Source organism: Thalassophryne amazonica, chromosome 1 (genome assembly GCF_902500255.1).
Source record: "Thalassophryne amazonica chromosome 1, fThaAma1.1, whole genome shotgun sequence".
Classification (NCBI taxonomy): Eukaryota; Metazoa; Chordata; class Actinopteri; order Batrachoidiformes; family Batrachoididae; genus Thalassophryne; species Thalassophryne amazonica.
The window spans coordinates 105,433,756-105,505,844 of NC_047103.1; positions in this window are offsets into that span (position 1 = coordinate 105,433,756).

Consider the following 72,089-nt stretch of genomic DNA (forward strand, 5'->3'; position numbering starts at 1 on the left):
CGTCCCACAAGCTGCACTGGGCCACTCTGACCATGCCATGGTCCACACGATTCCTATGACCCCAATTCTAATGAAGTTGGGACTTTGTGTGAAATGTAAATAAAAACAGAATACAATGATTTGCAAATCCTCTTCAACCTATATTCAATTGAATACATCACAAAGGCAAGATATTTAATGTTTAAACTGATAAACTTTATTGTTTTTGTGCAAATATTTGCTCATTTTGAAATGGATGCCTGCAATACGTTTCAAAAACTTTGGGACAGTGGCAACAAAAGACTGTTGGTGAAAAGTTGATGAATGCTCAAAGAACACCTGTTTGGAACATTCCACAGGTGAACAGGTTAATTGGAAACAGGTGAGTGTCATGATTGGGTATACATAAAAGGAGCATCCCCAAAAGGCTCAGCCATTCACAAGCAAAGATGGAGTGAGCAACACTACTTTGTGAACAACTGCGTGAAAAAAATAGTCCAACAGTTTAAGAACAATGTTTATGAACGTTCAATTGCAAGGAATTTAGGGATTCCATCATCTACAGTCCATAATATAATCAGAAGATTCAGAGAATCTGGAGAACTTTCTGCACGTAAGTGGCAAGGCCAAAAACCAACATTGAATGCCATCATTGTATAAAGGATCTTACTGCGTGGGCTCAGGAACACTTCAGAAAACCATTGTCAGTTAACACATTTCTTTGCTACATCTACAAGTGCAAGTTAAAACTCTACCATGCAAAGTGAAAGCCATACATCAACAACATCCAGAAATGCTGCCGCCTTCTCTGGGCCCGAGCTCAGTTGAAATGGACAGACCCAAAGTGGAAACGTGTGCTATGGTCTGATGAGTTCACATTTCAGATTGTTTCTGGAAATTATGGACGTCATGTCCTCCGGACAAAAAAGGAAAAAGACCATCCAGATTGTTACCAGCGCAAAGTTCAAAAACCAGCATCTGTGATGGTATGGGGGTGTGTTAGTGCCCATGGCATGGACAACTTACACATCTGTGATGGCACCATCAATGCTGAAAGGTGCATCCAGGTTTTGGAGCAACACATGCTGCCATCCAAGCAACGTCTTTTTCAGGGATGTCCCTGCTTATTACAGCAAAACAATGCCAAGCCACATTCTGCACATGTTACAACAGCATAGCTTCGTAGTAAAAAACTGCGGGTACTAGACTGGCCTGCTTGCAGTCCAGGCCTGTCACCCATTGAAAATGTGTGGCGCATTATGAAGTGCAAAATATGACCATGGAAACCCCGGACTGTTTAACAACTGAAGTCATACATCAAGCAAGAATGGGAAAGAATTCCACTGACCAAGCTTCAACAATCAGTGTCCTCAAATGCTTATTGATTGTTGTTAGAAGGTAAGGTGATGTAACACAGTGGTAAACATACCACTATCTCAGTTTTTTGAAACATGTTGCAGGTGTCCATTTCAAAATGAGCAAATACTTGCACAAAAACAATAAAGTTTATTTATGCTGTCAGCATGCCAACTGCACGCTCCCTCAAATCTTGCGACATCTGTGGCATTGTGCTGTGTGATAAAACTGCACCTTTCAGAGTGACCTATCATTGTGGGCAGTCTAAGGCACACCTGTGCACTAATCATGGTGTCTAATCAGCATCTTGATATGGCACACCTGTGAGGTGGGATGGATTATCTCAGCAAAGGAGAAGTGCTCACTATCACAGATTTAGACTGGTTGGGGAACAATATTTGAGGGAAATGGTGATATTGTGTATGTGGAAAAAGTTTTAGATCTTTGAGTTCATCTCATACAAAATGGGAGCAAAACCAAAAGTGATGCATTTATATTTTTGTTAAGTGTATATATTAGCAGCATTTAATTTGCACTGTACGTGGAATATTTTTGCTAAAATTTAATTTCACTTCCAGAGAAACCTTTTATCTGGCGATCAAACATTAATTTAAATTAATAATTTTGTATTATTTTGTATATTTTTTTCATCATATGAATTTCCTCAGGAAATTTATTGATTGTAATATGTTTGTATTAAACTGTTCAGTTTCGCTCTTAAAAATTATGTGTGTGTTCAATTGCATTGTCGTATCTGCCTAATGTCATACTGAGTCTTCAAATCTATGTGATTAAAAACTTTTTTTCTCAGGGAATTTAATGATAGTAATGTTTGTATTAAAACTGTCCACAGTTTTGGTCTTAAATATGATGTTTTATTAATTGAATGTAGATGTCTAAAAGATTGTTGTAGTTTTTGTTTCAAGCTGTGATTTATGTTTAAGTTGAATTCATTTTTGCTCCTAAAATGTGTATTATCAGTGGTATGTAGATTAATAGATGATTTTTTTTAGGTTTCATTATTATTTCTAGAAGATTTATTCTTATTATGTCTGAACATTTTTTGGAGTAGTGTCTGTTGTTTACCACTTAAAAAATCTTTTGTAAAGTTGAAAATGTTTTCATTTCATGTGCTTTTTGAGCAATGATGTTTAATTCGGTAAAGATGAATTCCACCATCTGTTATCAATTAAGTGATTTCAAAGGTTTCTGCATTATTGATTTTATATGTGAATTCCACATTGCAAGTCACTATTGGAATAAAACCTATTGAATTTTAAAACATTTATAAAGTTTGTTTTACTTAATTTTTTAGTTCTCAATAGGAACAGTCACAAAAATTGTAGGTAACTGAGCAAGAACATTGCACGAACATCATATGAACAAAGAATGAGGACAGGTAATGTTCGCATTGGAACATTCTACAAATGTTCATTTAATGTTCTGCTGCAACTGTTCATATGATGTTTGTGAACATTTGTGAACATTTGTATAATGTTCATTGAATGTTTGCATGCAAACATTACCTGTCCTCATTCTTTGTTCATATGATGTTCGTGCAATGTTCATGCCACGTTTGTGAACGTTCTCATGCAAACGTTCAATGAACATTCAAAGAATGTTTGGTTTTCGGGTGGGCTGACCACCAGTGTCCACCACGGTGTTCAAGAGTTGCCACCCCTTGAGGCACCTAAGACCTTCAGGCCACAGCTCCCCACTGTGGAAGCAGTGGAAGCTTTGAACATTGCCCATTCTGGCCCCCAACCTCCACAGGAACGCTAAAGAAGCTCTGTCGGAGGTGTGAGTTGAAGATCTGTCACACAGTGGGCTCCTCCAGCCATTCCCAGTTCACCCGCACTATCTGTTTGGGCTTACCAGGTCTGTCCAAAGTCCTCCCCACCCTCTGATCCAACTCACCACCAGATGGTGATCAGTTGACAGCTCTGCCCCTCTCTTCACCCGGGTGTCCAGAACATGCAGCCTCAAATCAGATGATACGATCACAAAATCAATCATCGATCTTGGGCCTAGGGTGCTCTGGTACCATGTACACTTATGAGCATCCTTATGTTCAAACATGGTGTGCGTTATGGACAGTCCGTGACTAGCACAGAAGTCCAATAACAAACGACCATCCAGGTTTTGATCAGGGAGGCTGTTCCTCCCAATCACACCTCTCCAGGTGTCTCTGTCATTGCCCACGTGTAAGCTGAAGTCCCCCAGCAGAACAATGGAGTCCCCCACTGGAGCCCCATACAGGACTCCATTCAGGGACTCCAAGAAGGCCGAATACTCCAAAATGCTGTTCGGTGCATACGCACAAACAACAGTCAGTGTTGTCCTCATCTGTTAAAGCCTAATTCTTCAATCACATTAAATCCAATAATTGGACGTTCCAGCTCTGTGGTTGCAACCAGAATCAGGACAACCACTGGCTTGTCACTCATTCCAGCTACAGCATTTTGACGCAATGTAAACTCCACTTCAACCCAACCATGGTATGGGATCTGTGTGCCATTTGCCACAGACAGGTCCAGTCCTCCAGTAATTCTTCCACAGGCATCACAACAACATCGGGTAAGCGCCTCTGCTTCCACTCTGCTCCAAGGATAGATACTTGTGATCCAGTATCTTACAAAACTTGGATATTAACATTGTTCATAACGGCTCTAAGAAGACATCTCCGCACCACCAGCTTAGCTGTTTGGTGTTGTTTGCCAGTAAGGGGTGCTGTAGTGCAGAGTAACTCTGTGTTCTTTTCAAGCTGTACACTACTCCAGATGTTGTTGACGGAGGCTGTAGTGTTCCTGGGCACTCTCCGGCAACCAATAGCCCAGTGGTCAGTGCTTCCACACTTATAGCAGTGGTTGCACTTCCCCCCTGGACTGGGCCGCTGGCACTGGTGACACCGTCTGTTGGCACATGGCCCTGGTGATGGTCTATGGTTGCTGCGATTACTCTGCTCCCTTGATAGTGGTTTGGGTTCTTGGGGCAGGCTTAACACCTGTGTAGAGAGGTTCTGAATGGCTTTGCAGATGGCTTTATTTCCTTGATATACTTTGTCCATTAATGTGTCAAGTTTTTGGAATTGCTTAAGGCTCTTATTGTGCATAGGGTTACTATTGTAACTACCGTTCTCTGACTCTGTGAAGTGTGCCTCATGACTCACTGCTGATAACTTAGCTTGTGATGTTGTTGATACTTTGCTCTTTCTCTCCATTTCCAAGTTATAGGCGGCGACCATTTTTTCCAGCAGGACTTCATCTGATAGTTTAGAGTTCGGTAAGTATGGTTTTAAGTCTGTGCGGATGGTGTCCTCTTAGAGATCTGTAAGTATGGTTTGTAAGAACTGGTTCTGAATGAGTTCTGGGCTGTACTTTAATCCAGTGTCTGCTCTCTCTGAAGCGAAGTGTATTTGTTGCCTCAGGTCCATAGCTCGAACCAAAAACTGGACTGGAGTCTCTCCAGCACGAGTGAGAGAATGGTACAGTTCAGTAGCATCTTTTTCAACAAAATGAGTCCGTAATATTTGTTTTAGAGCTTCTAATGACAAATCATCTCGACTTTCAAGGTAACCTCTCAAATTTGTACCTGGGGGCATTGCTTGAATTACAGCATCCATGATTTCACATTCATCATATCCTTTCTTTAATGCTTTTGTAATTTGCCTCTCTAAACTGGAATAGTTTTAGGATTAAGTATTACAAAAGTTAAAAATCAATAAAGTACTTACACGTCCCACCTCGATAACTAATGACAGCGGCTACAGGCTGACGCAACCTAAATGAATGCGTTAAGCTTCTGGGCCTATTTCAACAGAGTGAGCAGTAAGCACTTCCGGTTGTTTCACAATAAAATCGGTGAATTAACATTACCAAAAAATATTAATACTACTATTTACAACGAACCAAAGTACTTATGTGCTATGAAAAATCTGTCTGCAACACCTGCCCAGAAAATATAAAACAACTCTGTAGTTTGGTTGGCTTTAAAAGGCTCTAAAAATATTTAATTACTTGCTATAGCATGTTAAATTTGGTTTATTGATTTTGTTTTGTTTTTGGTGCACTGGGTATCATTTTATAATTTGTATTACTCATTATGGGTATAATTTTATATACATATGTATAATTTTTATTTCTAGTTAAAGGGGTGACCGTTTACAAGCTTTTTCTTTTGGTTATACCATTTTGGGCGCATAGGTGCATTATTGGACTGTTTTCTTTATTTGTAAGTTTTTGTAGTTTTAGACCTCTGTGTGCCGAATAAATGCATTCATTGACATTTAGAGCTATAAATATACTTTCTTTTGCCATTACATGTAATATCAAATTTTGAGGCATAATTTTCAGATATTTAAATGAGATTTTGAAGACCCTTTTTGGTAGTAGTTAGCAGGGATAAAACATAATTTTTCCCAAGTTAATATCCGATACCACTTTCTTTTAACTTAATTAACAAATCATCAATGCGTACAGAGAATGGAATGGGAGAAAGAACATAGCGAGCCTATTTTACTTTAAGTACCTGATTGGTGGACATAAAAATAATAACTTAAGTACAATAGGAGAAATGAGTCATTCCATGAAAAAAGGGAGAGATACTTGCAGAGTGAACGTGAGAGATGGAAAAAGAATGTAAAGGTAAGGCAAAAGAAAGCAATCAAAGACCTGAGTGAAAGAGAACAGCAGTCCAGATCAGATAGATCACCCAGAGCAGCATCCACAGCAGAAATCTTTGAGGTTAGGGCAATGGGTAGTAACAGTGTTGTTGATATGCTATTGAAGTTGTTTTTACTTTAGGTTAGTAAAACTCAATTCACTTTGCAATTTATATCTGTTGTCCTTATGGCTGCATAATGAAATATAGTGCGAATAGAAAATGCTATACACTGATTTTGAAATTAATGTTTGTTGACTACTGTCTAAAATGTTGAGAGCTATCATAAGATCATTGATTTTGATTACAATATTTCTACTACACTATGTTTTTGATGAAAAATCCCGAGTGCTTTCACACATAAGTACATTTCAGGTTTTTGGATAAAAAAAAAGGGAGATTTTATGTTATTTTTATATTTAAAATGATTGAATCAGGGTGGGGGACATCTGATTAACATTTAATGACCATATTCAGACAGCTTCCATAGTGTACATAACAGGGTTGAAGAACGGAGACCACATTTTGAAATGATGACCAAAATAATAATAAACCTAATGCCTGAGATAGGAAAATATTTTTTTGTCCTTAATGCTGTGGGATATAAATACAAATAACCCAAAAATGTGAAAATGTTGAGGTCCAATTCTAACCATTCTCATGGAATGACTCAAATATTTCTGGCTAATAATTCTCAAAAATAGTTTGCTGTAGTTCACTTTATCAAAGGTTTTAGGTGCATCAAGCATGGTAAAAAAATATTACTTTTCTTGTAGTTATAATAACTTGTTTTTCTTTGACTAGAATCATGATATCAACAATTTTTGCAGTAATACTGTTCAAGGTAATGGTATGATAATTATTTCAATTGATAGAGATAATGAGATAATGAGATAATGCTCTTATTTTTAGGAATTGGACGCAATAATAAATCTGTGTGGTGCATATATTATATGATTAGACTGCACCATGTTTCAGTTGATGAGTTATTTTGGAAACTTAATGTACAGAAATTATATACTCAACTCCAATACCCTGACTGATTCTATTTGAAATTATATATCATTAATTTCAAGATGCTCATATGGTACACTGTTATACAAATTTTTATTGATAAAAATTCCAGCAATTTCAGCATTATGAGTGTACCCATCAATATTGCTAGATGATACATTATTTCTGCCTTTAATTTTTCTAACCTTAACATCTTATTTGTATACAAATACTGACATGATGTCCTGGGTCTCAGATTTATTTATATTGCTATTGCAGAAAAAAGATTCCCTTAAACTGCCCCCCATATCAAATGTGAGAAGTTAAAGCTCTGTTTTGAGTCTCCAGGTGATGCTGAAACGGACTCGCCCGAAAAATTGGATCAGGGCGCCTTTGGACCGTACGCTGCAGATATAGAAAGAATAGGGACTACGATTAGGGTCTGAATTAACTAATCTCACTTTGTTGCTGAAGCTGTCATGTGGTTACGTTGTGCTCAAGGATTCCTTACAAATGTTTAATTACATTTTATGTTTTTGATACTACTTAATGTTTATTTCCACCATATAGCCACACATTGTTAAAATTTTGAGTCTGGTCTGCTCGAGGTTTCTTCCTCAAATCATTCATTCATTCCAATCATCAAAGCTCGAAGTTTATCATTCATTCATTCAAATCATCAGAGGGAGTTTTCCTTGCCACTGTCGCCTCCTGGCTCTTAGACCTTACCTTTCTTAGTTGTAATTTGGCACTATATAAATGGAAAATAAATTGAAATTGATCTAATTAAAATAGAACTAGCTGGGACTCACATAGGGCATATGTACCTTCAGGTGTTTTTGTTATTTTCATATTTTAATTGTAATTTTTTTTTTCTCTCTCTTTTTCTTCTTTTTTTTTTTTTTGCATATCACTTTTATTTTTTCTTTGCTTCTTCTTTGGTGACGTGACTAAGGTCATGTCAACAAGTGGAGTTGTAAGAGTGTTCCATGATGCCTAACACAAAATGGCTGACGCACATCCAAAATATTCTTGTAACTATCTGATCTTAACCTAACTGCTTTTCAAAATGGCTGACACACAAAATGTCCTTGTATTTGGTAACACTATCAGATCCTTTTACAGCTGTCTAATTGATAAAACTATCTGATCTTTCTACATATGTTTAATTGATAAAACCAAAGTATCCATGTCTATTTGGAAAAAGAATCAGCATGATGGAACACTGGTTTTACTGCGTGACACTACACTATGTTACAGACATACACACACTATAAGATTTTTACATAACAACCTTGAATGCAATGCGAAAAGACGCCCACCTTCTTCTCCTCACTACATAGACAATAGCTGCGGTTACATGGACCAAAAGTAATCTGATTGAACAACCAGACTGAACAATCAGATCAAAATCACACCATGTAAACAGCTCCATCTGATTAGATTCGCCCAATCCGATCAAAATTACGATCGGGTTAGAGGAGGTGGTGTAACCCTGTTTTTAACCCGATCGTGTTCCATGTAAACGGCACGTCAGATTGTCCGCCTGTGAGGAGCCTTATTGCGCATGTCTGTTACGTCACATCACCATGTGACGCTTCCTGCTCTGTGTTCACAGAAATGGTGACGGAAAAAAAACAGAGCTGGACTTTACAAGAGACCACACTCCTCAACATTTTAAAATAATTTAAAATAAGTGGAAAAGCTTGACGGACGTAAGTTGGCAACACAGACTTGTTGTGTCTGGAGTCAGTTGGTCAATGGATCAAATTAAAAACTACTGGGAATCAACGAGCACTTTCTACAAGGAGAAGCTAAACGAGCAGGAGCGGCGCAGCTCCAACCAGCTTCACTTATTATGAATTAACACTGGGAGGTCCAAGCTTTTCTCTTCTACCTGTAAAGCCCACGGAGAGTCAAATGACCCCAAGATCCCCCGTGGAGAGCTACTTCTGTTATGTACTGTTCTGCACTTGTGTTATGTAAACAAGGAAATCTCAGAACACCTCACTCAGACGCCCAGACTTGGCTAGCCACATTGTTGTGTTTGCATATTTGCTGTCTGTGTGCCTGCTTAGCTGAAAGGGCTGCTGATTTGTGCTTAGGTGGATAAATAACTTTACCCTGGGGGAGAGATGAAATTTTGTTTTCTGAATTGTATTGAAATGCAACAGGTATACTTGTGGCAAATGCAGAAAAGACCTTCCATGGCAGTGTGGGGACTGTTAGTCATTGTGAGTGACTGTAACCTGTACCTATTGTATATACTTTGGTTTTCTGGTACATTTTGGTACATTTCAATAAAATCCAGAAAACAAAGTTTTCTTTTGGTGTATTTTTTGGTACATTTCAGCAGCCCTTTCAGCTAAGCAGGCACACAGACAGCAAATATGCAAACACAAGAATGTGGCTAGCCAAGTCAGCCCCTCCCCTGAGGTGTTCTGAGACTTCCTTGTTTACATAACAGAAGTAGCTCTCCACAGGGGATCTTGGGGTCATTTGACTCTCCTGTGGGCCTTAGAGGTAGATTGGTCATTTGACCAGTCCTTGGCCTTGTGTGTGTTAATGGAGAAATAATCGGAGGTCGACCGCTCTCCAAGGAGGACACTGGAGTAGAAGTCATTTTCCCACCGGAGGAAAGTTCACCCGAGACACCGGAAAGCCTGGAGGTAAGTCCTGATAAAATCACACTAACTCAACATTCCTTTTTTTTTTTTTTTTTTTTTTTTTACGGGGCGTACTTTGAGCCAAATGTGTGGATTTAGTTCAAGTTAATGTTGAGGTTTCATGTTAAGTTATCCCATAAGTTTATTCTCGGAGTAAAGTGCATGAACACAGTCTGTCATCGAGTTAACTGACACTCTTTATTCTCATTCACTTTAGTGCATCACGTTAATTTCTGCTCTCATATATACAGATGATGATGATGTAAAGAGCACGTCAAAGGAGACTGATAACACCAGCTCTCCACAACCTGAAGACCACACAGATGAGGCTCCAGACAAAAGTGAATTTCTTAAAGAGTAATATGCTGCAAAATAAAACTACAGTGAGTTATTGAAATTTCCTGTAGAGCTTGTTGAAAAAATAACGTTCAAAGTCATTACATATTTATTTATTTATTTGGAGTGCTTTATTTTTTAGAAATGGTAATATTACAAAGTTCCAGCAGAATATGACAGTTAATGTCCTTTAGACAGTTGAGACACAAACATATTTTAATTTCAATTTTGTTTTCCTGTTTTGAGCTTTGTGACGTTAAAAGCCGTGTGGATGAGTTACAACATATTTGAATACACAAGCAGGATGATTCTTTGGTATAATACATGATTGAGAGATCCACAAAGAGAAAAACATAAACATTTTTCTTTGCTAACTGAAATTATACATTCTTTCTAAATTGAAAGCCATCATCTGGTGATGCCAAGCTCCTGGGTGATCGGTCAGCCCAGCAGAGATCGTTCCTGGACAACATGCAAAAGTAGCACGAGAGGAATCTGGAAAGAGAAGGGAGGCTTCTTTCCAGGTTTATGTAAGAAAGTACTCGCTCAACTGAAAGCATTATAGGGCAATTTTTTTTGATGGTCTTCGGGCTTTCCTTTCTCAGTCCTACTCATCAGCTCCACATTTACATGAACAAAGTTAGTGTAGGACCTCACTGAGACAAGCATGTAACAGCCCGAAAACGACCACTCGTCTGGAGTGTTACTTCAAATACAGCTAGATTTTTTAAACTACAGCAGCTGTAGGTTTTCCAAGGTACTCAGTATGCTCAGAATGACCAGTACATGTTTAGAAGGGACACAGAAGAGTGTAAAATTTCTAATTTTTATATTTTAAGAAAAAAAAACAACAAAAAAACATTAGGTCAAATGACCTACAGACAGTCTGGAATCACCACATATTCTGTTGTGGATGTTCCCTGATAATCTTTAAAACATTTAAGACCTCTACATACTGCTGTCTGCCAAAGATACAAGGTTTGTTTTGTATTTTCCACTTTAAATACATATTCCATTGATAACAGTAGGACTGAAAATAAACATTTCATATTTGCAAAATGTTCACTTTCTTTCAATGTGTGGTAATATGTTGACCCACTTATTTTAACCATTTTCTCTTAAAATATAAAAATTGAAATTTTACACTTTTCTTTGACTCTCCCAAAGATGTACTGGTCATTTTCAACATGTTCAACACCTTGGAAATTCTCTAGCTGCTGCTGTTTAGAAAATACATCTGTATTTGAAGTAACACGGGATGAAAAAGGGTGTGATCACTTTAGGGCTGTTTGTCCTGGACAGAGATTTTGGCACATATCTGAAGTTGTACATTGGGGTCATATTAGTCTGGAACAGGTGAGTTAACCTCTCCTAAATGATGTGCACACATCTCAGCTAGATCCTACACTAAGTCCACTATTTCATCACGAATCACAGCGAGCCACCTGACCACATGCTACATCAGCACACAGAATAATCAAAATAACAGTGGAAACTTTGACTACAGCCTACACAACATATAAAAACTGAATATAAGAAACTAGCCCTGGTGTTTAGTTTCTTCAAATTTTTCCTGGTAGTATGTTATTTTGCTGACAAAGAGCCACCTTTAGGGTTTGGTTTTATGATCTGACATCACAGTAATGCCAGTTTAAGAAGTAATGCCAAGATCTGACGTCAGTGAATAAAAGTTTTTAGCACTATATTTTATTTTTAACCAAATTGTTGTGGTACTGCCAGGTTTTTATTTTATATATGTGTATGGAAGAAAGTTGTATTCACTTTAATAAAAAAAAGAGAAAATGTGTTTGTCAGATTTTTTTTTAATTATTATTTTGTTAATGGAGATGACCATTTCAGAGAGGGAAGTGATTGAACATGTATTCCTTCAATGCCATCGTTGTCCTGCTCCCACTGGAACAGCTCTGCATCGAGACCTGTGATCCAGGCTGAGGAGACATGCCATCAAAGTGACCAGCATTCTCCAACCAGTAGCCCCCTCCACCTCAACTTCAAAATCCCTAACGTGTTTTCTACTGTTACACAGAGTGAGCTGAGGTTCACATTAACAGATTTCTCCTCTCAGATGTGTAGAATTTATGTGGCCTTTCAGCAACCAGTCGAGTGGATCTCGACTGGTTGCACTGACGGGGACTAGAAGGAGAGAGCATATCTCACCCATATTGGCCTCTCTTCATTGGCTTCCTGTTAATTCTAGAATAGAATTTAAAATTCTTCTTCTTACTTATAAGGTTTTGAATAATCAGGTCCCATCTTATCTTAGGGACCTCGTAGTACCATATCACCCCAATAGAGCGCTTCGCTCTCAGACTGCAGGCTTACTTGTAGTTCCTAGGGTTTGTAAGAGTAGAATGGGAGGCAGAGCCTTCAGCTTTCAGGCTCCTCTCCTGTGGAACCAGCTCCCAATTCAGATCAGGGAGACAGACACCCTCTCTACTTTTAAGATTAGGCTTAAAACTTTCCTTTTTGCTAAAGCTTATAGTTAGGGCTGGATCAGGTGACCCTGAACCATCCCTTAGTTATGCTGCTATAGACGTAGACTGCTGCGGGGTTCCCATGATGCACTGTTTCTTTCTCTTTTTGCTCTGTATGCACCACTCTGCATTTAATCATTAGTGATCGATCTCTGCTCCCCTCCACAGCATGTCTTTTTCCTGGTTCTCTCCCTCAGCCCCAACCAGTCCCAGCAGAAGACTGCCCCTCCCTGAGCCTGGTTCTGCTGGAGGTTTCTTCCTGTTAAAAGGGAGTTTTTCCTTCCCACTGTAGCCAAGTGCTTGCTCACAGGGGGTCGTTTTGACCATTGGGGTTTTACATAATTATTGTATGGCCTTGCCTTACAATATAAAGCGCCTTGGGGCAACTGTTTGTTGTGATTTGGCGCTATATAAAAAAACTGATTGATTGACTGATTGATCTGCAGGGTCACCAATGATTTGTAGTCGTACGTCTTCTCCCTCAGTGTTTTTCACACACTAAAACAGAAAATGGTTATGTATTTTAAAATTCTGATGCTTAATGAGTAATTATATCCTTAAGAATAAATCAGGGGGAAAAAAGCACAGGGTGTAGTGGATATGACTTTTTTTCTCTTAAAAGTTTGAAAGGTACCTTTGGCAGTTGAGCTCTCAAAAAGGTCTGAATGGCACAAACCATTGGAATCTTGGGTTTTTCCAGGCATTTTGCAACTGATGTTCCAAAATCTAAAAGCAAACTTGTTTTAGTTGAGTAAAGTAAGTAGGAAATGTAAAAAGACCTCACACACAAGGTTTGTTCATTTATTCATGAAACTGTTTTATTGTAATATTTTGAAATAGTTCATTGTTTAAAATAAGTTTTGTGAGATTTCATGGTGGGCTCTACCTAAAAGCCACAGGAAAAAGTTATCAGAAGTCATAAAAGTGATAGATGTGATGTTATTGATTGTGGGTCAATGAAAATGACAGACGCTCAGAAATAACCTACCTGCATGTGTCTGTGAGTCCCATCAGTTAGTCCCATTATTTGAGGGATATGCTTCCTCAAAGCTCCGTCTGATCTCCAAGGCTTCATTTTCATTTGGCTTGTAAATCAGCTGTTTAATCCGTCAGTGTTTTCATTACGGCTTTACTAACCATGCTCCGTGCTACATCACGTAAAAACACATTCCACCGCGCTTGTCTCTTTCTGAACAAGTCCTGAAGAAGAAGCATGTCCTCTGATGCAGTTTCTAAAGAAACACGCAAAGAATAACAGTAATCTTGATTACGCCGGCTAACAAATCCATTGTTTATACGGGCGGCTTCCGGGTACAACTCATTTGCGTATGTCACAAATGGCAGACATCACAATGCAAAGCATTATGGGATTGCTCTACTGACTGAATTGGATCGTAATCACGGTGCATGTAAACATGCACAGCAAGCTGATCACTTTAGGGCATGTTCATGTAAACAGGACAATCTGATCCACCAATCGGATAGAATTCAATCAGATCAGAAATAAAGTGTCCATGTAAACGGAGCTACTGATTCAAGACACGCTAAAGACCACCCACATGGGAGTGGCTTAGGCACAGGAATAAAAGTTAGAGGACAAAGGAAGTCAAGGTTCTTTGTTCTTGGTGTGACCTGGTCAAGATCCCAGTGCTGAGATGAGTCTCTGTATCAGTGTAACAACTATTTACAATACAACATCTAAACTTCTGTTTAAAGTCTGTTTCCTCTCCAATTCTTTGAAGATAACTCACCATGATGAAAGAATCTAACAGACTAGTAAAGCCACATTTCAGTGGACCGCCTGGAGCCAGCCCACCTTGATCTGGACAGACCCATGCAGCTTGCCATTCCTCCTCCACGGGTGTGCCCAAATACTCGCCAAGGGCCTGCTGTGGTTCCCTGATGCCACAGTACCTCCGACGCTCTGGTATGGAGGAGTCATTGCGACTGGATTATTTGCCCACCCTGTCGATGACATTTATTCTTTTCTCTTATGGTGAATTATGGAGGGGTGGGGCGGGGTGGTGGTGTAATGTGGCAGGCATTCAACATGCAGTGGACATTGTGGACATAATTCACCACACCATGTGTAGTCACCTGTGGTTAGAGTTTGTTCCCTGTTTTGCATGTGATAACACGTCGAGATGTGCAATGCACATATCAAAGTGTCTTGACCCCTTTGTTATTTAAATCAGAAGTGCCTGACTCCGTGGTATAACTCACAAACTCGCAGCTTAAAGCAGGTAACCCCTTAAGTTGGAGAGGAAATGGCGTCTCACTAATTTAGAAGATCTTCACTTAGCCTGGAAAAAGAGTCTGTTGCTCTATAAAAAAGCCCTCCGTAAAGCTAGGACATCTTACTACTCATCACTAATTGAAGAAAATAAGAACAACCCCAGGTTTATTTTCAGCACTGTAGCCAGGCTGACAAAGAGTCAGAGCTCTATTGAGCCGAGTATTCCTTTAACTTTAATTAGTAATGACTTCATGACTTTCTTTGCTAACAAAATTTTAACAATTAGAAAAAAAATTACTCATAACCATCCCAAAGACATATCGTTATCTTTGGCTGCTTTCAGTAATGCTGGTATTTGGTTAGACTCTTTCTCTCCGATTGTTCTGTCTGAGTTATTTTCATTAGTTACTTCCTCCAAACCATCAACATGTCTATTAGACCCGATTCGTACCAGGCTGCTCAAGGAAGCCCTACCATTAATTAATGCTTCGATCTTAAATATGATCAATCTATCTTTATTAGTTGGCTATGTACCACAGGCTTTTAAGGTGGCAGTAATTAAACCATTACTTAAAAAGCCATCACTTGAAACAACTATCTTAGCTAATTATAGGCCAATCTCCAACCTTCCTTTTCTCTCAAAAACTCTTGAAAGGGTAGTTGTAAAACAGCTAACTGATCATCTGCAGAGGAATGGTCTATTTGAAGAGTTTCAGTCAGGTTTTAGAATTCATCATAGTACAGAAACAGCATTAGTGAAGGTTACAAATGATCTTCTTATGGCCTCGGACAGTGGACTCATCTCTGTGCTTGTTCTGTTAGACCTCAGTGCTGCTTTTGATACTGTTGATCATAAAATTTTATTACAGAGATTAGAGCATGCCATAGGTATTAAAGGCACTGCACTGCGGTGGTTTGAATCATATTTGTCTAATAGATTACAATTTGTTCATGTAAATGGGGAATCTTCTTCACAGACTAAAGTTAATTATGGAGTTCCACAAGGTTCTGTGCTAGGACCAATTTTATTCACTTTATACATGCTTCCCTTAGGCAGTATTATTAGACAGCATTGCATAAATTTTCATTGTTACGCAGATGATACCCAGCTTTATCTATCCATGAAGCCAGAGGACACACACCAATTAGCTAAACTGCAGGATTGTCTTACAGACATAAAGACATGGATGACCTCTAATTTCCTGCTCTTAAACTCAGATAAAACTGATGTTATTGTACTTGGCCCCACAAATCTTAGAAACATGGTGTCTAACCAGATCCCTACTCTGGATGGCATTACCCTGACCTCTAGTAATACTGTGAGAAATCCTGGAGTCATTTTTGATCAGGATATGTCATTCAATGTGCATATTAAACAAATATGTAGGACTGCTTTTTTACTGACAGGGACTAGAAGGAGAGAGCATATTTCACCGATATTGGCCTCTCTTCATTGGCTTCCTGTTAATTCTAGAATAGAATTTAAAATTCTTCTTCTTACTTATAAGGTTTTGAATAATCAGGTCCTATCTTATCTTAGGGACCTCATAGTACCATATCACCCCAATAGAGCGCCTCCCTCTCAGACTGCAGGCTTACTTGTAGTTCCTAGGGTTTGTAAGAGTAGAATGGGAGGCAGAGCCTTCAGCTTTCAGGCTCCTCTCCTCTGGAACCAGCTCCCAATTCGGATCAGGGAGACAGACACCCTCTCTACTTTTAAGATTAGGCTTAAAACTTTCCTTTTTGCTAAAGCTTATAGTTAGGGCTGGATCAGATGACCCTGAACCATCCCTTAGTTATGCTGCTATAGACTTAGACTGCCGGGGGGTTCCCATGATGCACTGTGTGTTTTTCTCTTTTTGCTCTGTATGCACCACTCTGCATTTAATCATTAGTGACTGATCTCTGCTCCCCTCCACAGCATGTCTTTTTCCTGATTCTCTCCCTCAGCCCCAACCAGTCCCAGCAGAAGACTGCCCCTCCCTGAGCCTGGTTCTGCTGGAGGTTTCTTCCTGTTAAAAGGGAGTTTTTCCTTCCCACTGTCACCAAGTGCTTGCTCACAGGGGGTCGTTTTGACCGTTGGGGTTTTTCCGTAATTATTGTATGGCTTTGCCTTGCAATATAAAGCGCCTTGGGGCAACTGTTTGTTGTGATTTGGCAAGACAAGAGTCCTAGTTAGTGACTTTAATCCACACAAAAGTGACTCATGATATTTTAATGGCTTTGAGAGGGATTAAGAAGCGGACTTACCGCTTCTGAAGAGCAGAAGAATCAAAGAGTCACGAGCCATTGCTTCGAAGCATTGCTTCAGTGGTTCATGGCTTCAAAGTGGAGTCACGCTTCAGAAACGGTTGATTACAGAGCCGCTGCAGACCAAACTCTGAATATCCGACTTTATTTGTACGTCCGTATGACTCTGAAACTCAGAAAAATCCATATAATTTACGGACTATAGGTTGACATGAAAACCACCGAAAAGCTGTGTTCACCGTGAGGACATGTTCGGCACTATTCAGGTTTATTCAAGATTTTTTTTTTTTTTTTTTTACCGATGACGAAAAATGCGTAAAAAAGTTTGCATCGGTCCAAACCGGTGTGGATCCGGGCCTGTATATATATATATATATATATATATATATATATATATATATATATATATATATATATATATATATATATATATATATATATATATATATATATATATATATATATATATATATATATATATTGCCTTCATTGTGCTATCAGTGTATCAGTGATATATTCACCTCTGTATGTTTATATTGATGTTGTAGGATTAATTCAATAACATTTTATTTACGTTTTAATGGCATCTAAAGGAGGACATGCATGTGCACATGCATGAGCTTCTGTAAAGCATGGAAGTTACCTTTGACCGGAGGATGTGCGTGCACACTGATGTTCGCGAGATGTCTTAAATCACTCCAGACGTGTTATGAGGTTGTGGAAACAGCGTAGAAGTGTTTTTCAGTAGCTTTTACATAATATATGATAGACATGTTAGATTTACACTGAAATTAAGGTGTTTTGGAGCAGATTCTGCCATGTTGGATTAGCAGCCAGAGAGAGACCAGACGTCACGGTGCCTCTCTACTGTGACTGGCTGTCACCCCTCAAAAAAAAACATTTGCAAGATTGTTCGTTTCTCAAACCTACAATCTGGGTCAGGAAAAAGTTCAGGATGGTCCCGTCTATACTTCTTTGATTCTGCTTGGATAGGACATCTTCAGATTATAGCACAATTGTAGAAATTATGGTAGTACTGTCCATTGATGTGATACTTATTACAGCCGCCATGACAACTCTGTAAATTTGTGGCACGTCCCTGGCAAGGCTGCCTTTGACGGTTCCTGACTTGCCCTGACTGGCAAAGATAAACAAGAGCCATAGCGCACAAACCACCCCTGACAATGCTTGTTACTGTATTCTTCCCTTGTTCCATTCCAAGGGTGTATGCAGTCAAGGCATTGATTAGGGCATTCCTCTGGTGCCTGGTTTCCTTGTCCTCGCCATCAAGTTTGTCATTAGCACTCTTGAGCTGCAAGTTGAACATTTCCACACTGGTGAAAGCAGATCAGACAAAAATGATTAATCCTATGTACCCACTGCTATTTTAAGGGCCTTTCACATCACACGCTTTGGAAGCGTCACAGATTGGTCTAAAAAGCATTATTTTCAATGAAACACGCCGCTTTTTAGAGGCGTCAGAAGCACTGCGTCAAAAGCCGAGCTAAACTGATGCTTCTTCCAGCAGCGCGCGCATTGCCGCTTGTCAAAAAGATGACACGGTCAAAGTTCACCCCAATCCAACTTTCGCCACTCTGAAATGTGACAAAGCTTTGCACTGTGCACTGGCCATTCTTCAGATGATCATCTCAGCAGTGTCCACATTGTTCTCCGTCCTGGTATGTCCGGGAACCAACACATTCAGGGACAGTCCAAGGATGCAGTACATCAACTTTGTCATTCAGCTGTTTGATACTGCTAATGATGTCATTCTGCTTCTCCTGGAACACAAAATGTATATATATATATATATATATATATATATATATATATATATACACACACATGTTACAACCTTAATACAGAAGTTCCCAATTTACATTAAATCCTATGCTTCACAAATGATTAAGCCAATGCTGCTGACCTTTCATCATGAACATGGTGAAATCTGTGCATGAACAGAGTCATGAAAGTGAGCCATGGGAAAAAAAAAAAAACCCTGAAAGATCTTGGCAAGGCCCTGGTGGGGTCTGTTGGTTGTCCCCCAGAAATAATGTGAAATCTCAAATGCATTCTTGTGCTTTCTCAGGTCTATTTACCACCAAAAGAATCTCCAAAAATTAATTTTTTTTGTTGGATCAGGTCAGTTTTTCCACCCCAGATAAAGTGGTAAACCTCAGTAGTATAGCATAGAAGTTCTTCTGTTTCAAGTGTATGGTACCATAGACAGTATGCACACACTATATGCAAGGGACACAGAAATTGAGTTTTTATATAAAGAATGCTAAAACTTTACATCAGTAATAAATAAACATGTTTATTAAGTTACAGGGCCTGTAAATTAATTCTTTAAGGAAGGAAAGTAGGTATATACATCTTCATTACTGGCAGATTTTACTGTATTTTCAAATTATATCCCAAATAGAACAGAATATTTCTTGCCAGAAATGTTTGAATATTTTGCTTATTGTATGTGAATTTTAGAATCTTCTGGCAGAAGACACTGTACAATCTTATTTAACCATTATAGTACAAACCTTTGGATAAGGATCGGGCTGATGTGAATTAACTGCAGGCACGCGCTCAACCGACTGGTCGGATGGAGGATTCACTGATTTAACAACTCTTATGGCAGCCGGCATGGTTGCTGTTGGGTGGGAAATAAGCAATAATCCAAAAATATTATCACAAGCTTATCTTCATAAAGTCTCTTTCTAAGCACTGTCATTACTTAAACTTCAATTGCGTCAACACCTAATAAAAGACAGAGTATATATTTTAGTCATGGTCATAAAAAGTTATGTATAGTTTAAATTTAGCCTTTATTAAACCAAGTTAGTCCCATTGAGATCGAGGCCTCTTTTACAAGCGAGACCTGGACCTGGACATCACGTGACTAGCGGCGTGCCGCACGGTGGCCATTACTAAGGGTGGAGAGAGCGCCTTGAGCCAGTTAAGGCATGTGTTAAACAGAAGCGAAATGAGTGGAAAAAGGCAGCCAGTACTTCAACAAATTATCGAATACTAAAATGAACTGTACAATAGCCTTAATGTAATTATGTAAAACAAATGTCTATTTTAAAGTCCTTATGTCGCAATTTAATATTGATATAACTCAACGCCATAAGTTCTTTTCATTAAGCTGTGTTCACATGCATACAAATACGGAAACAAAAATGTTTAAATATATTTATGTATATATACTTGCAGTGTTGTTTAATATATGTACATGGTAAATGGACTGCATTTATATAGAGCTTTTCCATCTGCATCAGACTCTCAAAGCGCTTTACAATTATGCCTCACATTCACCCCAATGTCAGGGTGCTGCCATACAAGGCGCTCACTCGCTCAGGCGGTCACAGGCGGCATTTAAATTTTAACAGTGTGGTTGGAGGGGATGGAGGAGCGACTTTTTACACTGACTGAGGGTCAAAAGTCATAAATTCTGAATGGCTTTATATCTACTTGTAATAAAATGTTAGTAAAAATCATATAAATGTTGTTGTCATTAAAAGACTAGCAATAATATTACAGTGGAAAAAGCAGCAAGGTAAATAAATGACCACAATGGCAAAGCATACTTCAGATTTATATTTTAATACATAAGGATTTTTTATCCAGGCATGTATGGGTTCATTAGAGCTTTTAATCAGTTTGAATACAACTTACAAGGCCTCATTTATAAAAATCCATCAAGAATTATGATGACAGGAAAAAAAAAATCACAGTAAATGAATAGAATGGCATATTTTTCCCCAAATTTCCACACTTTACATAAAACATTTTATTCTACCCAGGCATGTATGGATTCATTAGAAAGATCAATTAAAGGGCTTTAAAACAAGCTTACTTATATTAAAATCTGTTGACAAATAGCGACAATAGAGTGAAAAAACCAGCACAGTCTGTCATAATTTCCCCAAATTTCTGCATTTTAACTCAACAAAAATATAAACGCAACACTTTTGGTTTTGCTCCCATTTTGTATGAGATGAACTCAAAGATCTAAAACTTTTTCCACATACACAATATCACCATTTCCCTCAAATATTGTTCACAAATCAGTCTAAAATCTGTGATAGTGAGCACTTCTCCTTTGCTGAGATAATCCATCCCACCTCACAGGTGTGCCATACCAAGATGCTGATTAGACACCATGATTAGTGCACAGGTGTGCCTTAGACTGCCCACAATAAAAGGCCACTCTGAAAGGTGCAGTTTTATCACACAGCACAATGCCACAGATGTCGCAAGATTTGAGGGAGCGTGCAATTGGCATGCTGACAGCAGGAATGTCAACCAGAGCTGTTGCTTGTGTATTGAATGTTCATTTCTCTACCATAAGCCGTCTCCAAAGGCGTTTCAGAGAATTTGGCAGTACATCCAACCAGCCTCACAACCGCAGACCACGTGTAACCACACCAGCCCAGGACCTCCACATCCAGCATGTTCACCTCCAAGATCGTCTGAGACCAGCCACTCGGACAGCTGCTGAAACAATCGGTTTGCATAACCAAAGAAGTTCTGCACAAACTGTCAGAAACTGTCTCAGGGAAGCTCACCTGCATGCTCGTCGTCCTCATCTGGGTCTCGACCTGACTCCAGTTCGACATCGTAACCGACTTGAGTGGGCAAATGCTCACATTCGCTGGTGTTTGGCACTTTGGAGAGGTGTTCTCTTCACGGATGAATCCCAGTTCACACTGTCCAGGGCAGATGGCAGACAGCGTGTGTGGCGTCGTGTGGGTGAGCGCTTTTCTAATGTCAATGTTGTGGATCGAGTGGCCCATGGTGGCGGTGGGGTTATGGTATGGGCAGGCGTCTGTTATGGACGAAGAACACAGGTGCATTTTATTGATGGTATTTTGAATGCACAGAGATACCGTGACGAGATCCTGAGGCCCATTGTTGTGCCATACATCCAAGAACATCACCTCATGTTGCAGCAGGATAATGCACGGCCCCATGTTGCAAGGATCTGTACACAATTCTTGGAAGCTGAAAATGTCCCAGTTCTTGCATGGCCGGCATACTCACCGGACATGTCACCCATTGAGCATGTTTGGGATGCTCTGGGCCGGCGTATACGACAGCGTGTACTAGTTCCTGCCAATATCCAGCAACTTTGCACAGCCATTGAAGAGGAGTGGACCAACATTCCACGGGCCACAATTGACAACCTGATCAACTCTATGTGAAGGAGATGTGTTGCACTGCATGAGACAAATGGTGGTCACACCAGATACTGACTGGTATCCCCCCCAATAAAACAAAACTGCACCTTTCAGAGTGGCCTTTTATTGTGGGCAGTCTAAGGCACACCTGTGCACTAATCATGGTGTCTAATCAGCATCTTGATATGGCAGACCTGTGAGGTGGGATGGATTATCTCAGCAAAGGAGAAGTGCTCATTATCACAGACTTAGACTGGTTTGTGAACAATATTTGAGGGAAATGGTGATATTGTGTATGTGGAAAAAGTTTTAGATCTTTGAGTTCATCTCATACAAAATGGGAGCAAAACCAAAAGTGTTGCGTTTATATTTTTGTTGAGTATACATAGAAGTTTTTTTTTTTTTCACCCACACATGCATATGTTCATTGGAAAGAGCTCTCAAGGGGCTTTAAAACAAGCCTACATTTATTAAAATCTGTTAAGAAATAGCGACGCTAGTGCAAAAAAAGGCGGTCAGTTTATTAGTAGTGGGCCTTCCTGTCCTGAGCGACACTAATAGAATGAGGTGCACACGTCCATTCCAGGTCTATATTTCCATGTCAAAAACATGTTGGTTTAGTTCCCATTAGTCCAGGGCTAGCCTAATCAAGCTTCAAGCAAGTTTTGTTATTTCTGGCTAAAACGGGTTAGTGCTCACATCAGGTTCCCTTACCTTAAAGTGTCTTTTGATATTCACAGCGTCGTGATCACGATAGATTTGAAGCTAGCTGCTAACTTGTGGTAGTGGCGGCCTTCTCTCTGACGAATCCCAGTTGATGATCCTCCAACATTAATCTCCTCTTCTGCTTAATTGTAGTATAGAGACTGAACAGGCAAATTAACTTGTTGAACATAAACTTTTATTTGCCAAAACATATCACAGAGCAGCACTGTTAGTTAGTCAGCTAAGTCTGCTTCTTCTCTTTCTTCTTCTCAGCAGGTTTTAACCCAACTCGGTGTACTACTGCCACAAAGTGTTTGGTGGAGAGCACTCCAAGCAACTGTGAGCAGCTGCAAGCAAATTGTTAACAAAATAAGTTAATAGTAAATAGATCTATGTACACAAACTACTTTAAATAAAATGAATTCATTTGAATTGTATCCTCTGATAATGTTGGTCAAACTTTTTTTTTTTAAATAAAGCACTATAGTGTTTCAGATATTTTATATGACCCATTTATTATGGTAGTTTTGTGAGAGAGCATTTCTCTGAGCTGATAAACCTGCACCTCTGCCTTTACATTTAACCACAAAGGAACCAAACACATGCTAGAAATTTAACTTAATTGGCAATACTTGAATGTATAATGTGATTACAGGAAATTATACACAATGATCGCTGATGCTTTTTTTTGACCAGAATGAGTATGTTGCATTTTACATAGAGAAATGATTGTATCCAGGTGTTACAATTATATTGTGTATAATGTACATGTTTTACCCTGGATAATTATATCATGCCTCACTGCAAACATGAATTAAGCAGCCTAAATAAAGGAATCAGAAAGCAAGAAATATGTTGTTATAGTAACAATTCCCACCAAATACTGTTCGACTGTGACATGAAGGCATCCTCAAATGAGGCCTGAGCTAAACAGTAAACCCTGGACAAATGTTCACTCTGGAAATGTGAAATCTAGTTGATGTTCTGCCACTGTAACATGTGTGATAATGTTTGAACTGCAAGTTGTGAAGTGACCAGTAAAAAATATTATTCATCTGTGAGCTGTTTTATTTAAATGTCAATGTTTCCTGCTCATGCATGTTGAAAACATTATTTTGTAAATCAGTTTTTAATACCTTTAATGTATTTTTCCCTATTTACAAAAATGTTAAAGATATTATGGTTTTATAAAATTTGGCAAAATGTAAGAGTTCTATTAGAAAAAAAAACAACCTTTTTATTTTTTTTTAAAACTTTGTGGATCTGAGTCACGTGAGATTGCATCAGCCAACCTTGAACCTTAGTGCGCATGCGTGAGTTTTCTCCCGCCTGTCGGCTGCGTCATTCGCCTGTGAGCAGCCTTTGTGTGGGGAGTGGTCCTGTGCGCTCGGCGGATTTTTCTTGCAAGGAAAATGGCGGAATGATTGGAGCAGCACTATTGCATCAAATTTTGCCAGAAACTTGGCGATAGCCAAGTGGAAACCATTCAAAAGATAAAGACGGCTTTCGGGGATGAAGCTATGGGCACCACACAGATTAAGGAGTGGTACAACCAGTTTAAAGGTGGACGCGTAACGGTGGAGAGCGCGCCGCGCTCCGGCCGACCATCGACGTGCCGAAATGACGAGATCATTTCCAAAGTGAACGCTGTGGTGATGCGGGACCGTCGAGTGACCATCCAAGAAATTGCGGACGAAGTGGACATCAGTACTTTTTCAGCACATTCCATTGTTACAGAAGATTTGGGCATGAAGCGAGTGGCTGCGAAGTTCGTGCTGAGGTTGCTGACGGCGGAGCAAAAACACCTCCGTGTGGAAGTCTCACAGGACATGCTGGAATCCACACAAAGTGATTCCAGCTTTATGGACACTATTATCACTGGCGATGAGTCCTTGGTGTACTGGTACGACCCGGAAACGAAATACCAGTCATCACAGTGGAAGCATTCCACGTCGCCACGACCGAAGAAGGCGCGCCAAGTGCGCAGCAATGTGAAGGTAATGCTGACTGTGTTTTTTTACTCCTGCGGTGTGGTACACCACGAGTACGCACCACAGGGTCAAACAGTAACGAAGGATTATTACAGGGATGTCCTCCGTTGCCTCTGTGAAGCTGTACGGCGCAAGAGACTGGAGTTGTGGGCCACAGGAAATTGGCGCCTCCACCACGACAATGCTCCAGCTCATTCCTCCAACTTGAGTCGGACTTATTTGTCTAAAAACCAAACTCCTGTGGTTCCACAGGCTCCATACTCTCCTGACATGGCCCCTTGCGACTTCTGGCTGTTCCCAAAAATTAAAAGACCATTAAAAGGAACGCGTTTTGAGACGAGGGAGGACATCATGGCTGCAACAACGGCGGAGCTGCACGCCATCCGGAAAGAGCCGTTTTTGGAATGCTTCCAACAGTGGCGACACCGCTGGGAGAAGTGTGTGGAGTCCCAAGGAGTGTACTTCGAGGGTGATTAGGTTTCCAACCCTCCAGATAAGCCAGTTTTTTTTCCCCCGGCCAAAGGTCGGATACTTTTCTAATAGACCTCGTATGTAACTCAAGTCTGTGGGACTTCTGTATAATAAGCTGCCATTGCAATCTGTTTCCATAAAAAAAAAAAAAAAAACAGATTTTTGGTAGCTGACAATCACAGTCTGTATAGTGACTTAAATTATTTTTCAAAAGTTAATATTCCAATTAACAGAGTGCATGTTTATGCAAGTTGCCCCACGACATGTTTCTGAGTTAGCTCAGCTCTGTCATTTTATCACAGTAATCTTGAAATTATATATTTAGTAGGCCTGAATAAATCATAAATCGGCAAATTCTTGGTTACCATGGTAACCAGAGGGCTTAAATTATTTCCTATTGTTCATTCTACCTATGTTTGCACACATTTAAATGGAGTCCAACATTAACTTTCTGTAGACAATAAATGACATTTAATGTTTTCCTGTAATAATGATATGAAATTTTACAAAATTTTAGAATATATACTTTTATTTAGAGGCAAGCTTTACAAATACAACATGAACATTATGTGAATGTTTGCAAACACACTGAACATTAAGCATGCATTCTATGAACATTTGATTGATTTTTGCAAATGTTTGCTTACATGTTTGTCTAATGTTTGCTTCCATGCAAACATCAGACAAACATCACAAACATTATCAGTGGTGGGCACACTTCCAATAATCCAATAACAGATAATTATCAAAGATAATGTTTTCATTATCGGATTATCTTTTTAGATAACTTTAAAAACCATTATCGGACCAATTATCTTCCGATTAATTTTGTCTGATAACTTTTAAACCGATAAACAAAGCTGAACAGCGACAAACATTTTTAAAATTTAAAATCAGTTCAGCACCCACCTGTCTAATGCGGGCTTACTTTTGACCAATCACTCTGCGTCTCCAGGTTGTAAAAGTCCGGGAGGAAAGTGCGGAGCCGTCGTCGTCTCGTTAACACCAGTCTGGAGGATTTTAGAGAGCGGTGAGTGTCCAACTCTTGATATTTTAACAGATAGATGTGTGTTACACAACGAGCACGTCCTGTATCGCGGGTGTTTTACCCGCGTTAATGTGCCCTGGTCTATTTTATTGTGCTGCTGTTATAAATACCGGATCCACAACAAAGACAGCGCTAATCCCGCTTTATTCCTGACGTAAAACACAGAATAAAATAAGATTGTTCAGTTGTCAAGTTTTCTAAAATATGAGTATCTCATATTACAGTTATTACTTAACATCTGAGCATCTGATATTACAGATTTTACTTAATATATGAGCGTCTAATATTACAGTTATTATAAATATGAGTGTTTTATATAACAATTATAAATATGAGTGTTACAGTTGAGTATTACATATGAGTATTACAGTTATTATAAATATATATGTCTAATATTACAGTTATTATAAATATGAGTGTTTAATATTAGTTATCATAAATATGAGTGTCTAATATTACAGTTATAAATATATGTGTGTCTAATATTACAGTTATTATAAATATGAGTGTTTAATATTACAGTTATCATAACTATGAGTGTTTAATATTACAGTTATTATAAATATGAGTGTCTAATATTACAGTTATTATAAATATGAGTGTCTAATATTACAGTTATTGTAAATATGAGTGTTTTATATTACAATTATCATAAATATGAGTGTTACAGTTGAGTATTACATATGAGTATTACAGTTATTATAAATGAGTGTCTAATATTACAGTTATTATAAATATGAGTGTTTTATATTACAATTATAAATATGAGTGTTACAGTTGAGTATTACATATTAGTATTACAGTTATTATAAATATATATGAGTGTCTAATATTACAGTTATTATAAATATGAGTGTTTAATATTAGTTATCATAAATATGAGTGTCTAATAGTACAGTTATAAATATATGTGTGTCTAATATTAGTTATTATAAATATTAGTGTTTAATATTACAGTTATCATAAATATGTTTAATATTACAGTTATTATAAATATGAGTGTATTATTACATATGTTACAATATTACAGTTATTAATGTAAAGTAATCACACACACACATAAAAGAGTAAAAATTAAGGCTAAGGCCAAGGCTGTGCACAGATGCAAGTAGTGAGGAAACACTATCAGGAGTCGTCTGCACCAGGAGCGGCGCATCAGCCAACTCATCATTAGTGTGTGTTTGCTTCCACCCTGAGATTTGATATGCTGTGTATTGTGTTTGAATACTTCCCTGCAGACTCCTGTTGTTGGGCCTGATGGCGTCCCGGGCTGGGATAAGGTCCAGGAATTGGCTGATTACCTGGTGTCCCTCCGTGAGGTGCTCTACCTGGATGAGCAGCAGGTCACAGAGGTCGTCCGCCTGTGGACTGCTCTTCCTGACGGGGACAAGCGAAGAATCGTCTATCAGCCCAGACATCAGCCCAAGCTGGTCGACGGACGCTTCAAGGCTCCAAAGAACACAGGAGTGACTCCGGGGGTGGAGAGTGTGAAGAGGTGCCTGATTGGTCATCCAGGGGGGCCGGCTCAGTGGCCCAGCACCAGCCGCTTAGTTGAGGCCATGTGCATTAAGCTGTGTGCACTGCACAAGTCCCCAACTAAGAAGGGCGGAGTCCGCCTTCCTCGGTGGATGAAAGTCCTGAACGACTACCACCACATCCGAGACCTGGTGCTGAACTGCCATCCCCTGATGGAGGCCACATCTCTGCAGCTCTTCACCCTCAACCAGAGGACGCTAACTCAGTGGTGACCACAAGAGTTATTCATTTATGTATTTCACATGGATATGAAATGCAGTTATTTATAATGTTGACAATTTTACCATTGCAGGTTTAATCGGAGGGAGAACACTCTGGAGTTAGATGTCCTTACCCAAGGCCTTGCTCGTGAGGACCGCATCGCTGTGGCCGGGTCTCAGCTGCCTGCTCCGAGGGAAAAGCTGGAGGAGGCTCCCTCCACATCAGGGCCTCTACACGCGTTTGTCCTGCCTCAAAACAGAGCAGGACAAGCTCCTAAACTGAGACCAGGCCGACAACCTGCGAGTGCCTCAGCTGTGCGGCCCATCGCTCCAGCAGCTCTCCCAGCGCCAGCACCACTGCACCCGCTCACCCTGCTCAACCCCGGGACAATGGTGTTGGCCCCAGGTGCAAGTGAGCCGTCAGCAGTTCTGGTACTGGGCCCGGCTCCTGCTTCAGTCCCAACTCGTGCTCCTCTCCCAGCTGGTGCTCGGGTCCTGGCTCCTGCTTCTGTCCTGGCTCCTGCTCCTCTCCCAACTTGTGCTCCAGTCCAAGCACCTGCTCCTGCCCCGGCTCCTGCTCCTGTTGCTGGTCCTGCTTCACTCCCGGCTCCTGTGTCTGTCCCTGTGCCCGTGTCCCGCTTCACCCAGAGGAACAGGAGGCGCAGGGCCGAGGAGGAGGCCAGTGGGACGAACAAAAGAAAATATGTCCGTGAAGTGACCTTTAACAAGTGCTCCAAGTGTGGGGAGCCAAAATCCAAAGACTTTGGACACAGCCGCTTTGGTAGTGCTACTTTTTGCCCCAGTTTTTCTGGTGGTAAATCATTGGAGCAGTGGCTCGCTGAACACAGGCAGAAAAAACAACAACAAAATCCACCGCCATAATCTGGACACAAACACACACCCACACACTTGTAAATAATGTAGATGTTAATGTGATACTTCATTAGATTTGAAGAAAATGTATTTTAAATATGTCTATGTAAATAAATGTATAATCATTGTAAATACTGTCACCTTCTCCTCTACCTGGGTCTTTGCTGTCAATAAATTCATGTAAATATAACTTTAAACTCACCTCAGAAGCTACAATAACAAACCCATAACAGTGAATGTAAATATTGTTACGCTTTAAATGCCTGTGTATAGATTTGCATGAAATATGAACCTTTGTGTATTTAATATTATTATTATTATTATTATTATTATCATGTTTGTGTTTGCTATGGAAGTGTGTTGTGTGAAACGCTTTGCTTTCTGTCAGTAAATGTTCACTGACTTTAAATTTTTCCACTGGTTTTATTGTCCTGGGGTCAGAGGGTGCTTCGTTTACTTAACTGAGGTCGGGGTGGTCGTAAACCACACCAGGGGGTCGTAAACCACAGCAGGGTCACACTCGAAACAAAAGGTTCCTGCAGGTGTCAGAGGAGGTGGAACAGGTGCTGCTCTGCTCATCATTTGAACTTTTGTGATCCCCGTGTTTTTATGACTTTAAATCAAGCTCAGTCACCAAGTTCAACCTCAAAGGCTTATACAATTAATGACACTTTTGATACATTAATAACAATCTTCATTAATAACTAGTATTAGTTATAGTTAAAACTTAAAACTGTCCCAGTTAAGTTCTGATTGACACCAATTTTATACCTGATTTAGACTTTTTTTATTCCCAGTGTTGCTCTTATTTAAGCTTGATTTAGACCTAGTTTAATCCTAGTTTGGTGTTGGTTTTAGACCTGGTTTAGCCAAGTTTTCAGTAGTTTAAAAAAATCAGTGAAATATGTATACTTTTTACTTACACACTATATTTGAAAATGGATAATTTTGTATAGATTTTGTCCCATACTTTTACTTTAGTGAATTTGTTGCTCCTGTATCTGCACTTTTACGGAACTGAAGTAATAAATATAGTACTTATTCCCCCTCTGATTAAAGTCAGCATTTTGTGCAGTATCTTATATTAGACATAATACATGTATAACGTTAATAAACTACACATATAAACTATAACACATAATTGTGAGTCAAAATGGAAAAATAATAAAGATTTCACCAGAAAATGTCTTTGTAGTTCAAATTGCAGAATGTGACAGTATTTTAATGTTATATAATGAAAGAATCAGCTACACAGACGGACTATATAACAGATACCTGTGGCGGAGGAATGGTGGCGGAGGAATGACGCACAGGGCTCATAAAAACAAGGGTTGTGAGTTCGAGACTCGCTGGTACAGCCTCTCCAATAAATAAAGTTTTCAACGTATTAAGAAACATGTGCTAAAATGTTTCCTCAGAATACTCCATTCACTAATCTGCCAAAACTCGCCCCGTTTGCCGCTATTCAAAGCCACTTCCCCTTTTTTTCACTTCTTTACAGATGGCTGCGCTTGAAAATTAGTGGGATTTTATCATGCTCCACAGCATGTCTTTTTCCTGGTTCTCTCCCTCAGCCCCAACCAGTCCCAGCAGAGGACTGCCCCTCCCTGGGCCTGGTTCTGCTGGAGGTTTCTTCCTGTTAAGGGGGAGTTTTTCCTTCCCACTGTAGCCAAGTGCTTGCTCACAGGGGGTCGTTTTGACCGTTGGGGTTTTACATAATTATTGTATGGCCTTGCCTTACAATATAAAGCGCCTTGGGGCAACTGTTTGTTGTGATTTGGCGCTATATAAAAAAATTGATTGATTGATTGATCATGAGTGTGTGTGTTCACGTGTGTTCATGTGAGCGGTCTCTATCAGACTGCTTAAAATAAAATAAAACCATCTCTCTCTCTCTCTCTCTCTCGCACGCGCGCTCTCTCTTTTATTTTATCTTTTATTGTATTATTTTATTTTAAGCAGTCTCTCTCTCTCTCTCTCTCTCTCTCTCTCTCTCTCTCTCTGTGTGTGTGTGTGTGTGTGTGTGTGTGTGTGTGTGTGTGTGTGTGTGTGTGTGTGTGTGTGTGTGTGTGTGTGTGAGAGAGAGAGAGAGAGAGAGAGGAAATGATGCGACACAGTGTGTGTGTGTTCACGTGTGCACACAATGGAAGTGCGCCCTGTTCTATACGGCATGGTGTGGTGCGGCTTAACAGAGTCCTTTAACATTATTATTGTTATTATTTTTTTTTTATGCAGCGAGTGCGAGTTTATTTTAGTCACAGGTCTTTTCAGCTTTGATCAGACTGATCGATCAGGGCGTTTGATGAGCTTTTTGGCGTTGCAAATCAGCTTTGTTTATTTTGTTTATCGGTTTAAAAGTTATCAGACAAAAATTAATCGGAAGATAATTGGTCCAATAATGGTTTGTAAAGTTATCTAAAAAGATAATCCGATACTAAAAACATTATCTTCGATAATTATCTGTTATCGGATTATCGGATGTGTGCCCACCACTACTGAACACAATAATATATCAAACAGATTTGATTCTCATTCGACCATACGATCAGCGATCAGGAGGTGGTCATCAGATGTTGAACGCAGCTTGATACTCCATGTACACTACACGATGCAGGACGCACGATTAACCTGAAACTCAGTCCAAAAAATTCCTGCATGAAAAATCATCTTGCACAGTGTAAAGCACATTTTACAACATCATAAAACGTGCGCACATTCTCTCCACATGCAAAACATTTTGCAATGACACTTCCAGGGCTCCATAAAAATGCTTGTTTTTACAAATAAAAAAAATGGAATATTTTACAAAAGCACATTTATCTTTAAGCACCAACACACAGCAGACATCACATTAACGTGTTGGTTTACATAATGAATGACTGAACCAATCAGTGTTTAGCAGAGGCACTTTTACCCAGAATCCTTTGCGATCTGTCTGTTTGTTACAAAACCTCAGAATTAGTGCATTATTCAACATTAAAAGATATATGTTATATTTTAACTATGTACAAATGACAGAATTGACATTAATGGAGTTATTCTATCAGTATTAATGTTATTTATAAATCAAAACCATAACTCAGCATGACTTTATTTTTCAAGACCTCCGCCTGACCAGAGCTTTGTAATTGATAGAGAGCTGGCTTTATGGTTGTTCTTATTATTGGAATTTATCGGTTATCTGTAACTTCTGATACATTTTTGGGTGGTTTATTGTTTTATCTTTATTGAAGATAACTTCAGTTATCTGATTATCTGTTATTGAAGTTAATTTTTTGGTTATCTGTGCCCACCACTGAACATTATATGAACATTCACAAACTTGCTGAACAGTAAATGAACATTCTATGAACGTTCAGTTGATGTTCACAAATTTTTCCTTCCATGCAAACATTAGACAAACATCACGAACGTTACATGAATGTTCGCAAACTTGCTGAACAGTAAACAAACATTCTATGAACCTTGGATTGATGTTCACAAATGTTCCCTTCCAGTCAATCAATCAATCAGTTTTATTTATATAGCACCAAATCACAACAAACAGTTGCCCCAAGGCGCTTTATATTGTAAGGCAAAAGCCATACAATAATTACAGTAAAAGTTCCAGTGAAGAAAAATTCCAGTGAAGACAGTTAGCCAATCTGTATTTTCCTTTAGCACGAACACAGATAGTGATGAGTTTTATTCGGATCATGCTCGTGCTCATCAAAAATGCTTTATCCGTACTGGATACTCATCTGAATTGAGTATCTGGCTCAACCCTAATATTTACCAATTTTACATGTACTCTTACATTCTGCATAAGAACTGCCTGATGTGGAATGGTCAACCATCAAGACTCAGGTGTAGTGAGGCTGAACAATTATTCATAGAGTTTAACAGAAAAGCAGTCTTTAGTTTGCGGCTGGTCCCCTCTCCTGAACAATGGGGTGCCAGAACAAAAGGTAGGTGAAGCCTACCTGTGACAAAGAACTGGTGGTGGTCGTGTGGATGAAGCCACAGACAGGGCAGGACAGTGACAAGGGCACCACAGAAGCCACAGAGCAATGAGTAGGATGCAGATGCAAGGTCACAGAAAGATAGGGACCAAGAGGTGGCGATGGGGAGCAAGACACAATAGGATGCAGTGGGGAGGAGGTGGCTAAGTCAGATGCGTCTGCAAATGAAGACAGGTGAGTCAGAATTGACATCTTTAAATGATGTAATAGATTCCTACTGGTTGTAGTTAAATGCTAAATTACTAGCAGCTGCTTCTGATTAGTGGTAAAGATGTTATCAATTAACAAATGTGAGGGAAGCTGAAACCTGACTCTAGTTGAGTGGTCTAGTCTAGGGAGTGCCAAGATGGTGCCGTTGTGTCTGGCTGCTTATCTGCTGCTCTCCAGTCTGTTATTTTATTGTTTTTAATTTATGCCGTTTTTGAGTCAGAGGCACTGCGGGTGTATGATCGCCAAACTCTGCTGGATCTCCAGCCCCCGGTTCGTGGTGCGGTGTGGTTATCGGCAGGTGGACAGAACTTTCCGCCCCCATTTTTATCGGAGGTGCTGGCTTTTCTGTGCCGTGATCGTGCGCTGCCTTTCGGCCGAAAGCGCAGTCGTCGCTGCAGGAGACGAAGTGGACGTCTGGTGAAGCTGAAGCTCTGTTTGGCCTGCTGTTTGGCTTCCGGATGAGCTGTGCACAGAATTCTGGCAGGATCTGTGCTGCCCTGGTGCCTTGTGGATCTGGTTAGAGCCTGTGTGGTGCCGCTGGTCGGCTCTGAGGACCGTCCACGTCTTCGCCGGATTGATGTGCACCAGTGGCGCTCTCGGAACCTGGGCTTGCTTTGCCGGGTTCCGAACAGTGAGACTGTCATCTCCATTGAGGTCCTTACCGTGGGTCTCCTGAACATCAGATCACTGTCCTCAAAATCATTGTTGATTAATGATTTAATCATGGATCATCATTTAGATATGATTGGCTTGTGTGAAACCTGGCTCAAACCCACAACTCACCTTCCTTTGAATGAGGCCTGCCCACCAGTGTACACCTTTAGTCACGTGCCTCGTGGTGTGAAGCAAGGCGGGGTGTGGCTTTTATTTACAAATCTAGGTTTTCTTTATTAGCTGTTGGGGGTCACAAATATAATTCCTTTGAGCATCTGACTCTCCGTTATGCCCGTGATGCTAAGTACTGTCAGGGTCATAAAACTGGAGCTCAGCTATGTTATTTTGTTACTGTTTATCATCTCTAGTTTGTCAACTAGTGCAGATAACATTTTGATTATTGGTGACGTTAACATTCATATAAATAAGCCCTGTGATCCCCTTAGCAAATCATTTATGCAAATTGTGGATGCTTTAGGATTCCAGCAATGCATTCAGGACCCGACACACATTAGTGGAAATACCCTGGATCTGGTTCTTGCACTTGGGTTTGCTGTCACAAATATTGACATTTTGCCTCTCGCATCTATAGTCTCTGACCATTCACTTATCAGGTTTACATTTACGCTGCCACGTTTAGTGGAACAACAACCTTGTCTACTACTGCAGCGTCATATTAAATCCTCAACTATGACTGAACTTGAGGCCAGAGTACCTGATATTTTAGCTTTGAATCTGGAGAATGCTAAATCAGTGGACAGCCTCGCAGATAGTCTAAATTTAACGCTTAAAACTACACTTGATAAGATTGTGCCTCCTATTTTAAGGTCACGCCCTCCTAAGGCACAGTCACCTTGGTTCAATGATTATTTGCGTGACCTCAGGCAGAAGGCTAGAGGTTTGGAACGGAAATGGCGTTATTCCAAATTAGAGGTGTTCCGCCTTGTGTGGCGGGATGCTATTTTAGATTATAAGCATGCACTACTGGCCACGAAGCAGACCTATTACTCGGATTTGATCAGTAAAAACAAACATAACTCAAAGTTTTTGTTTGACACGGTCGCATTTCTTATTCATGGGCAGCCACCTGTTAGTCATTCTCCCTTTTCAGCACAGGATTTCTTGGATTATTTTGAGATGAAAATAGAAGATATTAGGTGTGTGTGTATATATATATACACACACACACACACACACAGTGGGGCCAAAATGTATTTAGTCAGTCCCTGATTGTGCAAGTTATCCTACTTAGAAAGATGAGAGAGGTCTGTCACATTGTAGGATTTTTAAAGAATTTATTTGTAAATTATGGTGGAAAATAAGTATTTGGTCACCCACAAACAAGCAAGATTTCTGGCTCTCACAAACCTGTAACTTCGTTAAGCTCTTCTGTCCTCAACCTGTTACCTGTTTTAATGGCATCTGTTGGAACTCATTATCTGTATAAAATACACGTATCCACAGCCTCAAACAGTCAGACTCCAAACTCAACCATGGCCAAGACCAAAGAGCTGTCGAAGGAAGAACACTGTAAACCTGCACCAGGCTGGGAAGAGTGAATCATTTGTTTCAACGCACACACACACACACATATACCAGGGTATATATATGATGGTCTAGTGGTTAAGGTGTTGGGCTTGAGACTAGAAAATCCTGGGTTGAAATCCCCGCCTGACTGGAAAATCACTAAGGGCCCTTGGGCTCCCGGTGTGTAGTGAGCACCTTGTATGGCAGCACTGTGACACTGGGGTGAATGTGAGGCATAATTGTAAAGCGCTTTGAGCATCTGATACACATGGAAAAGCGATATATAAATGCAGCCCATTTACCATTTACCATATCAAGAACAAAAGTGGATGGATAACAAAAGTCATGATGGATAATACAGAGATAGTCAACTTTAAAAAAAAAAAAAAAGTTCCACTAAAACAAGAAAACACCACTTAACTAGCTACAAGAGAGTTAGTTTTCCCTGCAATGACATTTATTACACACAACTCTATGAGCTTCAACCTAATATAAGTAATAAAGCTCGTAGCAACAACACCTAAAGCTCCAAAACTATGCATAAGTAGACCTAATAAATGTCTTAAAATAGTTTGCAGTTTATAGCTGCAGATGAATGTATTTTTTAACAAAATTACAAAGAATAAAGTTGTGTGTGCCTCAATGAAGAGCAATAGAAAAGAGCTTTCAGGAGTGGGACATCAAAGTGGCAATATTGTTGTGAAAGTGACGTGACACGGACCCACAACAGGGGGCGTTAATGAACGGACAATGGATAAGCCAAAAGTAACAATTTAATGTTGTGAATCGCACAACGACGTACAGACAATAACAATATGGTGACTGTCAATCATACACCAGGTGACGTGTGGGCAGGCTCGACGATAGAAGACGCCTGGCGAGAGAAGGGCCGGATCCCACACAGCTTCCAACACCAACGGAGCTGAAGAACACCGGAGCCGCCAAGCCCTGCGCCCCAGGTGGCCGCTGTCTTCAGCAGTCAGACCCGGTACTGCTGGCAGAGAACAGAGACAGTCCTGATGAGTGTGAGGTCGCACACTCAGTAATCCCACAGTCTGTACACAATTAGGAGGTAGAACCTCCACCTCCAGCAACAATTTCACCCGTGCAGCTCCTGTTGGTCTCTTTCCTGGATGGAGTGAGAGGCGAAGAATGTCGTCCTCTCACTGTCCGCCAATCCAGCCTCCGACAGAGCCCGCAGGAACACGGCTGCACACAGAACAATGTTTTGGACAACAATAATTACAGCAGAGAAGGTTACCTGAATGGTAGCTGATTTCTCGGCGGGGAGGTGGAGTTGCAGTCCGGCCTGGTGATGAGTAGTGGATGAGTGACAGCTGGTACAGATGATGAGTGACAGCTGTCACTCCTGGTTGCTCCGACGCCCTCTCGTGCTTGAAGCCCACACTTCAAGCAGGGCGCCATCTTGTGGTGGTGGGCCAGCAGTACCTCCTCTTCAGCGGCCCACACAACAAATATGGCGGCCAGTTTGCTTCAAAAATATTGGCCAATGAGCTATCCAGAAATATATAGAGATGAGTGGTTTTCTACCATCATACATTCATTCTTACTTCAGCAGTGTCACTTCCTGTGTCAAAATAAAGGCGCTATGAAGAAGATGAACAATAAACAATGTAAAATATATTCCAAACAAGAGGTGGTCTAAACTTACCAAAATAACTAATCAATCAGCAACTTTCATATTGAGGGCAGAACACTCCGGCATTAAGTGATTACACTTAAAGACTATCTATACTGTCCTTACTTGTCCTTTAACCCTCTGGAGTCTTGGCCATTTTGGGGTGTTTTTGACTACTTTTGGTTTTACCTTCATAATTTACCTTTAAAAACAGTTAACGTGGCCTTGTTTGGTGTCATTTTTCAGCACAACCTCACCTGTGTGACTTTACAGTTTTTTTCTTTCATTCTGACATACTGCATTAAAACAGTGACCCAATATTCACCCAAAACATAAAACTCAAAACAGAAAAAAAAGTTAGTTTTTTTACCGTGAAAACCAGAAATATAACCCAATTGAGATGAAGTTGGGACGTTGTGTAAAATGTAAGGGTGATTCTTAGACTACGGGCACTTATTATGTCCTTTGATCATATTGTATGAAAAACAGAAAAAAGGGGAAATTTCACACTTTTATAGTTATCTTTACAATGAAAGTGTTTTAAGAAATTTGTTCTAGTAGTCTATGATGACTTTTTCACCTTTTTTCAGCATCATTATATGCAAATATTGCCATTTTGTGCTTGTCCCACACCCAGACTTTTGATCTTCAATGATAAAAATGAATGGTAAAAAAACGTTTTTTCTAATGTTTTAAAATATCTCTGAATAAAATATCAGTAAAATAATCAAAACATAATTGAGGTATTCAATGTCATACAACTGTTGTGATTTTTTTAAACAAAATGTAGTTGTCATACACTATTGCCGTGATTTCTACCACAACACTGTAATGTCCCTTTAAACAGTTTGTATGAAAGATTGTTTGGGTAGTTTCTATGGAGATAAACAGTGACATCAGAGCACATGTATATAGTGCCAAATCACAACAAACAGTTGCCCCAAGACGCTTTATATTGTAAGGCAATGGTGTGGTGGAAATTACATTTACAAGGCCAATAGTGCCCGTAGTTAAAGAATCACCTGTAAATAAAAACAAAATACAATGATTTGCAAATCCTCTTCAACCTATATTCAACTGAATACACCACAAAGACAAGATATTTAATGTTCAAACTGATAAACCTTACTGTTTTTGTACAAATATTTGCTCATTTTGAAATGGATGCCTGAAACACATTTCAAAAAAGCTGGGACAGTGGTATGTTTATCACTGTTACACCACCTTTCCTTCTAACAACACTCAGTAAGCATTTGGGAACTGAGGACACCAATTGTTGAAGCTTTGTAGGTGGAATTCTTTCCCATTCTTGCTTGATTTATGACTTCAGTTTGTCAGCAGTCCGGGGTCTCCAATGTCGTATTTTGCGCTTCATAATGTGCCACACATTTTCAATGGGCAACAGGTCTGGACTGCAGGCAGGCCAGTCTAGTACCTGCACTCTTTTTCTACAAAGCCACGCTGTTGTAACACGTGCAGAATGTGGCTTGGCATTGTCTTGCTGAAATACGCAGGGACGTCCCTGAAAAAGACGTTGCTTGAATGGCAGCATGTGTTGCTCCAAAACCTGGATGTACCTTTCAGCACTGATGGTACCATCACAGATGTGTTAGTGCCCATGCCATGGGCACTAACACACCATCATACTGTTACAGATGCTGGCTTTTGAACTTTGCGCTGGTAACAATCTGGATGGTCTTTTTCCTCTTTTGTCCGGAGGACAGGACGTCCATGATTTGGTGGTTGGCTCTCACTGCGGTATTGGATCACTTCCTGTTCCGGAGCACAGCGGTGTTTTGCTGTATCTGTTAGCTGTTTAATCTGCGTAGTTAGATTGATCTAGATAACTAGATAACGATTTGTTTCACAGTGCAATCTTCACGTGCCTTAACTAAAGCACTCCCTCTGCTGAATCACCTCTAAATTATTTACACATTATTCACTTTGTGTGTTTTTAGGAATCTGCTAGCTTAGCGCAGCTACTAGCTCTTAGCCGGTTTAGCATGGCGGCTTCTCCTGTCTCTCCTGCACTTCTCTGCTCTGGGTGTGAAATGGTTAGTTATTCCTCGGCCTCTTTTAGCAGTAATGATACTTGTAATAAGTGTAGCATATTCGTAGCTTTGGAGGCCAGGCTGGGTGAATTGGAGACTCGGCTCCGCACCTTTGAAAATCCTACAGCTAGTCAGGCCCCTGTAGTCGGTGCGGACCAAGGCAGCTTAGCCACCGTTAGCTGTCCCCCAGCAGATCCCGAGCAGCCGGGAAAGCAGGCCAGCTGGGTGACTGTGAGGAGGAAGCGTAGTCCTAAACACAAGCCCCCTGTACACCACCAACCCGTTCACATCTCTAACCATTTTTCCCCACTCGGCGACACACCCGCCGAGGAACAAACTCTGGTTATTGGCGACTCTGTTTTGAGAAATGTGAAGTTAGCGACACCAGCAACCATAGTCAATTGTCTTCCGATGGCCAGAGCAGGCGACATTGAAGGAAATTTGAAACTGCTGGCTAAGGCTAAGCGTAAATTCGGTAAGATTGTAATTCACGTCGGCAGTAATGACACCCGGTTACGCCAATCGGAGGTCACTAAAATTAACATTGAATTGGTGTGTAAGTTTGCAAAAACAATGTCGGACTCTGTAGTTTTCTCTGACCGCCTCCCCAATCAGACCGGAAGTGACATATTTAGCCGCATGTTCTCCTTGAATTGCTGGCTGTCTGAGAGGTGTCCAAAAAATGAGGTGGGCTTCATAGATAATTGGCAAAACTTCTGAGGAAAACCTGGTCTTGTTAGGAGAGACAGCATCCATCACACTTTGGATGGAGCAGCTCTCATTTCTAGAAATCTGGCCAATTTTATTAAACCCTCCAAACCGTGACTATCCAGGTTTGGGACCAGGAAGCAGAGTTGTAGTCTTACACACCTCTCTGCAGCTTCTCTCCCCCTGCCATCCGCCCAATACCTCATCCCCGTAGAGACGGTGCCTGCTCCCAGATCACCAACAACCAGTAAAAATCTATTTAAGCATAAAAATTCAAAAATAAAAAATAATATAGCACCTTCAACTGCACCACAGACTAAAACAGTTAAATGTGGTCTATTAAACATTAGGTCTCTCTCTTCTAAGTCCCTGTTAGTAAATGATATAATAATTGATCAACATATTGATTTATTCTGTCTTACAAAAACCTGGTTACAGCAGGATGAATATGTTAGTTTAAATGAGTCAACACCCCCGAGTCACACTAACTGTCAGAATGCTCGTAGCATGGGCCGAGGGGGAGGATTAGCAGCAATCTTCCACTCCAGCTTATTAATTAATCAAAAACCCAGACAGAGCTTTAATTCATTTGAAAGCTTGTCTCTTAGTCTTGTCCATCCAAATTGGAAGTCCCAAAACCCAGTTTTATTTGTTGTTATCTATCGTCCACCTGGTCGTTACTGTGAGTTTCTCTGTGAATTTTCAGACCTTTCGTCTGACTTAGTGCTTAGCTCAGATAAGATAATTATAGTGGGCAATTTTAACATCCACATAGATGCTGAGAATGACAGCCTCAGTACTGCATTTAATCTATTATTAGACTCAATTGGCTTTGCTCAAAATGTAAATGAGTCCACCCACCACTTTAATCATACTTTAGATCTTGTTTTGACTTATGGTATGGAAATTGAAGACTTAACAGTATTCCCTGAAAACCCCCTTCTGTCTGATCATTTCTTAATAACATTTACATTTACTTTAATGGACTACCCAGCAGTGGGGAATACATTTCATTACAGTAGAAGTCTTTCGGAAAGCGCTGTAACTAGGTTTAAGGATATGATTCCTTCTTTGTTATGTTCTCCAATGCCATATACCAACACAGTGCAGAGTAGCTACCTAAACTCTGTGAGTGAAATAGATTATCTAGTCAATAGTTTTACATCCTCATTGAGCATATCTTTGGATGCTGTAGCTCCTCTGAAAAAGAGAGCCTTAAATCAGAAGTGCCTGACTCCGTGGTATAACTCACAAACTCACAGCTTAAAGCAGATAACCCGGAAGTTGGAGAGGAAATGACGTCTCACTAATTTAGAAGATCTTCACTTAGCCTGGAAAAAGAGTCTGTTGCTCTATAAAAAAGCCCTCCGTAAAGCTAGGACATCTTTCTACTCATCACTAATTGAAGAAAATAAGAACAACCCCAGGTTTCTTTTCAGCACTGTAGCCAGGCTGACAAAGAGTCAGAGCTCTATTGAGCTGAGTATTCCTTTAACTTTAACTAGTAATGACTTCATGACTTTCTTTGCAAATATAATTTTAACTATTAGAGAAAAAATTATTCATAACCATCCCAAAGACATATTATCTTTGGCTGCTTTCAGTAATGCTGGTATTTGGTTAGACTCTTTCTCTCCGATTGTTGTGTCAGTTATTTTCATTAGTCACTTCCTTCAAACCATTAACATGTCTATTAGACCCCATTCCTATCAGGCTGCTCAAGGAAGCCCTACCATTAATTAATGCTTCGATATCACCCCAGTAGTACCATCTCACCCCAATAGAGCGCTAGTAATAGAGTAATAGAGTAATAGAGCAAGTTAGGGCTGGATCAGGTGACCCCGAACCATCCCTTAGTTATGCTGCTATAGACTTAGAGTGCTGGGGGGTTCCCATGATGCACTGAGTGTTTCTTTCTCTTTTTGCTCTGTATGCACCACTCTGCATTTAATCATTAGTGATTGATCTCTGCTGTCTTCTACAGCATGTCTTTTTCCTGATTCTCTCCCCTCAGCCCCAACCAGTCCCAGCAGAAGATTGCCCCTCCCTGAGCCTGGTTCTGCTGGAGGTTTCTTCCTCTTAAAAGGGAGTTTTTCCTTCCCACTGTCGCCAAGTGCTTGCTCATAGGGGGTCGTTTTGACCATTGGGGATTTTCTGTAATTATTGTATGGCTTTTGCCTATCAATATAAAGCGCCTTGGGGCAACTGTTGTTGTGATTTGGCGCTATATAAATAAAATTGATTTGATTTGATTTGATTTCCAAAAACAATTTGAAATGTGGACTCATCAGACCACAGCACACTTTTCCACTTTGAGTCTGTCCATTTCAAATGAGCTCGGGCTCAGAGAAGGCGGCGGCATTAATGGATGTTGTTGATACATGGCCTCTGCTTTGCATGGTAGAGGTTTAACTTGCACTTATAGATGTAGTGATGAACTGTGTTAACTGACAATGGTCTCCTGAAGTGTTCCTGAGCCCACGCGGTAAGATCCTTTACACAATGATGTCGGTGTTTAATGCAGTGCCGCCTGAGGGATCAAAGGTCACGGGCATTCAAATCAAATCAAATCAATTTTATTTATATAGCGCCAAATTACAACAAACAGTTGCCCCAAGGTGCTTTATATTGTAAAGCAAAAGCCATACAATAAATACAGAAAAACCCCAACGGTCAAAACGACCCCCTGTGAGCAAGCACTTGGCGACAGTGGGAAGGAAAAATTCCTTTTAACAGGAAGAAACCTCCAGCAGAACCAGGCTCAGGGAGGGGCAGTCTTCTCCTGGGACTGGTTGGGGCTGAGGGGAGAGAATCAGGAAAAAGACATGCTGTAGAAGACAGCAGAGATCAATCACTAATGATTAAATGCAGAGTGGTGCATACAGAGCAAAAAGAGGTGAATAAAAAGAACCACTCAGTACATCATGGGAACCCCCCAGCAGTCTAAGTCTATAGCAGCATAACTAAGGGATGGTTCAGGGTCACCTGATCCAGCCCTAACAATATAAGCTTTAGCAAAAAGGAAAGTTTTAAGCTTAATCTTAAAAGTAGAGAGGGTGTCTGTCTCCGTAATCTGAATTGGAAGCTGGTTCCACAGGAGAGGAGCCTGAAAGCTGAAGGCTCTGCCTCCCATTCTACTCTTACAAACCCTAGGAACTACAAGCAAGCCTGCAGTCTGAGAGCGAAGTGCTCTATTGGGGTGATATGGTACTATGAGGTCCCGAAGATAAGTTGGGACCTGATTATTCAAAACCTTATAAGTAAGAAGAAGAATTTGAAATTATCTGCTGGAATTAACAGGGAGCCAATGAAGATAAGCCAATATGGGTGAAATATGCTCTCTCCTTCTAGTCCCTGTCAGTACTCTAGCTGCAGCATTTTGAATTAACTGAAGGCTTTTCAGGGAACTTTTAGGACAACCTGATAATAATGAATTACAGTAGTCCAGCCTAGAAGAAATAAATGCATGAATTAGCTTTTCAGCATCACTCTGAGACAAGACCTTTCTAATTTTAGAGATATTGCACAAATGCAAAAAAAGCAGTCCTACATATTTGCTTAATATGCACATTGAAGGACATATCCTGATCAAAAATGACTCCAAGATTTCTCACAGTATTACTGGCGGTCAGGGTAATGCCATCCAGAGTAAGGATCTGGTTAGACACCATGTTTCTAAGATTTGTGGGACCTGTTGTGAAAGTGTAGGAACACGGACCCACAACAGGGGGCGCAAATGAATGGACAATGGAGAAGATAAATAACAAGTTTTACTATTGTGAAACGAGCACAACCAATACAACAATCAACAATTTGGGGGTAAGCCGAATTCTGCTGGTGTCGTGTGGGCAGGCTCGAAGGTAGGAGACGTCCGTCCAGGTCGAACCGGAACCATCCAGATTTCCTCTGCCACCGAACCCTGGAAGTACTGGAACCGCCAAGTCCCGAATTCCCAGGTGGCCACTGCCTCCGCTCGTCGTATCCGGTACTGCTGGCAAGAGAGAGCAACAACACACAGGTGTGGATGCGGCTGCACCCAGTAACATGGAGAGGGGAGAAGCTGCCTCCACCTCTCGTCCCAAAAAAGCAGGAAGGTGAGTACTTATCTAGTCACTCGGCCTGCGGTAGTCCGCTGTCCTGAAAGGTTTAACAAGTTTATCAATTAACACAGAATATGCTGCAGAGAATGTTACCTCTATCTCAAGGCGATATCTCGGCATCGAGGTGGAGACGCCGTCCTGATGATATACCTCCGTGTTGAGTGGAGTCAGCTGTGTCCAGTAATGGGTGACAGCTGTCACCCTGGCTGCTCTCATCAGGCGGCAGCGCCCTCTGGTGCCTGGAGCCCGCACTCCAGGCAGGGCGCCCTCTGCTGGTGGTGGGCCAGCAGTACCTCCTCTTCAGCGGCCCACACAACAGGACCCCCCCCTCAACGGGCGCCTCCTGGCGCACGACCGGGCTTGTCCGGATGGCGACGGTAGAAGTCGGCCAGGAGGGCCGGGTCCAGGATGAAGCTCTTCTTCACCCAGGAGCGTTCTTTGGGGCCGTACCCCTCCCAGTCCACCAGGTACTGAAAACCCCGGCCCATTCGACGGACATCGAGGAGCCGGCGCACGGTCCAAGCCGGTTCCCCGTCGATGATCCGGGCAGGAGGTGGTGCCGGACCCGGGGTGCAGAGGGGTGAGGTGTGATGGGGTTTTATCCGGGAGACATGAAACACTGGGTGGATCCGCAGCGAGGCCGGAAGCTGAAGCCTCACTGCGGCGGGATTGATGACTTTGAGGATCTTGAAGGGACCGATGTATCGTTCTTGGAGCTTGGGGGAGTCCACTTGAAGGGGAATGTCCTTGGTGGACAACCACACTTCCTGCCCAGGATGATACGTGGGGGCCGGGGCCCGCCGCCGGTCTGCATGTTTCTTCGCCCTCGTCCGGGCCTTCAACAAAGCAGAGCGGGCGGCACGCCACACCCGACGGCACTTCCGTAGGTGGGCCTGGACCGAGGGCACACCGACCTCTCCCTCGACCACCGGAAACAAGGGGGGCTGATACCCCAAGCACACCTCAAACGGGGAGAGGCCAGTGGCTGATGACACTTGGCTGTTGTGGGCGTACTCGATCCAGGCCAGGTGGGTACTCCAGGCCGTCGGGTGCGCGGCTGTCACACAGCGTAGTGTCTGCTCCAATTCTTGGTTGGCCCGCTCTGCCTGCCCGTTGGTCTGGGGGTGGTACCCGGACGAAAGGCTGACCGAGGCCCCCAGTTCCCGGCAGAAGCTCCTCCAAACGTGTGAGGTAAACTGGGGACCGCGATCGGAGACGATGTCTGATGGTATATCATGCAGACGGACGACGTGGTGGACCAGGAGGTCCGCTGTCTCCTGGGCCGTTGGGAGCTTCGGGAGGGCCACGAAGTGGGCCGCCTTGGAGAAACGGTCCACTATCGTGAAGACGACGGTGTTTCCCTGGGACGGCGGGAGACCCGTGACAAAGTCCAGGCCGATGTGGGACCAGGGGCGATGAGGCACGGGCAGTGGCTGTAGCTGCCCTGAGGTCTTTCTGTGGTCGGCCTTGCCCCTGGCGCAGGTGGTACAGGCCTGGACGTAGTCCCGGACGTCGGCCTCCAGGGATGCCCACCAGAAGCGTTGCCGGACGACTGTCACGGTCCTTCGCACCCCAGGGTGACAGGAGAGTTTAGAACCGTGACAGAAGTCCAGGACTGCAGCCCTAGCTTCTGGTGGGACGTATAGTCTGTTCTTTGGTCCGTTTCCGGGGTCCGGGTCATGGGTCAGGGCCTCCCGGACGGTCTTCTCCATGTCCCAGGTGAGGGCGGCCACGATAGCGGACTCCGGGATGATGGGATCCGGGGGATCCGACGGTTCCGTTTTGACTTCGTCTTCGTGCACCCGGGACAATGCATCCGATCTTTGATTCTTGGTCCCGGGACGGTAGGTAATCCGGAAGTCAAAACGGCCAAAGAACAGTGACCAGCGGGCTTGCCTGGGGTTCAGCCGCTTGGCGGTCCTGATGTACTCCAGGTTCCGATGGTCAGTGAAAACCGTGAATGGCACGGCTGTTCCCTCCAACAGATGTCTCCACTCTTCGAGGGCCTCTTTCACAGCAAGGAGTTCCCGATTGCCGACGTCATAGTTCCGTTCAGCGGGGGTCAACCTGCGGGAAAAATAGGCACACGGGTGAAGGACCTTATCGGTCTTCCCGCTCTGGGAGAGCACCGCTCCTATCCCTGAGTCCGAGGCATCCACTTCAACCACTAACTGGCGGCTAGGATCGGGCTGCACCAGAACTGGTGCAGACGAAAAGCGCCGTTTCAACTCCTTGAACGCGGCTTCGCACCGATCCGACCAGGTGAAGGGGACTTTTGGTGAGGTCAGGGCTGTCAGGGGGCTAACTACCTGACTGTAGCCCTTAATGAACCTCCTGTAGAAATTAGCAAAGCCGAGGAACTGTTGCAGCTTCCTACGGCTTGTGGGTTGGGGCCAGTCTCTCACCGCCGCAACCTTGGCCGGATCAGGGGCGACGGAGTTGGAGGAGATGATAAACCCCAGGAAGGACAAAGAAGTGCGGTGGAATTCACACTTCTCGCCCTTCACAAACAGGCGGTTCTCCAATAACCGCTGCAGGACCTGACGGACATGCCGGACATGAGTCTCAGGATCCGGGGAAAAGATGAGTATATCGTCCAGATACACTAAGACGAACCGGTGCAGGAAGTCCCGCAAGACATCGTTTACCAACGCTTGGAAAGTCGCGGGAGCATTAGTGAGACCGAACGGCATGACCAGGTACTCAAAATGACCTAACGGGGTGTTAAATGCCGTCTTCCATTCGTCTCCCTTCCGGATCCGAACCAAATGATACGCATTCCTAAGATCAAGCTTGGTGAAGATTTTGGCTCCATGCAAGGGGGTGAACACTGAATCCAACAAGGGCAACGGGTATCGATTGCGAACCGTGATTTCGTTCAACCCCCTATAATCAATGCATGGACGAAGCCTGCCATCCTTTTTACCCACAAAAAAGAAACCAGCACCCATCGGAGAGGTGGAATTCCGGATCAACCCGGCAGCTAATGAGTCCCGGATGTAGGTCTCCATTGATTCACGCTCCGGCCGTGAGAGGTTGTACAGCCTACTGGACGGGAACTCACTGCCTGGAACCAAATCAATGGCACAATCATACGGGCGGTGGGGAGGAAGCGTGAGAGCCAGATCCTTGCTGAACACGTCAGCGAGGTCATGGTACTCCGCCGGCACCGCCTTCAGATTGGGCGGGACTCGGACCTCCTCCTTAGCTTGGGAGCCGGGAGGAACCGAGGAACCTAGACACTCCCGATGGCAGGTTTCGCTCCACTGAACCACTACCCCGGACGGCCAATCGATCCGGGGATTGTGTTTTAGCATCCAGGGAAAACCCAAAACCACACGGGAGGTGGCCTGAGTCACAAAGAACTCGATCACCTCCCGGTGGTTACCTGACACCACCAGAGTTACTGGAGGTGTCTTATGCGTGATTGGTGGGAGTAGGGAGCCATCTAGTGCCCGAACCTGCACAGGCGAGGTAAGAGCCACCAGAGGGAGCCCTATCTCCCTCGCCCATCTACTGTCTAGCAGATTCCCCTCGGAGTCCGTGTCCACCAGTGCTGGGGCCTTCAGGGTTGAATCCTCAAACAGGATCGTGACTGGGAGTCGTGTGGCAATGTGGGTGTGTCCCACGTGAATGTTTCGGCCCACCCCTGGCCCAGTCTCTAGGGGCGGGCGTTGGAGTTTAACCGCTCGGGGCAGTCGTTTGCCAGATGCTCAATCGAGCCACAAACAAAACAAGCTCCGTGGGCCCGCCTCCTTTGTGCTCCAGGTGCCCTAAATGTTGCCCTGCTCGTGTCCATAGCTTCGTCAGCAGGGGGAGCCGTAGGCGCACGGAGCGCAGGAACAGAGGAGCGTGGGGAGGGCGGAGCTCGGTCGGAACCGGAAGGGAGAGGGACGACGCGTGCCTGGCCACGCCCTTCGCCTCGTTCCCGACGGCGTTCCTCTAGCCGGTTGTCGAGTCGTATGACTAGATCGATGAGCCCATCTAAATCCCGCGGTTCGTCCTTCGCCACCAGGTGCTCTTTTAGGACCAGTGACAGTCCGTTTACAAAGGCGGCGCGGAGGGCAGTGCTATTCCAGCTGGATCTCGCCACCGCGATGCGGAAGGCGACTGCATAGGCAGCTGCGCTCCGACGCCCCTGTCTTATTGACAGTAGCGCGGTTGAAGCGGTCTCTCCTCTATTGGGATGATCGAACACCGTTCTGAGCTCCCGCACAAACCCATCGTATGTATGAAGGAGCCGTGAGTTCTGCTCCCAGAGCGCTGTAGCCCAAGCGCGTGCCTCCCCGCGAAGCAGGTTTATTACATAAGCTACTTTGCTAGCGTCAGTCGCGTACATCACGGGACGCTGTGCGAAGACGAGCGAACACTGCATCAAAAAATCCGCGCACGTCTCCACACAGCCTCCGTACGGTTCTGGAGGGCTTATGTATGCTTCTGGGGACGGAGGGAGGGGCCGTTGAACGACCAGTGGAACGTCACTAGTACGCGCAGGGTCCTCGGGAGGGAGAGCCGCAGCGGCGCCCGAAGGGCGTGCTTCCACTTGTGCGGCGAGAGCCTCCACCCTGCGGTTTAGGAGAACGTTCTGCTCGGTCATTAAATCCATCCGAGTGGTGAAAGCGGTGAGGATCCGCTGCAACTCACCGATTACCCCTCCCGAAGACGCAGACGCTCCCTGTTCTTCCATTGGCCGTTCAACAGCCGGTTGACGCCCCTCGGGATCCATGACGCTGGCCGAGATATCCTGTTGTGAAAGTGTAGGAACACGGACCCACAACAGGGGGCGCAAATGAACGGACAATGGAGAAGATAAATAACAAGTTTTACTATTGTGAAACGAGCACAACCAATACAACAATCAACAATTTGGGGGTAAGCCGAATTCTGCTGGTGTCGTGTGGGCAGGCTCGAAGGTAGGAGACGTCCGTCCAGGTCGAACCGGAACCATCCAGATTTCCTCTGCCACCGAACCCTGGAAGTACTGGAACCGCCAAGTCCCGAATTCCCAGGTGGCCCCTGCCTCCGCTCGTCGGATCCGGTACTGCTGGCAAGAGAGAGCAACAACACACAGGTGTGGATGCTGCTGCACCCAGTAACACGGAGAGGGGAGAAGCTGCCTCCACCTCTCGTCCCAAAAAAGCAGGAAGGTGAGTACTTATCTAGTCACTCGGCCTGCGGTAGTCCGCTGTCCTGAAAGGTTTAACAAGTTTATCAATTAACACAGAATATGCTGCAGAGAATGTTACCTCTATCTCAAGGCGATATCTCGGCATCGAGGTGGAGACGCCGTCCTGATGATATACCTCCGTGTTGAGTGGAGTCAGCTGTGTCCAGTAATGGGTGACAGCTGTCACCCTGGCTGCTCTCATCAGGCGGCAGCGCCCTCTGGTGCCTGGAGCCCGCACTCCAGGCAGGGCGCCCTCTGGTGGTGGTGGGCCAGCAGTACCTCCTCTTCAGCGGCCCACACAACAGGACCAAGTACAATAACTTCAGTTTTATCTGAATTTAAAAGCAGGAAATTAGAGGTCATCCATGTCTTTATGTCTGAAAGAAATTGCTGCAGTTTAACTAAATGGTGTGTGTCCTCTGGCTTCATGGATAGATAAAGCTGGGTATCATCTGCGTAACAATGAAAATTTAAGCAATGCTTTCTAATAATACTGCCTAAGGGAAGCATGTATAAAGTGAATAAAATCGGTCCTAGCACAGAACCTTGTGGAACTCCATAATTATCCTTAGTCCGTGAAGAAGACTCCCCATTTACATCAACAAATTGTAATCTATTAGATAAATATGATTCAAACCACTGCAGCGCAGTGCCTTTAATACCTTTGGCATGCTCTAATCTCTGTAATAAAATTTTATGGTCAACAGTATCAAAAGCTGCACTGAGGTCTAACAGGACGAGCACAGAGATGCGTCCACTGTCTGAAGTCACAAGGCTTTTTGAATATGATGCCACAAGCTTGGCACACCTTATCTTTGGGCAGTTTTTCCTTTTCCTCTTTGCAGCATCTCTCAAGCTCCATCAGGTTGAATGAGGAGCATTGGTGGACAGCCATTTTTATTTCTCTCCAGACATGTTCAATCAAATTCAGGTCTGGGCTATGGCTAAGCCACTCAAGGATATTCACTGAACTGTCCTGAAGCCACTCCTTTGATATCTTGGCTCTGTGCTTGAGGTCATTCTCCTGCTGAAATATGAGCCATTGCACCAGTCTAAGGTCAAGAGCGCTCTGGAGCAGGTTTTCATCCAGAATGTCTCTGTACAATCCTGACTAGTCTCCCAGTTCCTGACGCTGAAAACCATCCCTACAGCAAGATGCTGCCACCACTATGCTTCACTGTAGGGGTGGTGCCTGGTTTCTGTGGAGGAAATGTCTATGTTTTAGATGCTTAGGACATCTTATGAATGCCTGTGTTTCACAATGCTTGATTCATGCCCTCATATAAAACTGACAGCTAAACAGTGCTTTGTCTGCATGGAACAGCCTTGCATGCTTGGCCAGACAATAGTTATCTCTGAAGACGCCGACACTGAAGCAACGCTATTATTTAATTTAAAACTGTTTTCCCTGGGGACATGTTTTCTAACCTTCAGGGTGCCTCTCTGTCCTCAGTGCTTGTAACAACACCCCTGGGCCAGATTATGCTCCCTGGCCTTTAATGTGCTAATGGGGGATGCGGGGGTGCCTTTTACCCTCCTACAGACTACTTTTGTACTGTCTGGGACAGTTGGAGGAATCAAAAGACTACTGGGAGTGTTTATTTTCACTGTGTCAACAGGATGGGGAAAACATTTCTCCACAATTTCCTCCAAATATGATGCTTGGCATTCACACCAAAGAGCTCAATCTTTGTCTCATCAGACCACATTATTTTGTTTCTCATGGTCTGAGAGTTATCAGGTCCCTTTTGGCAAACTCTAGGTGGGCTGTCTTGTGCCTTTTACTAAGGAGTGGCTTCTGTCTGACCACTCTACCATAAAGGCCTGATTGGTGGATTGCTGCAGAGATGGCTGTCCTTCTGGAAGGTTCTTCTCTCTCCACAGAGGAATGTTGGGGCTCTGACAGAGTGACCATCAGGTTCTTGGTCACCTCCCTGACTAAGGCTCTTCTCCCCCAATCGCTCAGTTTAGATGGATGGCCAGCTCTAGGAGAAGCCATGGTGTATCCGAACTTATTCCATTTTTGGATGATGGAGGCCACTGTGCTCATTTGGACCTTCAATGCACCAGAAATGTTTCTGTACCTTTCCCCAGATTTTCAAGACAATACTGTTTCTGAGGTCTACAAACAATTCCTTTGACTTCATGTTTGGTTTGTGCTCTGACTTGTTTCTCAAGACCAGGCACCTAAGTGGCTCTACTCCTTTTTTTTTTTTTTTTTAGATATTTAGATGTACCTTAATATACACTGGTAGAATTCTACTTTAGATTTGGAACGTATAATAGAAGATATACCTAACTGAATTTTCATGGACTGTCAACTGTGGGACGTTATATGTACACAAGTGTGTGCCTTCCCAAATCATGTCCACTCAACTGAATTTAGCCCAGGTGGACTCCATTTAAGCTATAGAAACACCTATAAAAGATGATCAGTGGAAACAGGATGCCCCTGAGCTCAATTTTGAGCTGCATGCCAAAGGCTGTTGTCAGGGCTCATGGTAGGCTGAAACCAGAAGTCGTAGGAGACCAATGCAGACTCACAGCCATGGTTGGTTTAGATGAATAATAGGCTTTATCTTGAAACCAGGCATTGGGTTCGGTACACAGGTAGTCAGACATGGAAGCAGAGGTATCAGACATGGTACAGGCTGGGATGTGGTCCCTAAACCAGGCAGGGTTCGTTCACACGGTGTTGAGGTATAAAGCAGGCAAAACAAAGGCAGAGTCAAAATACAGGCGGCGTTCAGGATACGGCAAGGTGGAGGTCGAAGCACAAAAGCAAGGTCAAATCACACAAGAGCAAACTGGACAAGAATGAGAGGTGAGAAAGTGAACAAAGTCAACAACCGGGCACTGAGCGGTGGAACTGTGAGGGTTTTAAAGAGGAGCTAACTAATCAGGTTGATGTGAAGCAGGTATGTGGAAGGTTCGGGAAAGAGGTGTGGTTAAGTGAACAAAGAAGAGAGAAGAAAGGCAAGAGCGTGCAGGAGGGCAAAACCAAAGTGGTGCAAAGCAAGATAAGTATAGGTGACAGAAAAACTAACTGAATAACGTGATGTGTTCAAAACAAACAATAATGCGTGAGCAAAACAAAAAGGGGTAGAACTAAGAAATACTGTGACTAGTCTAAAGAGGGCAAACAGACAAATGACTAACTAGAAAATAAGTTATAAGCAAACAAAACCAGAGGTTATAGCATAGCACAATAAATAACAAACAGAACTTTTTTTTTGCCAGCTTGCACTCGACCGAGACGGACGCACTTTTCTCTTCTCCCTCCCTCCTTATCTTTCCTGCTTTTGTGGCGTGTTTTCTGTGAGGCTGCAGCTTTGCTCTTCTGGAAACGACAAAAATGGATCTGTTAAAGTGGTCTCTGAACGCAATTGACACTATTTTTTCTACAAGACCTTCGGGAGCGGAGGACCCGACCTGTCCTGCTGGGACGCATGTGATGAGTTACGTGATGGACTCGTGGAGGAGATGGCAGGTCATGTGCCTTTAGATGCTTTCTGTGGAGGACGTTGAAGATGTGTACATATTCGGCTTGGTGGTGACCGGCTTTCTGATGTGTGGTGCGGGCACTCTGCTGGTTTACCGGAAAATCAAGAAAGTGGAAGCAGCTTTGATTGGTCGTTCCAAGCTGCCCTATATGATTGATTCGATTGGGAAGGCAGTGGCTGCGCAGTCGGCGGGGGTTAACCGCGCGTTGGATGACATCTCGAGGAAGATTGTAGCCCTGGAAACCTGCTATGACCATCTGTGAAGACCACATTCTACATTTCAGATGCATTGAGATCCACTCTGTTCTCAGAACTGTGGAATCTTTCAGGCGTCTGTTAATCTGGCTATTCATTTGGCTTCCCCAAATACAGCTGCACTTCAAGGTCGCTGTGATAAGAAACCTCCTCAGAAGATCAACACCTAAGCCTCGCTCCCTGGTCTTCCCCCCTCCCCTCAGCTTCTCCAGCTCTGACGTGAACTGTGAACTGTCCAGGACTTTCTCAGCCTGCACAGGGCTGTTCCCTTCGCCCCCCCCAGACTGTCAGACAAGGCCGTTGACGGCGCCGAACTGGCTGCCTTCCGGAGTGTTCTGATAAACTGGTCCTTTCAAATCTCGGTTGTCGTCCTGTGTTCTTGTTTTGTCTCTGTGATTATTGTTTTTTGTGCTAATGGGATTTTTTTTTTTCCTCATTGCCGCTGTGTAATGCAGCAGCTATGAGGGTTTTTTTTCTTCTCCTTTTCCCTCGTGTTTTGCTTTCATATATATGTTTTATGTACTGGGCCGGCCTATGTGTTGTGTGTTATGTGTGTTGTTTGTTATGGGTCGGTGTTGGTTTGCTCAGCCCTGCTGTTGACCAAGGCAGGGATGTACATCTGGAGCTGGTCCCCGGGCGCCTAATGGCGACCTCTGCTCCTACTGGCAAATAGGATGGGTTAAATGCAGTAGCCACATTTCATTGTGCAGGAAAGTTCTTCTGTTCTGTGCATATGACAATAAAATTTCCTTGATTTCCTTGATTCCTTAACCTGATAAGAAACACAAGATAAATAACCAAAACCTGAGACTAAAGTATAAAACAATAAATGTGATAAATAGAACAAAACTAAGACTAAAACAACTATAGGAACCAAGAGTGAAAGCAAAACAATAAGCAGTAAAGTAAAACTATAAATGTGGTAAGCAAATGATACACAGAGTGTTGTGTGGGCCGCCCGAAGAGGAGGTACTGCTGGCCCAACACCAGAAGGCGCCCTGCCTGATGTCGGGCTTCAGGCACCAGAGGGCGTAGTCGCCTCGCAGGAGCACCAAGAGCCCAGAGCTGACAGCTGTCAGTCATCATCTCATCACCACATCATGTCCATAAAAGCCTGGGAGAGACACCATAACTCCGCCGAGTTATCAGCTTACCCGACAGGTAACCGACTCAGCCGTCTTGTGCCGTACGCACATGTTTTGCTTCTGATATTTGCAGTCGTGATCCTTTGTATACTTACAGCTTGGAGCTGGGTTTGTGGAAGTTTGGAGGAGCTGGCGTTTCCACTCCTCACTTTCCTAACTTTCTAAGTATTACATTAGGCACTGCACATTTTCAGTGTTCCTGTTTTCTGGGAGTGGTGGATTATTCCCTCAGGAGAGGAACTGAACTTTTGCTGACTGTTGCTGGGTGTACACACACCCACCGTAACCTGTTTGTTTTCCCTGCCAGCAGTACCGGAGCTGACAGCTGGGAGCAGTAGCCACCTGGGGACTCGGGATTTGGCGGCTCCGGTGGACTGCAGGTCTCCGTTGACGGTGGAACCTTGTGGGTCCTGGCTCTTCTCTGGATGGGCATCTCCTATCCTCGGGCCTGCCCACACGTCACCTTGTTTTTGTGGAACTTTATTTGACAGACTAAAGCAGTATTCGACCTGTAGTGCACATTTGCAATATTAAATTGTATTTATTGGCATCTCTATTGTCCGTTCTTTTACGCCCCCTGTGTGGGTCCGTGTCTTACACTTTCCCAACACAGAGAGTAAATCAAACAAAACCAATTAGAACCGAAGCATGACCATGAAAACTTGACGTGACAAAACACAGAAGGCTCAGAGCATGGAAGATGAACAGGGTCGAGAACAATACCAGCAAGGCCTAAAGGGCCAGATCATGACAGCTGTTAATACTTAAGTACGTGTGATTTCTTTGTAATTTTATTTTTAATAGATTAAAAATCTCAAACAACGTTTTTCACATTGTTATTATTGGGTGCTGGCTTTAGAATTTTGAGGAAAAAAAAATAACAATCTCATCCATTTTGGAATAAGACATAAGACAGTAACATAAAATGTGGAAAAAGTGAAGTACTGACAATATTTTCTGCATGCACTGTATATCGCTATTTTGTGAAAATTCTGTGGCTGTGAAAATTCCAACTTTAGGCATCGAAGAAAAAGCACTGTAAAACAATAAATAATGAAATAATAAATAAATAATAATTAAAAAAACATGAAAAAAGTGTGGCCAGCCACTCACAGACTTGCAGAATGATGACCATGAGCTTTATCTCATCAGTATTATTGGACCCACTGTTTCGACTGTCTTCTCCTCCTGGGAATGAGCATACAGTCCTCCACTGTGCGGTAATCCTGTATGCACTGTGCATCTTTTCTCACGGCTTTATTCATCAATGTCATTCAATATTACAACAATATAAATAGCCTGTGTGAAAACTACCTATAATGTCTTAATTGAAACATGCTTCACGGAAAAAAGACTTCTTCAGTCCATTTGTTGGTTTTGGTTTCCATGGATTTAGCACCCCTGAGCGTTGCATTTATGTGGACGTTGTCCAAGGATAAGCTCTTCACCAGGAACTGGCAGCTGGTGTCACTCATTTCCTGGACTGTTTTGATGTATTTATGAAACTGTTACTTTGTTTCAAATGTTTAAATCACGGTGAACTTTTTGGAACGTATGCATCCAGACTATGAGAAGCACTAAATGACAATTTCAATTGTGAAATCAATTGACAGTTACTTGGATTGATCACCCCTGGTGCCATTCATTGCCAGAACACAGGGGAAGGTGGGTGAAAAAAACAGCTGGAGAATCTTGGATAGTTTCATTCATCTTCAGCAGAGTGCATGGGACACAGATTATTACAGAATACACCATTCCCTTTCATTTTAACCAATTTGGATGAGAAAACTATGACTTGTTTAATAGAAACCAGCTGACTCTGTAGTATATATAACCTCCAGAGACCTGTTGCGGCTGTAGAGGCCGATGTGAGAGTGGTAGTCACGATCACATTGGTCGCATCTGAGCTCTGACTCTGGTCGGTGGGCTGGCATTACCTTTCTGTGTGCATGCTTTTCTGCTGCCACCACTGAAAATTTCTCTTCACCATTCTGCAGATGCCTGTGAAGCTTGCATCTCCAGCTGGAGCAGATCAGTCATTTGTGAGGTCCTCCCAGGAGTCTAACCCTAACCCTAACCCTCCCAGGAGTTGGGATTTGGCCATCCTCCATGAGGCATATGTGACCTCGCCAGTGCAGCTGACATTGTCTCAACAGGATGTACATGGTGGAGAGGCTAGCACGAGATTGGATGTCAATGTTGGTCAATTTGTCTTACCATCAGATGCTGAGTATGCATTAGAGACTTCTGAGGTGGAAGATGTTGAGCCTTTTCTGTTGGCAGGCATATGTGATCCATGCCTTGTTGACATACATTAAGGTGCTGAGGACACAGGCATTGTACACTGCCATCTTTGTCTTCATGATCATCTTGAGGTTTGTCCATTCTGTTGATGTGAGGCAAGCAAGTGTTGATCTTGCCATTGAGGGTGAGGTTATCGGTGATGGTGGACCCAAGGTACATGAACTGGTGAATGACGTTGAGGTCATAGACATCGATGGTGATGGCTGGTGGTGCCAGTATGTCTTGGCCTAGGATATTTGTTTTCTTGAGACTTCTAATGAGGCATGCATTTGGCACAGCACAAGAGAGAATTTGCCTACGGACCAGATCAGATGGCAGGCTCTTCAGTCTATCCCACCTGAAAGCAAGGACAATGATTCATGAAACCCTCATCAGAGACATGCTGCTAAGTGATGATGCCGCAGTTGCAACTCACACCCAACGGGAACTGCAGTTGCTGATGGACTGCTTCTCCCAGGCCTGTAAATCTGTCGTTCTCACCAGATGATCCCAAAGAGGTTTGGGGCCAGCATACAGCCTTGTTTGACCCCACTGTTGATGTTAAAGGGCTCCAAGAGGTAGCCAATGAACTGCCCAGTCCCCTTCATGTTGGAGTGGAAGGACATGATCAAGCTGTTAAGTCTTGGTGGACAGCTAATCTTTTGAAGAACCTTGATCAGACCATCTCTGCTGACAAGGTCGAAAACCTTAGTGAAGGCATTTGACCTCATCAGCAGAGTGAATGTACCGCTGTACATCACCTTAAATGTGATATGCAGGTGCACATGCTGCTCTCTACACTTCCCTGTAGTTGACGAAGGAGAAGATCATGTCTCCTGTGGACCTTCGAGCCAGGAAGCCACGCTGTGATTCCAGGTAGACACGCTCAGCCAACTTCTGTGGGTGAAACAGGACGACATGAGCATAGACTTTGCCAACAATGCTGGGAAGGGAGATGCCTCTGTAATTGTTGCAGTCATTTCTCTTGCCCTTATTTTTGTATAGCGTAATGATCCTGGCATCTCTCATCTCCTGTAGCACGGTTCCTGCTCTCCAAAACAGGCATAGGACTTCATACGTGGGGTACAGCAGGGTAGTTTTGCAGTGCTTGATGAGGTCTGGTAGAATACTGTCACTGCCTGGTGCTTTTCATGTGTCATATGTCAAGCTCTTCCATGAAGAGCATGCTCTCAATGGCGTCAAGGGCTGAGGGGGGCCACTGTGTCCTCTCTGGAGTAGAGGTCGGAATAGTGTTCTGCCCATCTGTCCATCTGCTGAGCTTGGCCAGTGATAACTTCCCCAGTTGCAGATTTAAGGGGAGCTGTGTTACTCTGCATTGGTCCCAGTGCATTTTGATGCTATCATACGTCCCTGTGATGTTGCCCGTTGCAGCAGCTATCGGGATTACCTCACACAGCTCTGTCCAGTACTCTGTACTTGACACAGTGCCTCATGGTGTGCTGGACCTTGCTCTGGGCAGCACTGAGCAGCTGCAGGCATGGGTGACACCAAGGGGGCGCTAGGGGGTGCTAGAGCTCCCCCTGGATTTGCCATAGCACCCCCAAGAAAATAATTCCTCATTTATTATTTTAATTTCATTTCATCCCATGTTTTTAAGGCCTTGTCTACACTGAAACTGACTTCTGCTATGCAATCTTTTTCTTTGTCATTTTCAAAAAGTGTTCCATTCAATAAATATCTCCGTTGTCAGAGATCCAGTGAAACTGCATTGAAAATGCTGTAGTACACATGCCAGGCCAGTATGTAGTGCTGTAATGCTTCCACAAAAAATGGAGAAGACGACGTGGGGCTAATGTAGCAACGAAAGCTAAAACTTTAGAAGCCGGCTCACAAATTAAATAACAGATTTAATCTGACCTGTTGCCATAATTCATCATCACAGATGAAAACTGTTGCACATGACACCCTTGTTTTGGAAGATGACGTCTGGAAATGCGTTAATTAATTTGAGTTTTTAAAGAAGCCCCTCAGCGTCTCCCTGCTCTAGGTGAGTTTTTCAGACTGAGCTGGATGATGCAAAAAGCTAAATTAGACTGTTAAATTACACTGTTAACAACATGTTACAGAGGCAGGACAATGACATCATCTTCTCAGTTTTTCATAGTAAGACACTTCTGGCATTTCCAGATTTATGTGATAAGTTAAATATTCCACTCAGAAAATAAACATTCATCAACAGAACTGATTGTTTTACACAAAATGAGTGTAACATGACATTCAACAATGTCATGATAATAAGAATAACAAGGCACCTTTCATTAATAAAAATCTGTGCTACAGGAAAAAAAAAAATAAAACCAGGGATAAATAACAGAATAGAAACATAAAATCTTAAGCTTAAAAACAGTCCCCAGTATGTAAACCAAAATAAAATAAAATAGAATAAAAAGACTAAGATGCAACAAATTCAAATTATTGAGACCTGTGATAGGCCTGTCTAAACAAGTATCAAATCAAATCAAATCAATTTTATTTATATAGCACCGAATCACAACAAACAGTTGCCCCAAGGCGCTTTATATTGTAAGGCAAAAGCCATACAATAATTACAGAAAAACCCCAACGGTCAAAACGACCCCTATGAGCAAGCACTTGGCGACAGTGGGAAGGAAAAACTCCCTTTTAACAGGAAGAAACCTCCAGCAGAACCAGGCTCAAGGAGGGGCAGTCTTCTGCTGGGACTGGTTGGGGCTGAGGGGAGAGAATCAGGAAAAAGACATGCTGTGGAAGAGAGCAGAGATCAATCACTAATGATTAAATGCAGAGTGGGGCATACAGAGCAAAAAGAGGTGAATAAAAAAGAAACACTCAGTGCATCATGGGAACCCCCCAGCAGTCTACGTCTATAGTAGCATAACTAAGGGATGGTTCAGGGTCACCTGATCCAGCCCTAACTATAAGCTTTAGCAAAAAGGAAAGTTTTAAGCTTAGTCTTAATAGTAGAGAGGGTGTCTGTCTCCCTAATACGAATTGGGAGCTGGTTCCACAGGAGAGGAGCCTGAAAACTGAAGGCTCTGCCTCCCATTCTACTCTTACAAACCCTAGGAACTACAAGTAAGCCTGCAGTCTGAGAGCAAAGCGCTCTATTGGAGTGATATGGTACTATGAGGTCCCTAAGATAAGATGGGACCTGATTATTCAAAACCTTATAAGTAAGAAGAAGAATTTTAAATTATATTCTGGAATTAACAGGGAGCCAATGAAGAGAAGCCAATATGGGTGAAATATGCTCTCTCCTTCTAGTCCCTGTCAGTACTCTAGCTGCAGCATTTTGAATTAACTGAAGGCTTTTCAGGGAACTTTTAGGACAACCTGATAATAATGAATTACAGTAGTCCAGCCTAGAAGAAATAAATGCATTAATTAGCTTTTCAGCATCACTCTGAGACAAGACCTTTCTAATTTTAGAGATATTGCGCAAATGCAAAAAAGCAGTCCTACATATTTGCTTAATATGGGCATTGAAGGACATATCCTGATCAAAAATGACTCCAAGATATCTCACAGTATTACTGGAGGTCAGGGTAATGCCATCCAGAGTAAGGATCTGGTTAGACACCATGTTTCTAAGATTTGTGGGGCCAAGTACAATAACTTCAGTTTTATCTGAATTTAAAAGCAGGAAAGTAGAGGTCATCCATGTCTTTATGTCTGAAAGACATTCCTGCAGGTTAACTAACTGGTGTGTGTCCTCTGGCCTCATGGCTTCAAACCACTGCAGCGCAGTGCCTTTAATACCTATGGCATGCTCTAATCTCTGTAATAAAATTTTATGGTCAACAGTATCAAAAGCTGCACTGAGGTCTAACAGGATGAGCACAGAGATGAGTCCACTGTCTGAGGCCATAAGAAAATCATCTGTAACCTTCACTAATGCTGTTTCTGTACTATGATGAATTCTGAAACCTGACTGAAACTCTTCAAATAGACCATTCCTCTGCAGATGATCAGTTAGCTGTTTTACAACTACCCTTTCAAGAATTTTTGAGAGAAAAGGAAGGTTGGAGATTGGCCTAAAATTAGCTAAGATAGCTGGGTCAAGTGATGGCTTTTTAAGTAATGGTTTAATTACTGCCACCTTAAAAGCCTGTGGTACATAGCCAACTAATAAAGATAGATTGATCATATTTAAGATCGAAGCATTAATTAATGGTAGGGCTTCCTTGAGCAGCCTGGTAGGAATGGGGTCTAATAGACATGTTGATGGTTTGGAGGAAGTGACTAATGAAAATAACTCAGAACAATCGGAGAGAAAGAGTCTAACTAAATACCAGCATTCCTGAAAGTATCTGTACAGACTTTTCTTAAAAGCTTCCACAGTTTGTGTAGCCCTCTTATGGTCAGGGAGGGAGTTGGCTGGCCAGAAGGCCCTGTCTCCCATAGTGTGAAGCTTGGTGCGAGGGAGACGGAGAAGATTAGTGTTGTATGAACGTGTGTGGGGAGTGAGGAGGTCTTTGAGGTGAGTGGGGGTCATTGCCATGGATGAATTGGTGGGTGATGAGAGCAATTTTAAAATTGATTCTGTAGGTGATGGGGAGCCCGTGAAGGTTATGGAGAATAGGTGTAATGTGCTCCTGTTTACATACTCTCATCAGAATTCTAGCTGCACTCTTTTGAATGTATTGGAGCCTTTGAAGGTTTTTCCAGAGATCCCAAACACCAGGGAGTTACAGTAGTCAAGCCTAGAGGAGAGAAAGGCATGGACAAGTTTTTTTTAGCATCAATGATGACGCTGTACTGCAGTGAGTGTAGTTTCAAGTTGTTGAAATGGTTCAGTTTTTGCTGCCTAAATATCCATGAGTGTAATTGAAAGGAAGTGAAGTCTGTGTCACCTAAAGAACTACCTGAGGAACATCAGAAGGCACAGACAAACCAGTGACCTGGTGTAACTCCTGGCAATTATCCTTCAGAGAACACAGCCTCTGGACAGGAACCAAATCATTGATGCTTTTGGTCTTAACCACAACAACAATTATGAAGTCATCAATGGTAGGTGAAAGCTTTATCTCTCTGCCTGCTTTCCCTGTTGTTTTATCTAAGCCCTAAGCTACATGTGGAGGTCTGTGAATATTTGTATTGAACAGTAGCCTAGGTTTGTGTGCGTGATATTGGTCATTCTGTATGTCATTAGTGACTGTCACAGATCAGAATGGGGCTATGTATACGTATGCCCGCGAATGTGGCAGGTTTAGCAGAGAGCCGTCACGACACATGAGCCCATAGCACCCTCATAAAAATGCCAAGCTCCCCCATAGCACCTGCAGAAAAATATCTCTGGAGCCGCCACTGGCTGCAGGTTCCTCTCGGTTGGTGACTGCTTGTGTACAGTGAGAACAGCATGCTTGGCCTCAATTGTGGGACACGCCTAACCAGGATCAGATCCAGTTGGTGCCAGTGCTTTGATCAGAGATGCCTTCAGGAGACCTTATGTTGTGGTTTGGTCTTGAAGAAGGAGTTGGAACAGAGCATACTTACCAACACCACCATTGTCTTGAGATCCTCTGTGTCAGGAGAGGAGTCCTTCTTCTTACGTTTACACGGGTTGTTGTCGTCTTTGTGTTGCGGGGAAGTCATGCGTGAGCAGCAGGGCTGGTATTAGTGGTCGATGTAGTCTTCTAAATCCTAAATCTTTGTTGGATCTGAGTACAAATACTTTTTTGCCTCTCTCTCTCTATATATATATACATACGAGGTCTGTTAGAAAAGTATCGGACCTTTTTATTTTTTGCAAAAACCTGATGGATTTGAATCACGTGTGCTTGCATGAGCCAACCTTGAACCTTCGTGCGCATGTGTGAACTTTTTCACACCTGTCAATTGCGTCATTTGCTGGTAAGCAGCCTTTGTGTGAGGACATGTGTTGTGCTCTTGGTAGATTGTCATTGCAAGGAAAATGGCGGAATGACTGGAGCAGCGCTGCATCAAATTTTTCCAGAAACTGGGTGACAGCCAGGTGGAAACCATTCGGAAGATTCAGACGGCTTTCGGTGGCTTTTCAGTCGTGTGACTATCCGAGAAATTGTGGAAGAGGTGGGCATCATTTTTCGGAGTCCAGCATGTCCTGTGAGACTTCAACACGAAGGTGCTTTTTGTCCGCCGTCAGCTTCGGCACGAATTTCACTGCCACTCTTTTCATGGGCAAATCTTCTGTCACAGTGGAATGTGCCGAAAAAGTGCTGATGTCCACCTCTTCCGCAATTTCTCGGATAGTCATACGACGGTCCCGCATCACCACAGCGTTCACTTTGGAAATGATCTGGCCATTTCTGCATGTTGATGGCCGACCGGAGCGTGGCTCGCTCTCCACCGTTGTGTGGACGTCTTTAAAACGGTTGTACCGCTCCTTAATCTGTGTGATGCCCATAGCATCGTCACAGAAAGCCGTCTGAATCTTCCAAAAGGTTTCCACCTGGCTGTCGCCCAGTTTCTGGCAAAATTTGATGCAGTAGCGCTGCTCCAGTCGTACCGCCATTTTCCTTGCAATGAAAATCCGCCAAGAGCACAACACATGTCCTCACACAAAGGCTGCTTACCAGTAAATGACGTAATCAACAGGCGTGAAAAAGTTCACGCATGCGCACGAAGGTTCAAGGTTGGCTCATGTAAGCACACGTAATTCAAATCCATCAGGTTTTTGCAAAAAATAAAAAGGTCCGATACTTTTCTAACAGACCTCGTATATATATATGTGTGTGTAATTTTTCACCAGATGTCAGTAACAACCCAAGTAATCCACACATACAAAGAAATAATGTGTGGTGCTTATGGCCAAGTGTAAACCCCTTTTAAAAGAACCCTGAAAGAAAGGTCTCTTTGTGTTCACTTTAATTCTTAGTTATAGCTTAGCTTAGCCTCTCCTCCTCATGGCTTTTGGTCCATTTCTTTTTTTTTTCATTTCATTCACCTGTTTTTCTGTTAGCCAGCCTTTGAATGGCAATGCATTTTTTTTCAAATAACTTTTAAGGCACAAGTCAAGTCATCTGAAGTTTGAAGAGTTTTTCAAAATAAGGGCAAAACTGAATTTTTGAACTGTGAGCTTCTCAGTTAACTGAATTTTTTTCCTTCACCATATTCCTGGCCAAGTCTTTGGCCTTTTTAAATTTTTGCAAATATTTTATATTGTTTTTGAAGTCACTGCAGTAATTGTCTAACAGCAGACAGAAGTCTTCTTCCTGGGTCAGTAACTTCAATGGCGCAGCAGAACTTCCATGTTTGGTCCTGCTGGGAGACACCAGGTTAATAGTAAGTCCCTTCGGCTGCTCCCTTGTTTGCACTCGGGTTCACCACAGCAAATCCAAGGTGGATCTGCATGTTGAATTGGCACAGGTTTTACGCTGGATGCCCTTCCTGATGCAACTCCACATTACATGGAGAAATGTGGCAGGAAAAATGTTGAGTTGCATTCCAAGAACACCATATCAACTGTAAAGCATGGGGGTGGAAACATCATGCTTTGGGGCTGTTTTTCTGCAAAGGGGACAGGACGACTGATCTGAGTTAAGGGAAGAATGAACGGGCCATGTATCATGAGATTTTATGCCAAAACCTCCTTCCATCAGTGAGAGCATTGAAGATGCAACGTGGCTGGGTCTTCCAGCATGACAATGATCCCAAACACGCCGCTCGGACAACGAAGGAGTGGCTCAGTAAAAAGCATTTCAAGGTCCTGGAGTGGCCTAGCCAGGCTCCAGACCTCAACCCCATAGAAAATTTGTTGAGGGAGTTGAAAGTCCATGTTGCCCAGTGACAGCCCCAAAACATCACTGCTCTAGAGGAGATCTGCATGGAGGAATGGGCCAAAATACCAGCTACAGTGTGTACAAACCTGGTGAAGACACAGGAAACGTTTGATTGCCAACAAAGGTTATGTTACAAAGTACTGAGTTAAACTTTTGTTGTTCGCCAAATACTTATTTTCCACCATAATTTACAAATAAATTCTTTCAAAATCCTACAATGTGATTTCCTGGAATTTTTTTTTTTTCATTTTGTCCCTCACAGTTAAAGTGTACCTATGATGAAAATTACAGACCTCTCTTATATTTCTAAGTAGGAGAACTTGCACAATCATGGACTGACTAAATACTTTTTTACCCCACTGTATTTAATTTGAAATCATTAACTTAGCATTTTACATACAGTGATACACTGATAAAAAAAGGCTTCTGTCAAGGATTTTATATAGTTCATGCTCTTATTATCATTTATTTTCTTTAGTTTATGCTTATATTATTATTATTTATTTTCTTATAGTTTATGCTTATTATTTTTCCTCTTTGTGAGAAGAGGAGGTTTTAGAAAGAAAGACTTGTCTGCATTCTTCATGATTGAGCAAACTATTTTTCATTTTGCCTTATCCTGCTTTGACGAGCCACAAGGCTCATGTTGCAGGAATGGAAGGTTTCAGCCATTACCTTGCTTTGCTATCACCCTCTTGCAGACATGACTCATGTGTAACCTCTCCCGACTGTCCTTGTTTGTTTTTTCTCATGTTGATGAACTAAATAAAAGGCTGGGCCAGAGGAGGAGATTTTGGGAGAGCTTTGTAGCTGAGCACTTACAAGCTGCTTCATTGTTCTCCTCCTCTGCGCAGAGCAAAAAATATATATATTTGTCTCTCTCTGACTGGTTTCTTTTCAGTGTTTGTGCCTCTCATTTCTTTAAAAACAGGGTGTAAACCCAACAGTTTTTTCTTGGCGCCCAACGTGGGGCGTCGACAGATCTTCTCGAGCGAACGGAGGAAGACACGCCGCAGACTGTGCACAGCCGATTCCACTAGAGGGATCGAAGGAAAGTCCTGAGGAGTGAATTCTCCGTCGGGTCGGTGACTATAGACGTCCACCTCCGCTCGCCGAAGTAGATTGACGACGCCTCCGAACCAAATGAGGGGCGCAACAAATTAACGTAAGTAATTACTGCCTGCCTGTGAGGAAAATATGTTGAGGAGGGGTTCGAGTCCCCATCCAGAATAAAGTGCGGGGGAGGGAGTTAGAGTCTCCGGTCCTGCCGGCACATTTGGCGGAGGGGTTCGAGTCCCCATTCAGAATAAAGTGCGGGGGAGGGAGTTAGAGTCTCCGGTCCTGCCGGCACATTTGGCGGAGGGGTTCGAGTCCCCATTCAGAATAAAGTGTGGGGGAGGGAGTTAGAGTCTCCGGTCCTGCCGGCACATTTGGCGGAGGGGTTCGAGTCCCCATTCAGAATAAAGTGCGGGGGAGGGAGTTAGAGTCGCCGGTCCTGCCGGCACATTTGGCGGAGGGGTTCGAGTCCCCATCCGGAATAAAGTGCGGGGGAGGGAGTTAGAGTCTCCGGTCCTGCCGGCACAGGTGGCGGAGGGGTTCGAGTCCCCATCCGGCTGAGAAATACAGGAGGAGTAAGAATAAATTTCAGGAGAAGCAGTTAGAGAGATGCGAATTAATTGATTATTGCAAAAGTGAAACTAAGTGTGTTTGTGGTATGAATGAGAGAAAATTCTGTTTTTGTTGTTTTGTTGTAAGGATTTTGTTGTGTTATTTATGTCTTGATATAAAATGAGTTATTATTATTATTTTTTTTTTTTTAAGATGAGGGCTTGTCTGTAATTGCAATCATTGATGAAATCTGTAATTTATTTTGTATATGTGTGAGAGTTGGAACGGTTGTGGGAGTGTGTGTGTGTGTGACAGTGTTGCACTGTATGTGTGGTATTGTTTGACTGAGTATTCCTTAGTAATGATAAAAGAATGAGACTGTGAGTGACTGAAGCACGGACAGCTTGATATCCCATTTTATCAGGGGATAAAAGTGGAGCCGTTGTCTGCAAAGTAGGTCATTTTAAGTCCATACGTATCACACTCACATATTCCCGACGAGTCTGCAAAGAGGGGGATTCCAAGGAAGGTCCGCCCCACGGGGTAGAAGCTTGACCTGAACTTTGCAGAGTGAAGGGGAATAGGTGACCAACATGGGAAACACATGCACAGAAAATAAGCCCCTATTTCAGGGTAACGAAAAATACATGCACAAATGCAATCTGGAAAATCTGAAGTACATAACTACATGGAAAAAGAAATATGGCTTTTCAGGTAAATTGGTTATGCCAGATTGTGAAGGTTTGGTGTTAAAACTTACGGCAGCAACAGCAAATAAAAAGGTAACAGGAAAGCAAGAAAAGAAGGAGAAATAGAGTGTGCAAAAGTATGGCTTAGTGAAACACAGATGAGAGTAGAGGCCATAAAGAGGAAGAAAGACCTGTGGTGACTCTAAAGGTAAATGGACAGGACATGGATTTTCTCTGTGACACAGGAGCATGTAGGACAGTGATAACAGACTGACCTCCCCGAACTAAATTTGCAAAAGAAGTCGTTTGGGTAAAATCTGCAAATGGACAGGTGAATTCAGAGAAAATATTGAAGTTTGTCAATTTTGAAGATCCTGAAACGAACCAAATTGCTTGTGTCTCTGTGGTTTATTCGCCCCATTGTCCAGTAAATTTACTGGGACAAGATTTGATGACTGCCTTATCTATAGGAGTCACACCAGCAGTAGGTGGTATGAGAGCTGTGAGACAGCTCGCTACTGTATATACAAATTTGGCCCAGGCCTGGCAGTACTCTTTGGATCTGTCGGAGTTGAGACAAACTGAACAATTATTGGAGGAAGGTCTGATGACCTGTGAAAACAGAGAACACGTAGTAATGATGTCACCAAAAGATCTACACATAACTATGCTATTCACTCCACAAAAGGATGAAAGGTATGGAGCAGGATTTCTGCAAATTCCATCAGAATTACAGACAGTAGCACACCTATACACAGACAGAAAAACCACCTCTGTGTGTAGTGTAGTGCTGACCCAAAATGCAGATAAATGGTACAGAGGAAAACCTGAGGCTGTGCCGCATATTTCACTGACAAGGGCAGACACTCAGTCCTGGAAGGACCTTGGAGGAATTGCTAAAATAGCTGAGGAAGCAACTGATTGGCATGAAGCAGATGCAGTGTCGGTGTGGGATTTCAGTCCATCCACAGGCTTGTATCGGAAATACATGTTTGTAAGTGCTTGGACGACACCGGTGATACATGAAGTAGATCTGGACGATTGAAATTTAACTCTGCCCAATTATGCCAAGCCATTCACTCTCATGGTGGACACAAAACAGGGATTCGTGTGTGCTGTCTTGCTACAACAACATGGTAATAAAAATAAACCAGTTGGCTATTATTCCAAATGTTTGGATACATTCTTATCGCCTGCTAGACAGATAGCATATACAGCAATGCTACTGTCTCAGCCACATATTACCATTGAAAGATGCAACACCTTGAATCCCGCCACGCTCCTACCTACTGAGACAGACGGTGAACCGCATGATTGTTTGGCAGACACACAGAAACAACAATTACCTCGACCAGACTTAACAGACGAACCATTTACAGATAGACTACATTACTTTGTGGATGGCTCATGTTTCAAAGATCAGAAAGGACAGACATTAACAGGCTATGCTGTTGTTCAATTACCAAATACTGTTATTGAAGCAAAACAGATTGATCATTTTAAATCAGCCCAAGCTGCAGAACTCATTGCATTAACCAGAGCTTGTATCTTGGCTAAAGGACAGAAACTGACAGTCTATACAGATAGTCAATATGCATTTTCAACAATTTGGTTCTTTGCAAAACAATGGCAACAAAGAGGTATGATAACCTCTACAGGGAAACCAGTGACACATGCAGGCCTACTCACAAATTTGCTAGAAGCAGTGACATTACCATCACACGTGGCATTATGTAAATGCGCAGCCCACACCAGAGGTACAGATTTTGTCTACAGAGGAAACTGCCTGGCAGACAAAATAGCGAAAGAAGCAGCAGCTGGTTGATATGGTACTTCTGCTATTTACACAGCTCAGACAGACAATGAACCATTAATAGATTCTGACCTTTTATTGGATATGCAAAAACAGGCACCAGCACAGGAATGACATTTGTGGTTGAAAAATGGGGCAACCCCAACACCCCAAAGGACTTTATTGTGTACATAACAAACCCATCCTACCCAAAAGCTTATTCAAAGCAGCCGCAATTGCGACGCATGGGTTAACACGTGTCGACAGGGGTGATGGTATATATGGTATTATGGTATATTTTTCCTCTTTGTGAGAAGAGGAGGTTTTAGAAAGAAAGACTTGTTGTCTGCATTCTTCATGATTGAGCAAACTATTTTTCATTTTGCCTTATCCTGCTTTGACGAGCCACAAGGCTCATGTTGCAGGAATGGAAGGTTTCAGCCGTTACCTTGCTTTGCTATCACCCTCTTGCAGACATGACTCATGTGTAACCTCTCCCGACTGTCCTTGTTTGTTTTTTCTCATGTTGATGAACTAAATAAAAGGCTGGGCCAGAGGAGGGGATTTTGGGAGAGCTTTGTAGCCGAGCACTTACAAGCTGCTTCATTGTTCTCCTCCTCTGCGCAGAGCAAAAAATATATATATATTTGTCTCTCTCTGACTGGTTTCTTTTCAGTGTTTGTGCCTCTCATTTCTTTAAAAACAGGGTGTAAACCCAACAGTTTTTGAACCATAAATTCAATTAGTCTATTGACCCTTTTACTGACCCTGCCGCCCAGTGTTCTAACAATGTGTTCTGTGTCTGTATGGAGGTGTATTTGTGCACTTGAGCCATGAACTGAATCTGCCGCTTGCAACTGTGTCGCTGTGTTCCCAACTGAGTTTGCTGGATGTGAGGAGGTTTTCAGTTCACATGGAAGCACATCTGACATGGGTGGATAATCTGAATCAGGCTCTGCAGCTAAACTGTTTAAGTCATTGCTCCTGACTGAGAGGCTGTGCTCACTTGAGGTGCACTGGATTTGATCATAAACGCACTGCTCCCTGTGGTCCAGCTCTGGAACATCTTGATTCAACTCATCTGTCTCCGACAGTAATTCACTCAGAATCTCCTGACTTGGAGCATCCTCTGAAGTGCTCATTACCCATGCGCTGGTCCTTTCCTCCACATCCTCTTCTGCAAAAAAAGTCCATGGAGTCATCTGCACATGTTCTTTCCTCTGGCTCGACATCACACAATACCCCTTCAGTGGTCTCCACAGGCAGAAAACTGATATCAAGCACCAGATTGCGATGCACTATCTTTGCATTGCTGTCACTTTTCTCCAACTTATATGTGTGAGTTCTTAGAGTTCTGTCTTTGACTGTGTATACTGTTGGACTACATTCATCAGCTAACTTCTTCTTTCCTTTTTCACCCTTGTTTGCAACAGGTACTCTGGCCCCTATGTTCAGGTGAGTGCCTTTCAGTTTTCTGTTGTAACCATTTGCTTGTTTGTCCTGTTCTTTGATGGGAATGTTTTTGAACTATTCCTACTGCTTCATGGAGATGTGACAGGAGTGTCTTCACATCGCTCTTGTGATCAGCAGCCACTGGGTCAAGCAATACCTGCTTGAACATCACATCTACAGGCAGCTTTGGAACTCGGCCGAACATAAGTTGAAACAGTGCATACCCTGTAGTTTCAGGTACTGTTGCATCATATGCAAATGTCAATGTTTGTATCTGTTGAGGCCATTTGTGTTTCTCTTTTAGAGGAAGGGATCACAGCATGCCTCCGAGCATCCGGTTGAATCTTTCAGTCCCTCTGTTTCCCATTGGATGGTATGCTGTAGTGTGTGACTAAAATAATTGACCCACTTAGTACGATCATTAAGGAGCATAACATCAGGTATGATTTAGGTGTGAGTACTGGAAGAAAAGTTGCATTGTTTCTGGATAGTCTGAGCAGTTCAGCTATGAGCTCACTTTCAAAATTGGTACCCTGATCAGAATGAATACGCTCAGGAAAACCATACAGACAGAAAATGTTATCCCACAGCTTCTTAGCCACTTGTTTAGCAGTCTGATTTGTACAAGGGAAAGCATGAGCCAACTTAGTGATCTGTCAAGAAAAGAACATCCACTGAATGCTGCTTGCTATCCTCAGCACTCCAGAAGTCCAAACACACCAGTTCCATAGGAGCATATTTTCTGATGCTTTCAAGAGGGGCTCGAGCAGGAGGGTCAGGTGTTTTGGCCAGAATACACCTTTGGCAGACTTGATGTCCTCCTTAACATCAGACTCCATTTTTGGCCAAAAGAACCGCTGCCTCCTAAGATGCAGGGTCCTGGCCTGCCCCTGATGTCCAGCAGCATCATGTATGCCATGCAATGCTTTTTCTTTGAGGCTGTCTGGCAGGATGTGTTGCAGTCTTTTCTGCTTTCTAATATGGTCATTTGTAACTCTGTAGAGGACACCGTTTTGAACCTAGAGTCTGTCCCACAGTTTGATAAGCACCATGGCTTTTGCATTAAGTTCCACTCTTTCGCGTCTGGAAGGGCGTCTCCTGCGAATGACAAAAGGCGTAATTGTGGAAATAAGGGGATCCAGTTCCTGACTGCGCTGAAGATCCAGTAGTGTGAACACAGGTAGTGTGTCTTGCCCTGGTGGTGACAGATCCTGAACAGACTGGATAAACTCCACAGCTCTCGTCTCAGCAGCAACCTCTTTTTGATCATGAACATCCAAAATAGCTTTAATAACCATAGCATCACAAGGACCTTTGAGAAGGACAGGCTGAATCATCACTGCCCCACAACTTGATTACCCGGTGACACTGAACCTTCAACCGGAAGGTATCTTGAATACCATCATGGCTGATGGCTTCAGCTTCAGCAAGAAGATGGCTGTACTGCTCTGTGATGAGCCTGTGACTGACTGTTTTTGCAAAAGGGTCTCTACTGAGTGCATCAGCCACTACATTTTTGGTGCCGGGTATATGTTTCAGATCAAATGTGTAAGGAGCGAGTTTGGATACCCAGCATTGCTGACAGGCATCAAGCTTAGGTTTTGTTATAAAATAAGTTAGAGGGTTGTTATCAGTCCACATAGTAAAAGAATGGCCTTTTAACTAGTGACTGAATTTCTCGCACACGCTCCATTTCAAAGCTAAAAACTCAAGCCTGTGAGCTGGGTATTTCTTTTGAGAACTGCTTAGAGTTTTGCTGGCAAATGCTGTGGGGCATGCTTTCCCTTCATGTGCTGGTATTTGGGACAACACAGCTCCAAGGCCTTCTAATGATGCATCAATGGAGAGAATTAGAGGCTGAGAGAAATCTGGATGTGAAAGGATGACACAGTTTAACAGAGTCTCTTTCAGGCTTCTCAGGGCTGCATCACAATCATCTGTCCAATCAGAGGGTCTGAGCTTCCTATAGGAACCACCATTGGAACTTGGCTTGACCTTTCCACATTTCTTTTGTCCAGCAGTAAGAGCAAACAATGACTTGGCCATGGAAAAGCAGTTAGGGATGAAGTGTTGGTAATAAAAAAAACATCCCATTTGATTTGATTTAGGCTCCAAAGTATGTTATTGACCCTTAATTTACATATCCAATATGGCTGTCAGTCAAAAGCTGGTGTTCCTTAAATTCATCCTCATTCTTAAAACTTTATAAAATAACATAAGAAGAAAAGCAATGAACTTAGACTGAACCCATATTACTCTGGTGTTTGTTTGGCTTGATATAGGGCCTGTGCAAATGATGTCACGAAACTTCCGGTCTGCCATGTTGGGGGACAAGCAAAAACACAACAGACACACACACTACAGCTAGCTGTGTACACACAATTGGACGCAAATCTGCAGATTTATGCGATAAAATGCCGAGTTTTTGTGGTATAATCAGCTGTAGTAATCGTAAGAACAGGGAAACTAATCACAGTTTCTTCAGGTTACCGAGAACTGTCTTCAAAGAGGTGAGAAATCTGGCTTGCACGGATAGCTAGAAGTGACCTTACATCCGAGTCCAGTTTGGCCAAT